The sequence below is a fragment of the Lepidothrix coronata genome, unplaced genomic scaffold (genome assembly GCF_001604755.1).
Source record: "Lepidothrix coronata isolate B3197 unplaced genomic scaffold, Lepidothrix_coronata-1.0 Scaffold94, whole genome shotgun sequence".
Classification (NCBI taxonomy): domain Eukaryota; kingdom Metazoa; phylum Chordata; class Aves; order Passeriformes; family Pipridae; genus Lepidothrix; species Lepidothrix coronata.
Window position 1 is genome coordinate 3,039,422 of NW_016690274.1, and position 71,067 is coordinate 3,110,488.

At 41.1% G+C, this 71,067-nt stretch overlaps 3 protein-coding genes across 3 annotated transcripts; 2 read left to right on the forward strand and 1 right to left on the reverse strand.

The window, feature by feature from the left end:
- Positions 1–1,739: 1,739 nt before the first annotated feature.
- On the reverse strand, positions 1,740–20,996 carry GINM1 (glycoprotein integral membrane 1). Its single transcript, XM_017822069.1, has 8 exons — positions 20,753–20,996; positions 11,871–11,930; positions 11,597–11,693; positions 8,712–8,863; positions 6,449–6,605; positions 5,547–5,677; positions 4,471–4,634; positions 1,740–2,651 (listed from the first exon to the last, which is right to left on the reverse strand). The coding sequence occupies exons 1-8, from the start codon at positions 20,858–20,860 to the stop codon at positions 2,543–2,545; spliced, it is 978 nt and encodes a 325-aa protein (XP_017677558.1). The 5' UTR covers positions 20,861–20,996; the 3' UTR covers positions 1,740–2,542.
- A 4,353-nt stretch (positions 20,997–25,349) lies between these two features.
- PPIL4 (peptidylprolyl isomerase like 4) lies at positions 25,350–44,728 on the forward strand. Its single transcript, XM_017822068.1, has 13 exons — positions 25,350–25,437; positions 25,956–26,023; positions 26,110–26,174; positions 27,672–27,789; positions 29,503–29,645; positions 30,032–30,128; positions 31,519–31,635; positions 32,677–32,801; positions 34,746–34,812; positions 35,401–35,512; positions 37,051–37,147; positions 37,755–37,893; positions 44,298–44,728. Exons 1-13 carry the CDS (start codon positions 25,368–25,370, stop codon positions 44,520–44,522), a joined length of 1,443 nt encoding a protein of 480 aa, XP_017677557.1. The 5' UTR covers positions 25,350–25,367; the 3' UTR covers positions 44,523–44,728.
- A 9,432-nt stretch (positions 44,729–54,160) lies between these two features.
- Positions 54,161–63,339, forward strand: ZC3H12D (zinc finger CCCH-type containing 12D). The gene is made up of 5 exons (XM_017821970.1): positions 54,161–54,543; positions 59,465–59,604; positions 60,549–60,783; positions 61,399–61,505; positions 62,226–63,339. The coding sequence occupies exons 1-5, from the start codon at positions 54,161–54,163 to the stop codon at positions 63,251–63,253; spliced, it is 1,893 nt and encodes a 630-aa protein (XP_017677459.1). The 3' UTR covers positions 63,254–63,339.
- The last annotated feature ends 7,728 nt before the right edge of the window (positions 63,340–71,067 follow it).

Here is a 71,067-nt window from a genome sequence, read left to right on the forward strand (position 1 = left end):
GGAAGCAGTCCAGTAAGGGGCCACTTAGACTGAAAGTGTGATATATTTTGAGAACTCCTACAGTAAACCTCACTTTAAAAGCAATAGTTTAGTTCTCAACCAGCCCAGTTAACTCTGAATGAATAAAATGAACACCTCTGTAATATGTGCTAGAGGCTGAATTTGTAGCTCAGAGGTTCATTTTGTTTTGGAACAAACAATATGGTGATACATGGTTGCAGTGAGAGCCACAGTTTGTAAGGAGGTAAGAGATGTTGCTGTTCCTAAAAACCTACTGCCATCCTACCAAGGGGTTTTTTTGATAGTTGTGAGGTTTTGGGTTTTTTTTCAGTACCCTGTCCCCCCACTTTCTTTTCCCTAGCGGGCACATGTATTCTTATCAGTTCATGTCCTGGGAAAATGAGACCTACCATGACTGGCATGCAGGACAGTTGCCCTTTCCCAACTGCATTAATTGCATAAGGTGGTTTTTAAATCAATTTACAAAATAGTTCAGATTTGTCCCAGCTCAAAGTAGCACTCCTCTGGAAGGTGCAAGACTTATGATTTGGGAAATCCATGTGCATGCTAAAGCAGAAACACAAGTGCTTTAACTTTATTTAAGACTCAGTAACTCCAGCTCCTTAAAGCTGCTATGTTGTCTGGCAATTACTGTGTTCAAGATTTGCACTATCTTTAGAATTTCATTACCTGGTGGTAGTACTTCTTTCCTCATACTTTGTAAACACCATACAGAAGAGGATTACTGAGCTCATGGAAATCAGCCAAGTTGTGAAGCAGTACCAACACTTTTTTTCAGGCTTAACCACTCATTTGTTGCAGCTGTTTAGAAGAGCTAAATCTCCTTGTTTCTGTGCAGGTGCTTGGTTTACAGTTTCATAAGGAGGGATGCAAAGAGCATATGCAAACATCTGCCAGATTTCCATCTGCAGTGTAATTCATACTGTGCTTGTGCACTAAGGAAGAACTATTGTGTTTCTTTCCATCCTACTTTTTTTTTCCCTGAAGAAGCTAACTTCAGCCTTATACATCACTTCTACTTGAACCATGCTAATGAAGGAGCCAGAGCTATGTTCATAAAGTGTAAAGAACATGAATTTTCACATGCAGAGAAGTCTGTCTACAACTGTTTGAAGAGCTGCTCTTGTGCGTGCAGTCACCATTCCTGTGTTAATCTTAGCAGTTTCCTGTTCAGCCATGGATGACAACCCCTTTGCCACCCTAAGAGTGCTAGAACAAAAAATAAAATTAAAAAGCAAGGGGAAGTTTGAGCAGTGTCCCTGTTACCTTGGGCTGACATGTACCAACCACACTGCACTGCTGGGTGGTGAGTCTTGGTTTAGTTTTTTGCAAGGCAAGTCAGTGTTAGAAATGTTCCTTCTATCACTGCAGTGCTGTCAATTGAGGAAGACAATGTGAGTTGTTCCTGTCAAGACCAGCTGTACGGACCAGCATCTGAATAACTTGGATCTCATTACATTTGTGATAGTGTTTTCTTAAGGTGGGAGGGGGGGAAGTCAGCTGCACATGGGTAATTCTGATCACTCAGATGATAACTGTGCTCAGTCTAGTGCCAAGTAGTTACAGCTCTGAAGTTTTTTTCCTAGTCATTCTTCTGACAAACAATTTTTCTAAGTAAGAACAGTGAAAAGCTAAAAAACAAATAGTACCCTGTAGCTAACATGTTTGGCAAACTGCTGTTCTTTATAACTATAGATGCAAAAGTGAACACAGTTTAATAAACAATTTAAATGTTTATTTGAAAAATGTTAACAATAGAAACTGGCATGGGCAGAGTGGGCCTACTTAGCAATAGTAAGCCAGTATTTCTGTACAATTCCATAGAATTTTCATTTTTCTTTTGGGACTTCACATAGTATTGCTGTCACAGATACAAAAAGCATACTATAATTACAACTGCTAACAATTTTTATGAGTGGAAGGGACCATAAAAACGTAAAGTGCTTGAAATATAAATCTGCTTTTTTAATTTTTGTTTTGCATATATAAAATGTCAAATTTCTTGAGTAACACAAATGTTGCGTAGTGGTATCTTCCTTGCAAGGCACACTCAACCCTATGAGACCTGAGCCAGGTTGGGCAGCTTTGCTTAGGCTTTTGGCACAGCTGATGTTTGCAATACTCCCTAGTCCTTCTCTGAAGAATGCTTTCTGCAGACTTAAGGACACCCTGAATTTCATCATCTTGCTAGTCAGGACAACTGACCTGGTTTATTTATGGGCATGAAGGCAGCGAGCATCCTGTCCAAGGTGTGGAAAAGTGACTTCATAGAAGCTAAAACCAGTGGTAGTCCTCAGGGTGGAAAGCTGCTCTATTTTGAAGATTCTGAAAAGGCTGCTTATTTATCAAGAGGCACAAGGAAGTCAGCTTTGGGCCTTGGCCTGAGTGGCCCTTTTATCAATTAATCAACTGACTTAGTTTTCTTAGTAGGAGACAAACAAAGTATTAAGCTCAAGTGCCAAATTTCAGGTCAACTAAAAGTGTGTTTTTAAAAACCAGTAACTCCAAAGTAAATACAGTATTAAGTACATGCTTTCTCATCTAAATTATTTTTCCTGTCTGGAAGATCTGAAGGCAGGCTGATAGTAGTCACAGGTACAAAGCTGACTTGATCCAGAAGAAGGATGCCTCTGAAAGGTAAGATTACCTGGCATTAGAAAACAATATACAAAACAATTCTGTGTTCTAAAAATTAGATTTACTCTTTAAGTCCCCAAACTTAAGTTTAAATCAGTGCGTCAAGTATTACCCTCATAATACCTCTTTTATGAAGCTAGAATGAAAACTAGTTCCAAAATATACTAGCTGTGGTTTCTGAGGGCTCCCTTCACCCAGTTTCTACATCTGAAGTGTCAGCAGTGTAGACTCTATATATGCTTAGTTTCATAGTAGCCTAAAACTGTCTGCTGTCAGGAGCTACCATTTAATTCTCCAAGACTAGGTAGTTTTATCAGTGTACCATAGAATGGCATTAAAGACTTGGGATGAGGTCCTGACATCTGCAACTGTGTCAGTCACCACATGAGATCTTCTGCTCATTCGTACTGGTTTGCAATCATGATTTAAACCTTTACCATTTTTTATGGGAACACTTTACATAGGTAGCAAGAAAACAACTGTGTGGTTTTGAGGTTGTGGGGGGTTGTTTGTTTTGTTTGTTATTTCTTTTTGTTGTTGGTTGGGTTTTGTTTTTTTAAGGGGAGGGAGTGGCACAATTTCTTTAAATGTTCTGACAAGCCATGCACAAGCCCCATGTTCTCCAGTTGGAAGAGGAATTACTCCAGGCTGGTTCCTCTGCTCTGTACTCTCCTCTGCCATGGACACTTTGCTGAATAGTTTGCTGGGATTAGATTTTTCTTCCTAGTTCTACTTAGTTCAGTTTCACACGTGGAAGTGTTAAGCTACTTACTGCTCTGGGAAGTACAAAGTGTTTCTTCAGTTTTTCTGCTCTAACAACTGAAGCATTCCCATCTGACAGCACACTGTGAAGTGTCAGGGAAAAGCATGGTCTCTTTCGTCAGTGCAGTTTCCAACCTTCCTGATCTTCCAGCCCCCTATTTTTCTAGCTTTGTCAGAAGGACTAATGCCACTCATATTCCTGAGTGGATACATAAATTAACTGCACACAGGGCCCTTCAGAAGCACAGCAGATCAGCTGCATCAGAAGACATCAGCTGTGCTTGTTGTGGCTAATGAAGCGCACACTATGCTGTCAGTCACTTCTCAAAGAACATATGGTTCCAAGGGATAGGTCTTCCAGAACTGACTTAGGTAGCTTTAAAATGCACATGCTTGCCCATTCCAGCACTAAATAGACACTGATTTCTTACCTGCAGCTACTAATTCATCTTTCCAGCCCTTGTTCTGAGCACTTGCTCTTCTGAAAAATCTTAGTGTAGCTGGTAACACACCGACTGAGTAGTGAATAAAGCCATCTGCAGGCCACCAGCTTTATTTATGACCTTTTGCCACCAATGCTAGCACCAATCGCTATGGCTTGGAAGCTGCCTACAGAGGTAGGTCCTCCTTGGAGAATTCCCACACAAATTTGCAAAGCCAAATTCGAGGCCTTTCAGAACTACTGTGACAACTCCAACATAGTAGGAGTATGAAAAGCTATAGAGATGTTGGAATTATTTAGCTCTAGCTTCTACCCTCCTCTCTTGGAGCTATGTTAAAAGTGTCTCACAATGTAGTCCTTAGAAGAGTTGATAAAAATTTGGCAGTATGACAGCTCAGCTAAAGACATCTCCAATTAAATACTTTCCCATGTTTCTCTGAAATGCTTATATGTCAAAAGTTCACCTGGAAAGGAAAGTTATCAGTAGCTTTTTCACTGAATTGTTGCTACCATCTTTCTACAGAACGGGGCTGCTTCTTGACAAATTTTTTTTTGTTAATGTTTTGCCTTCACCACAGCCAAAAAAAAAGCATGCAAAAATTACTTACTTGTTTTCACAGGAAGGGAGAATCACCTTTAAGACTTTGATAATAAGAGCTGCTCCAGCAATTCCAACTACAACAACTTCCATGAAACTAAACAAGATGGGTAAAGATCGGAACCAGAATCTGCACAATCCTTTTCTCAAGTCTTCCACCCACTGGCACATCACCTACAGTCAAAGAGGTAAAAAGACAGGCTGCAAAACAAAGCATGTGCTGGTTTTGTAGCTACTGGTGATACATGTAGTTACATGGTGATAGTTTTACTTAATTTATGTATCCTTAAAATAGATAAAAGCAGCATGGAATTGACCGGTGACTTGGATCTTCTTCAAAGTTTGGAACAGGTGAAGGTTTAGTTCTCTGCTCATCGTAGCAGAGTTCTCTGAGAGGCCACTTTGGAAAATAAAAGACACTTGAACAGAGAAGATGAAGGGGCAGCTGTTTGGCCATAGACAGCTATGATACCATGGCAGTGTGCAGCAGTGAAAGGGTTACTGCCAGCCCAGGAGAGGGGTAGCACCTTCTCTAGCCTATCTGTAACTTTCAGCCTACTATTTTGGCCCTCCTGTCTCAGCAGCAGGTTATAACTGTTTTGGCCACAGAGGAGGCCATCAAGCCCATCCTTACCTAAGCTGAAACTCAAACTTCTAAGGCTGTTACTGTCTTTCTTACAGCAGCTGATACCAATGGGCCATCTCTCAGAGGGGTAAGCGCTTTCATAGAGTCAGGGAAAAAATGATGTAATTTAAAGCTAAGCAAAATTTGAAATTGTCATAAATGCTTAGCTTGGTATAATGGAAACATCACAACTGACTATCATGAAGTATCTGTGAGGTCAGAACACTGCAGGATTTAAAGGCCCATTTGATTCCTACTGGAGTAAAAAATTCCAACAGCTTGTTACTGCTAAAAGGTAATTTAGGAAGAGGGGTTTTTTTTTGTTGGTTGGTTATTTTGATAGTTTTGGGGGGTTGGGGGGTTTTTTTTAAGGTTCCTAGAGGTCCATTGGTGTTAGTAGTTTGCCCTCTTTAAATGTGTATATACTAATAATTAAAAAAGCAGACAAACAACAAAAGTACCTTGTAAGAAGATGGAGGTTCTACCCTAAGAGGGGTCTCTGGTAACTTGCCAGGTAACGTCTCTTCATCTACCGTAGTCTCTACTTGCCGGATGAGGTACTGACTGGTAGTTTGCAGTGGATCTTGAATATCTGAAGAAGAAAAGCCAGATTTAGTGGAGAGCTTTCTTTTTATTTGACTCACTCTTCAGGAAAACAAAGACACGGTGTATATCTATACTTATAGTGTGGTTCTCACACATTCACACCAAGAACACAGAAGACTGACTACCTTTTTTTTTTAACTTGAGTAGTGAACTTGATAAGCAGAAGCAGTGTTACAGTGCTGCCTTTAGCTATGCCCTTAGTTGTAAATTTCAGCTGTCATCACATTTAAAAAGCGATGAACTAGATCAAAATATTCATCTCTGATTAAATCCTTGAGAGTTGTTGATTAAACAAAACTGAAGTAAGATTAAGGAATCAAATAACTTCTCTTGCATTTAAGATATTCAAGTTTAATAACATAAAACTGTTCCCTGTTTTGGAAATGACCCAGACAGGTATTTCCTCTACAGTTTTCTCTTTCATTCTCAGGAAGAAGGGGGAGCTTTAGAGAAACTTCCATCATAGATCTGAGAGAAAAATTTATTCCTGTCAGATGTCTGGATTGCAGACTGCCACGTATCAAGTGCTTCAAAGGAGAACGGATTTGAAAACAAACAATCAAGATACCTAGAATGTAGAAGAGTTGAATTTAAGTGTTTAAAAAAATAAAAACCAAACCACATAAAATGCTTTCCTGTTAATGAAGAAACTGTTTCACTATGTAAAACATGGGAATAATGATGCTCAAAATTTTACCCCTGTAAAGCAAAACATCAGCTACAGGTGAAAATATTATGTAGCAGCTGAGAGAGATACCTTTTCCTGAGAGGTTGGGCAGTGTAAATAACATGTCGTTGTCCCTCGGGATGGAATACAGCATGCTCTCTTTCAAAGGGACAGTGTAGTTTGAATGTCTAAGTACTCTCAGGTCCTTTACTAAAATATCTATTTCTGTTACTTCTTCTTGCTGAACCTGCAAGAGATGCAAACATGTTGATATTACGGCGTTTAAAGTAAGACTGAAGCTGACTGGAAGAGAACACCAATACATCACAGAAAACTCTAAGCCATTAAGAGGTAGAGACAGGGCTGTTATAACGTGAATTAGTATTCTTTGTTTTTACATACCACACTTCTGTAGACTATGTCACACTAGAAAATATGCTGAACAGACTGTCTTTCCTTGCAAAAGCACGTGGTAGTCACTCCATGGGCTTGTAACCAAGTCTTGCATAGTTCATTACTATCCTCTCTCAGGGAGGCATTTTAGGACATGGAAAACTCAAGTATATAGTGAAAGCACTTGTGAACAGTGAAAGTGTTGCTGAGGCGAGACTGACATTTCTGCTTTTTCAGTAATGTTTCTTTTCTCAGCAACTGAAGGCAAAGTATCACAGCATTCAATGGTGTCCAGCTTGACGGCCTTGTCTCTAAATTAGAAGACATGGATTTGACAGATGGACCACTCACTGGATAAGGAATTGGCTGTATGGCCACACTCAATGAGTTGCGGTCAATGGCTCAATGTCCAAATGCAGACCAGTGACAGGTGTTGTCCTCAAAGGTCAGTATTGGGACTGGTGCCATTTAACATCTTTGTCAGTGACACAGACAGTGAGATTGAGTGCACCCTCAGCAAGTTTGCTGATGACACCAAGCTGTGTGGTGCATGACATACTAGAGGAAAGGGATGGCATCCAGGCAGACCTGGACAGGCTTGAGAGAGGGGCCTGTGTAAACCTCATGAAGTTCAACAAGGCCAAGTGCGAGGTCCTGCACTTGGGTCGGGGCAAGCCCAAGCACAAGTGAAGGACTTGGGAGTGTTTGTGGATGAAAAGCTCCACATGACCCACCAATGTGCACCTGCAGCCCAGAAGGCCAACAGTATCCTGAGCAGCGTGGCCAGCAGGGCAAGGGAGGGGATTCTGCCCCTCTACCATGCTCATGTGAGACTGTTTTTGACTTAAAGGAACAATTAAGGAAACAGCATTAGCCTTCTGGTTGTTTTTACCAGGTCTCTATGAAAATCTGAAATGCATTGTGATGTCTAGTTTGCGATCTGAAATACAAACACCACTATTGTGTAACAACTGAATCAACCAGGATATATTAGGCTCCTACCAGTGAGATAAACACCTCATTAGAAAAGCTACAGACCTCTCAGTGGGGCTTTTCATTAAAAGAGTAAAATTTTGACATGATATAGATTGCTGTAAAAAATACTACCTGCTGAGCATGCAATTAATCAGGATCAATGGTATTATTCTTTAAAAAAATAAAAAGGCAGCAGAACATAAGCCAGCTTCAAAAAAGCCTGGCCACACATAGGATGCAGACATGTACAGAAACAAAAATATGATGCTGTTGCTGGCTTCAGCAGCTCGATCTTTTCAACAGATCCTCTTTGGTTAGTAAATTAACTATACCTTACAGGCAATTTTGAGAGTTCTGCACATTTCAATCTCAGCTGGAGCGGTAACCCCTCACATTCACTGGTATCCGTACAGATAACAGTGTATCTGTACGAGGTGTTTGTTCGTCTCAATTTGAATCTTGATAACGAACATGGATTTTATCTTACATGCAAAATATTCTAAGGCTAAACTCTCAGGTGTTGTGGGCTTTCACAAGCCCATCTGCCGTAAGAGCTTGCTGCTGCAAGCTGTTCGCCATGGTATGTGCTTGAAACCCTTTGTTAGTTTGGAATAACAATGGGGAAGCCCTCGGGACTCAAAAAAAGCCCATGCCCCTTTTGTTTGTTTTGTACATTATATTATAAATCCAGTCTTGCTTGTGAGTCTGACTTTGCTTGCATAGGCGCATGTGTTGTGATACACTTAATGATAATCATTAGAATATGAATAAAAGCATTAAAACTTGAAGTCTCCTCACAAAACACACCTACTATTATACTGCCAACTTTGCTATTATCTCCTTCAGTACTGTGCTATCTAACATTAATTATATACTTTGTGCTCTAATCACCAGACAGATACATGTAAATCTTTCAATCCTTGGTAAGTACTTGCCTCTCTTAAGTTAAAAACAAACCGAATATTGCAGCAGGGGTTTGTTTTACCTGTTTTCCATCAATTTCTGTCACTTCCTCCTGAACGACAATCAGCTGCAAATCAGAACTGGATGCCAAAGGCCACTCGTGAACCATGATGCGAACACTGACGGTTCCCAGGCGCTGCTGATCTGCTGAGTTATCCAAGTTTCTGTTCTCCACTGTTAAAACACAATATCACAGCTTTCAAAGAGAAACCACCCCAATCAGAAAGCAGTACACAGCCATAGGGAAAACAGTTGCAACTCTGACAGAGATGCACATGCAGCACCTGAACGGAAAAGTCACAGCAGCACTAGCATCACACCAGAGATGCCAGAACAGTGGTACAGATGTCTGTACTATGCTGATGTCCTTAACACTTCCAATAACAACTATTATAAGCAGTAGTAATCTGGGCAACAGGTAAAACAGATGCCATGATTTTTTTTACCAGTATATCACCAAATCAAACATGGAGCAAGTTTCGTAATATAACACAGCAGAGCTGTACGATCCCCTGGACTGAGGGAGCTTGCAAACAATGTTGCATCCCTGCCTTGAGGTTTGCATTGAAGCATGTTAAGCTGTGCTCTTTGGCTTGGCTATTGCTGTGTTCTATTTCTATTACTCATAAGAGTAATGCAACAGCCCAGCCAGCCACCTGTGTAAACATCTTGGTTTGCATAACATTCCCCTTCCTCTTAATACAGAAACTAAGGCGCTCTTTTCCAGGTACACTGTATCTACTACTCAAGATGAGTGACAGTTCCCTCATACATATTTGTCTGTCCCCCTCTCTGTTTTCATATGTGACTGGTGACCCTCAAACTCTTCCTGCCCAAAAGCTTTCAGCTATTTCAACAGCCTAATATTCCACAAGTACCCACAGAACTGCCTTCCTGCTCTAGTTGTTTCTGCATAGACTTTGCATCCTTCTCCCAAGTACCACACCTCTACTACAGGTGAGGCCACGCTAGAACTGAAGTGGTGGTGAGGACGTGGCAGATCTTCCCAACATGCAGATAGCAAGGTACATGAACTGAGACTATTGCTAAGCCACTGGTGCTGTGTGTGTATGTCACTTACAGTGCTGAGCCTGTGAGGTAACATGGGGTAAGGCTGGACTAGTCTTACAGTAACAACTCAGTGTGTTCATTACTTCTATGCTACAATCCCTGTCCTCATAAAGGTTATTTTGCCTATTTTAAATATAGAAAAATACCTTTTGGCATTATTTAGCAATATCTTTTGTTGCAAAAGTAAGTGGCAGAAGGAGAGAAGGGTTCCCTATAGTTATGAGCCAGAGCAGAAACCTAGTTGCTGAATGCTTTGTGTCTTAGAGCAGCGAGCACACATTGAAGAACCAAAACCTCTAAGATTTCAAGTAGCTGAAACTCCCTGTGGTCCCAGCCCTTCATGTGTCAGGCCATTCAACCACCACATTCAACAAGAATGACAGATATATTTCCAAAATTGACATTTATGGGAGCTACAAGTGGGGATATAGGTGTCAGGTGTGATCTGACAACGATGTCAAAACAATGTCATTCAGAATACTTCGTCTCTAATATTCAAAAGCATGACTATTAAGATCAAGTTTGGGTTTTATACACATTCAGGAGTATTTCCCCCCTATTTCTATATTTCTTTAGCATTTTACAAACACTACTTGAATCTGTTGTGAGGGATTTAGCATGTAAAGAGTACAAACATTACAGGTAACAGAGCCAGGTACTATGCTGAGGTCTCAGACCCAAACACGGAGATAGAGAATTCCAGGTTCCTAGCTCCCAGGTCAAATCAGTATTTCCCTCACTGTTTCAGATTCATGTTCATAACTGAATACAAAAATATGATTTGGGAAATTAATAGGAACTACGGGAGAGTGCTCAGGAGCTCTCAGCATCAGTCAATAAAATCATATCTATTTTTTCTGGAGTGAATTATTTTGCAGGTAAATGACATTTTGCCATAGCTTTCTACCCTAGGATAGAAAAAAATAGAACCAATAGGAACATAATTATCCCAGAAAAAGAGAAATTGATTACTGCTCTCCCTCTTGAGAAAAGAATTAGTGTCAAATTAATAACTGATTGTGCTTAGGAAAGAAGGGTTCAAGCAACAAGGTCATGGCTCAGAGAAGCACTTTGAAAAAGCGTTAGTACTCTGTAAGTAAATGTCTGATGATGACGACCTCAGATATCATGCTAGAGATTGATTGTACCTGATCCACCAGGAGATCATTCTGAATACAACAGAAGCTTAAATCAAACGAGCATAATGGTCCTTTTTTAATTAATTATACAGTATACTCTGTGTATCTCCAAAAAAATCACAATACTCGCTGGTCTTTCACAAAAAGCGTAGCATTGAATCAGTGGAAAAATAGAAGTTTCAAGATAATTCAAAGTCATTAACCACTGCAGGACACTAGCAAAACTGCAGTATTGGTGCTATAATACCCTACCCAGCAGAAACTTGTTTGTTCATTAGACACAGAAGTGAGATCATTAAAAGATCTTCCTAACAACAATTCATACTTTTGTTATTGAATCTCCTTCTGGATTTATGCCAACGAACCTAAGGACACAGCCATTAGCAGGGTGGAGTCGCATCCTACTGTTTACATTCTCTAGCTTGTCCTGCAAAACACTCTTTTTAAAAGACAGGCGGAGTCTGGACTTCAGATTAGACCATTTACATATAAGCACATAAATGTGACTTGAGGCCCATTTTAATACCAGTATTGTCCTGCCTTGGGAAATTATTTGTTTCTACAATGCTTGGGTTTGCAGAGTACAGAACACACAGTCATTGTAAGCCTTGGTTACTACTAGATAACCAGGAAGCCAAATACCCAGGGGGAAGGAGGAAAATTAAAAAAAAAAAAAAAAGGAAAAGGGAATACTCACATATTACTGTTTGACATGTTACGTGGGCAACCCCGCTTTTCATAGGAAAATCATTTACATATACCTGTCCATTAATATAGGTGATATTAAAAAGAACCTGAAAGAAAGACAGACAGAATGAGTATACAGTTCCTGGTCCTATCCTACAATTCTGCACTCAGAGGAACACACTTTATAGTGACTTACGTCAGACAAAACCACATATTTGCATCCACATGCAGACTTTGTTTCGCTACATATTAATTCTCTGAATAAAGAGAAAAACCGGACAAACCTGTCCTTTGTGAAGTTCTCCATTGGCTTGCAACATTGTAACACCGACTCGGACCATTTCCTGGAAAAAAGCATTGAGAAGAGACATAAGTTTGAGGAAGCACATAAACCGTTGCAGGGCATGGGCAACTCTCATGCATTATCCTGACAGAAGGACTACCTACAATACACAAAGCACATCCCCAGGCTTTCTATCCAGCAGACAGAAGAAACAGGAATATTCTTACTTGTTTCATGTAAGGGTTGGTTTGGTTTTTTTTCCCCACCACTTTTTAATAAAGAGGATTGATGAGAAAGAATGACATCTGCATCCCCCACTGTATAGTCCGGGGTTCTTTAATAAGGATAAAATAATAATAATCACTTATTTCACAAGGATATAATGGAAAAGAAGCCTCTCTGCTAAAAAATAACAGACAATAAAAGGTAAAAATCAGTTTCTCTGTAAATGTTTTTTAAGCACTCAGTCTTCAAAGTGAAGTCTAATTTAATGCATGCTAGCCTATTGTAAAGAATATTCATTTGTGTCAGTTTTAGCAGTAATCCTGTTTCTTTTTTTGGTTATCATTCCCAAATTATGCCACACAGGACTCCTCAAACCCACATCCAGTGGGGATTTGCTTCTTTCTTTCAAACCCCAGTTGCTGTAATTTATTGACTCACTCATTCTGTCCTCTCATTTCCCTCTTGTAATTTCAGGGGCTGTTTTGCAGATGGGACCTTAACTCTCCCAGGTCTGCCCCTCAAAAACACTGCATGCAAAAGTCAAATCTCTCTTGCACATGGCCAAAAGTAATGACTGCCACAGAGCTTTCCTGAGTCACCTCTTCAAAAATAATGTTAAGCTCCCTATTTGCCTTTTGGGAGCCTTAAGTGATTCTAACTGCATTTCATTTTCCTCTAGAAAACCTCTCCATACCTTCAGTATCTTCTTCAGCTCTGTGTTTCAGTCATGGTTTCACACCCAACAGCTAAAAATAAGTCTCAATAAAAAGTTCAGCTTGCTCAAAATTTTAAATAAATAAATACACAAAAAGGCTTTTCATTTGGGATTTTTGTATAACACTAAATATTCTTCCAGAAAATACTTAAAATATGCAGTACCTAGCATAATACAGTCCCAATTCATGAAAAGAGAGCTTCTGAAATGCAAGTATAATGTCAAAAAATCCTTAAAACCATGGGTGATCAACAGTATAGACAGTTAGCCAGGACTGTCAAAAACTGAAAAACAACATCCAAATCTGATTCAGCAGAAAACTGGCATTATGAAAAGTACAGCTTAAAAATCTATCACAGTTAAGCTTTTGGTTGGAAGTGACTCATAAGTGATGCTTCAGACACATTTGTCCTATCAGCAGGAAAACTCCCTGGCCACCAAGACCAAAAAGAAATCTCTTTCCTTAATGCCCTTTCTAGGAAACAGGTTTTTACATTGACTTTTCTTCAAAACTTAAATCCCAGCTATTCAAAGTAAATGAAAATTACCAAATTCCTTAGAGAACTGGAATTATATAACTGAAAATATAAACTAGATTAATAGTATAATCATAGGATGTATTCTATTCTGTCATCTGTAATTTCTTTGAACCACTTATTTTCTTGTCATGTTTTAAGAATTCTGTATATTAATAATAAAATAAAAATCCACCAAACTTTTAGCTCTTTTAGTTCTTAGCATTCACAGCTGTACGTCTTTTATACCCGCGAACTGTTTAACAGATTACCAAAACTGTGTGTCATTACTTCCTAGGTTCTTCTATTTTCTGGGAATTCAAAGGGCACAAAAGACTGATTTTCCAGGCAGTTTTAAAAGAAATTAATTTTTTAAGCCTCAAGTGAAATCTGAGGGCTTTTATACAGGAAGTATTTTGCAATCTTTTTTCAACATCTACGAAGGAACTAACAGATTATAAGAAAAAGGAAATGACTGGGGAAAAATAGGAAAATCCCCTCCTACTTTTTTTTAATTTGAATCAAATGCTTTATTTGAAAATGAAGGGCATGAAGCAAGATAGATACGCTCAACAACTGACTGTTAAATGTACAAAGTGAGCTATGTACACGATGATTAATTTCCTGCAAAACAGCTGTCAATTCTGTTCCCGTAGTATCCAACTTGCACTTGAAGAGCATATTACATGTTTAAGAAATTAAATAGTTCAGTGGATCATTTCCATGCTGTCAAAGTTACAAAAATTAGAACATAACATGCAGACAAATAAGACGGTTTAACCGCTTGCTGTTTCTGCCACTGAGAGTGCAGATCTCTCCTGCATATTATCCTTCCCTCTCATTTATGCCAAGTCAGTGAGCCAATTTAGGTCATTAAATCAGCACAAAAACTTTCCCTTTTTTGACAGACTATTTTTCTGTCTTTTGAACAAGCAAGGAAGAGCCAGACAAGCACAAGAGATCCAAGAATGCAGCTGGGAGGAGGGAGTCAGGCTAATTGTTCTGATGGCCACAGACTGTTGGATTGGCTCTGCTGCATGGTCTGCCTGTCCTTGAGGCGTCTCCTTGAGAGATGTCTGCTCTCACCATCATCTCAGCAGATGGTGATGCATCTCTTGAATGGCACAGGTTCATAAAGCTCCTCAATAACTTAAAGAAATTATTAATACTCTGCTACAGCAGCTACACCATTACTCTTGCAATTTTGTGTTCACATGCAACAGAGAACTCATATTCTTGCCATTCCTTCACATCCAGATCCAACAAATTCTACTGATACTTTCCCATATTCTGTACATCCATTCTCCTGAGTTTTCATATGTTCTTGTTTTGCCTCTTCACTAAGCAGTCTCACAAGACTTGATGCCAGTCTTGCTGAGAAATATTTCAAATAGATCTCGAGGTTTTGGTGCTAAAAAATAATTAGTTTCAATTGCTCTTGCTCCAAACCTTCCTGATCTGATACAGTAACATCTCAAGACCAGAGGACAGCAAAGTTTTTCCAGAGTCAGAATCAGCTGTGTCTATGTCATTCCCCAATAGATGTATTCCTAAAGCTCTCCAGTGACATTCAAAAATTTCACACTCTCCTCAACGCTTTACTCCACTACTCAGCTACCTTTAATATTAAAAGTTTTTTCAGTATCTAATCTGAAGCTTCCTTGCTGCAATTAATGAACAGGTTGTTCACTACTCTTCATAATATCTTCCCAAGGAAAATAACTGTACTTCAACTCAGTCTTCCTGATTTTATGCTAAAGCCTCCAGCTCACTTAACCCTTCCTTGAAGGCAAGTTCCTCACTGCTGTCTTCCCACGGCTTCCCACTGGCCTCTCCTGCAGTGCCGCACCTAAAACTCAACAGGTCCTGCTGTAGCCAGTCTTCCTGATCCCACACACCCCATACCAAAATCTACAGGAGGGCAAGAACCACAGGATACATGCCAAGTGCAATGAAAAGCCAGGCAGGAGAGCTGGGGGAAAGGAAGGCACTATTGCAAGCAGCTCCCAGGAGAGCAGTGCACCATCCCAGCCAATCCACTTTCATCCACAGCAGCGCTCAAGCCTCAAGAGCCATACCTTGTTTATGCTTACTTTTACTAAAGTGGGAAGGAAACAGACCTGGCAGGCCAATAGGTCTTGTACCAGCCTTTCATGATGAAGTGCCTGGCCTGACAAGCCATACTTGCTAAAAAGTGCTCCAGTGATAATTCAGTACTCATCTTTCCAATCCTAGAGCAGAAGACTCAGACTTACAAAACATCCTTTCATTTCAACAGAGAAATTTTTTTATATTACCATAATAAATCTCTCTACTTGGGGGAGGGGAAGGAGAAGGTGTTTTACAGTGCTTTACAGATACGTCTTGTACTATGTACTTCAGTACTAAGAAAGGTAAATAACCCCACATCCTTTATTTTGGGTATCAGAAGCATAGCAAGCCAATCCTGTAGTAACAAAGTCACTGAGAACAGGACGTAGGTCCTCTGCAGTAATCCATAACATGGCACCATCAAGTTCTGGAGAAGCCTGAGCTATGAGTGTAAAACTTCTTTGTATAACTTACAGTACACTTTTCAGTATTAACAATACCATGAAGATTCACATAATTTCAGACAGTCCTGAAACTTAAAAGGTTCTGAATTCATTGGAATATTTGAGAAAGCTGCACTTTGACAGGGTCAGAATCAAAGGACAACCCCAAGAAGTAATTCAGGTCCGCAGGAATCAGGTTCTGCTTTCAGCTTAACACTGATACCCGTTTCATACTTCACAGCCCCTTATCCCTTCCTGTACTGGCAAATGCCTTCACACAAAACTCCAATCTGCACTAAAAATGTCCCTATAACTCTTAATGCTCTCATAGGATGTAAATGTGTCTCCTGAGTTTTCCTACAATTTCTCATCCCTGTTTTAGTGCTCCAACAGTGATATTTACAGTGGTAACAGCCACAGAACCTGTAAAGAGGACAGCACTGCTACCACAAATGGATGTCATTATGTTCTAAAAGACAGCCAGGCAACAGCAGTGAGTGTGATGACATATATTGCAGTGAACTAGTGAATAGAGATAAGCAGGTACTGATAATTTTCTAATTCTTTCAGCATGTGCTGCAACGGAACTCAGGAGTGTTAACTGAGGCAGTATAATTGCAGTAGCAGCAGCAGAACAGGATAGGGAAAAGATGGCAGCAAAGAATACAAAGCACCTGGCATAAGTTAAAAGGGAATATTCATTAATTCTCAAAGACTCCCCATATTAAACACCACACAGAAATGTACAGAGAAGATTTCACCTAATCTTGCTCTTTTATGAAAAATGTTGTACATGACAAAGCTGATGGGTCTAATTCTGCATGAACTTCAAACAGCTCTGATTAATGAATCATGGAAAAACCTCTTCCACAGGCAGTGAGTACCCGATGCACTGTACAGTTTCTCCCAGTACAGGGTAACTGTTAAGCCCTATACAACTGCATCAGTCACTTAAACCCCATTCAGCTGCTATGGGCCAGCCCACTTAAAGCACAGCTGTTCTCTATTGAGGCTCTCCCAACAAGGCTCTTTCTGCACTAGGAGGTCTGTGGGAAGCGGAGCGGGCAGCACTAGGAACAGATGGCACAATGCCTTGCAAGATGGCCAGCTGTACAGAGACTTGAAAGGCAGACAATGCCCTCGCAGCCATTACACAGGCACTATTGGGATATCCTGTTTGTGATCGGAAAATACGAAGTCCAATGAAGGTGGACTCTTATCTTGCCAAATAGATAAGAAATAGACAAAACTAATAACCTGTTTCTAAATTTAAGAAGCGATTATGGCAAAAAAAGCGTTCGAACAGACAAACAAAACTACCATACACACTCCTGCCATTTGAGTCCTGGCACTCGTATGGACAACTGGCTCCAAATAGTGTAACTATATATTTGCAATTCAGAGCTCTGTGATCCGTGCTTCACATAATTCTTTCATCAGACTCAAAACAAAGCTAGGATGATTCTTAACTGCAATCAAGCATAACTGAGTTAAAAAACAGCCATGGTACAAGTTTGACATGACAAGTTAGACTTGACAAGTTTGCAGGATGATAATTAGTCCTTCACATTTTACAAAATTTTAGTACAAAATCTTCTCCATCAGGGTTTGGCATTATTAAGCTGCCTGACAGTCTTTAGGGCAAGATAACTAAATCCATTATTTTTGTAACTAACTAAAGCTGAACTACCTTTGTTAATAATAATACAAAAAAAATCTAACATGATGCCATTGCTTTATGTTGCTTTTCTGAACAAGCACACATATTCCTTCCTCGCTTAATGATGACTCTTAGTATAACACTGCTTATCCTTTCCTTTGCCCTACATATGTTACTAGAATGAATTGCCTTTGTATTCTCCCTCATACTATGAATATTTTATCAGGAGTTTTACAGGTGAATACTCATTCTCACACACTGAGACACGGTTGCATCATACTGTGCTTTAATTTAATCAAATACACATAGGAAGATTATGTCAGCTCTTTTAGGCATAAAGTTCAGAACTTGTGCTAGGCTTTTAATAGAGAAACTGGCATAAAGGAATGCAAGAAACATTTCAGCATGTCACTATTAACAAAGTTCTTCTTTGATAAAAATACACTACACTCCCTGCATCAAATGGTTGATGTAGTGAAGATTATTTTCTTGTGTTCTGAAATTATCCATCCACACAGATGTTTCTTACAGCCAACAAATAATACGAAAACAATTTTTTTTCCAGGCAACTGAACTGAACTAAAAAGAAAAAAGTCTGGTAGGCAAGTATGCCATTTATAAAGATCTTCGCTAGCCTGAATTATCGAGAAGTAAACAAAGTAAACAACATAGCGACAGCATTTAGCATACCGTGCTTTTAGCCAGTTCCTATCAACACATTAAAAAAATACGCTATAGCCCAAACCTTGCACCAGAAATGTTACTTTAACGTGAAGGTCACTTGTCTTATTGCATCATTCCCTGCCTTTTTTTTTTTTTAAGAAAAAAATCAAAACAAAACAAACCACCCAAACTTTGTCTAAAATTAATCTATCTGTGATCCACTTCATGAGGAGAAAGGAAAATCAAAACAGACATGCTAATGTTTAAAAAAAAGTCCAGATTTCAAAACAGCTTATTTAAGAAATTACAAGTATTGCACAACAGTGGAGGCGTTCACATTCCAGAGCTGAAGAAAAGCATTTCAGCCTTACAAAATACTATTCCAAAGGTTCAAAGTTTTTCCCCAGTCTTTCCACTATGGTTTCTGTAACCCCATCACCATCAGTAAGGAGGCAAACTTTAATCCCATATAGAAGAACTACAAAATGTGAAGCTGTCAGTAGTGTGAGTCCAGGGGGCTCACAGAATTTAGAGCACAGTTGTGGTATCGAGTCAAAGCAAAGCTGAACATGTTGATTCTGCCTTCTCCCAACCAGTCTGCTGTCCCAAGCCATTCTGAGGAAAATACAGTTATTCTGACCCCAGCACCCACTATCATTAAGCTTGTGGCTTCTGAAGGCAACCTCACAGCATGGCATTCCCACTCTGCCTATTCCCACTGCCTACGCACTTCTGTTCCTACCAGGCCACCATAAACCAGCTCACGCTCAAAAAATATCAACTCTTCTACTCAAAAGTTTCTCAAGACACATTGTTCCTTTCGCATCAAAAGTGATCCTGTATGTACAAAACTAAATAGTGCAGGAGAAAATGCAAGGGTTTTTTTTTTTTTTAAGTTTAAGACTTAAAAAGAAAAAAATACTAAAGTAGAAATTTATATGTTCCCTTTTTGACTCTTTTAAGAGATTTTCTGCATATACCACCACATTTTCTGCATATGCCACCACACCAGTATAAAGCTAAGAGTGCAGACACTTCCAACCAACAAAAACTGAGCTGACAAGACCACCTGAGCAGTACTGCACAAATGGACAAACTCAACCCCACAAACAGTGTAGCTGTGCCCATAAAGCATTACAGCCCAGTTACTAAGTCAAGCCCTATTAGCACCCTAAAACATACCTATTCTACTTCTGACCCCAAGCTGCCTTCTGTGGGACCACCCTGGCACCCCTGTGGCACGCTCAGGCTTTCAGATCTAAAGACAGCGCACACAAAGGCGTCTCCACACCTTATACAACTGCCAGCTGTTACAAACAACTTCAGTGCTGCTAAACTGGAAGTTTTGGTGTAGAAGTTTCTGGGCAGAAGTAAGCAAGAGCATAGGTCTATATTACATTGTCACTTCATGTGACAAATTCATTACATTGTCACTTTCATGTGACAAATTCAAGCTAGCACTCCCCTTCTCTGAGGGATAAGCAAAGTAGCCATGGACTGAGCTCGCTCTGCTGTCTTTTGCACATGTGACTTCAAGCATCCATGCCCTTTTTATAGGTGTCTGAAGATCTAGATCCCCATTTTGAAATCAGAGCTAAAAAGGTCTCTTCAAAAGTTCATATAGAGAAGCAAGGCCAGGAAGTAAGGCCAGGAATTCTGCTTTGCAACACAGGATGTGCCAGTGCAGGGCCTCTGTCAGGCTTTCTTGGAAACTTAAATTACGTAAATTAAATTAACAAATAAATAACTCTGGAGGGAAAAAAGCCATAATAAATTTACTTACATAACTGCAAATTTGCATTGGCTAAATAAGTGACTACAAACCCCACACAACTCTTCCCTCTTTGCAATCTCACACTTTTGAGTTTCACAGTTACAACAATTAGAGGATGTATCTGGACGTGATTCAACTACAGGCAGAAGTACCCAGTTTTCTTCTGTAATTCTAGAGTTCAAAGCTCACCTGGTCCTGTGGCACATCCTTTTATTCCCACTGAAAAGGTTTCCCAAGTAATACCCAAAATACCCTTTCCACCCTTTAAAAAGCCAATAAATTTAAAACTAATGTCACCAAGATACAGCATAGATATTGGAATAGAAAAACAGAGAGCACTGTACGAATATATATGTATATAGGTAGATATATACACACCAATACATCAAAGCCTTTTTCTTGGTTCAAGAGTACAGAAACCACCAGGAACAAACGTGGACCTAACGCACTGCGTACTGCTACAGCACTGAACTACCAAGGTGTGGGCGGACAAGCATGAAAATACAACAAAAGAACCTACATTGCACAGAAGTAACTATCTCCCTCCTCGACCTGTCAGCTGTTTGTTTCGGCACACCAAATCCTATACAAATGAACCATTAAAAGGAGGGGGGCGAACTCTGTCGCCCCGCGGCAGCGTCTGGCTCACCCCTGGGAAGGAGAGGGACGGGGGCAGGGAGAGGGAGGGGGGTAGGGAGAGGGAAAAGGGAAGGGAGAGGGACAGGGAGAGGGGTAGGGAGAGGGAAAAGGGAGAGGGGAAGGAAGAGGGACGGGGCAGGGAGTGGCCCCGGCGGTACCTGTCCCAGCGGCGCGGCCGGGCCCAGCAGCGCGGTGGCCAGCGGCGGCAGCAGCAGCGGCGACAGCAGCAACAGCAACAACTCCCGACGTCTCAGCGCCGCCTCCATCTTGCGACCCGGGAATTAAAACAAAGTGAAACATCAACAGGCGGGGCCGGGAGGAAGCCGGGGAGGCGGTAGGAGGGGGCCGGTCCTGCCCCGGCCCTGCCCCTGCCACTGTCACTGTCCCTTGCCCCTGCGCTGGCCCTGACCCGGCACCGCCGCCGCTGGGAGATCCCGAGTTCGGCGTTGCAGAGTAAGGGGCGGGCACGGACCCGCGCCTACAAGAGCCCGTCACTGTTAATAGGCGATAGCAGCCTTTGAAAGCACTTTGCATAATAAGAGAGCTACCACTATAGAGAGTGTTAATAATTACAGCTGTTTCTGAAATGGCCGGCGTGCGTCGTGAGGCTCCCGTGGGGCGCCTGCAATTGTCCACCTGCGAGGGTTGTATGGCCGGAGTGGGACCGGGCTGAGCACTGGAGCACTGCACTGCAAGGGGGGTTTCTTGAAAGCAGAAGCAGGGCAGCATACTCCGGGAGGGAGCAAAAAGGGTCATCGGAAAGGAATAAGGCACAAGATAAAGTCTGAAAGAGCCAGAGGTCATTCTAAAGAAGAGAAAACGGCGGGGAAACTTCGTGGCGGGAGTCAAAGCCATTGAAGTCTTAGGCAAAAACAAAGGAAATAAGCTGGATCTCCAAGTCCCCAGTGGATATGAAGATAAGAAGTGCTTTATTTGCAACAAGAAAGATTGCTGTTACCTATTAGCAAAAAACTTCCCAATGCTAAGGGTAGTAAATATATTAACACCTTGTCTAGGGAGGTTTTAATACAGCAATAAATTAGGTGTCCTGTGGAAGCAATCTGTGACTCCCAATTGGTTGAAAATTAATATAAACCATAAACCCCACAGAAACGTAGTATTTTATATGCAATTTGCATTCACGAGACATTGGTATAAACATCTGGCACAAGGTAAAAGGTATTGGAAAATGAGGCTTTAGAGAGTCATATATTGTGAAGTATATTTCACACAATGACATGAAAACTTCAGATATTTAATCCCTAAACACCTCTGTTATCAGCAGTTAGTCCTGTTTTACAGACTGGAAAAAACAAAGCTGATTAACTGCCTTTGTAATAATCACAAAAGTCAGTAACAGAAGAAGGAATAAAAACTCAGATGTCTTAATTTCCACTACCTCTCTTTACCACCATCACCTGGTTTACCTAGTTTCTCTTAGGCCTGTCCTTAAGACTTTTTTTCTTTTTTTTTTTTTAAATCTGCTGTGTTTGGTAAACCAAAAGAAATACGTAAAGGATTTGTTCACTGTGCAGTTCTCATGAGGCAGAAAACTAGAAGGTAAGCCAGCTCTCCAAGACAGCATTTTGCTGAATCTTATGACGGGTGCATGAGTGATTTCAGGGATATGATGGGTGCCAGAATCCAGCTCTTGTCAGTACTTGCAGTCATTTGCATGTGCTGGTGGGAGGAAGTTTAAATTACCGAAATTCCTAACTTATACAGAGTTGCACTCTGTATAAATCAGAGTGGGGTTGTCTTCCAACAGGACAATATTACAGTGTTTTGTATATTAGATTAATTAACTAAAATGTTTACAAAATGTACCAGAGGCATAATAATGTTATCAGGGTACGTAAAAATAGAGGGAAGCAAGGATCACTGGTCTGCAGAATTTATAGATTTGGCAAAATTCCGGCTGGGCTCTCAGCTGACCTTGAGGAATTTAGCATCTCACTGAAATGGAATAGTAGATGAATGCCTGCTCATTTTTTACTGTCTTCATTTGTATGGTTCCTGGTAAACTACCTATTGATGCTTTCCTTCTGTTTCTGTCATTCTTTCCTTTTTCTCTCAATCTCTTGCATCCCCTTTTCTTCAGTCCTCTTTCTTATTTGCTTTTTATTCTCCTGGAACTTAATTAAAACTTGAAAAACCACGTACTAAAAATGCTTTCAAGATACTTCTGTTTTCCCCAAATTTCAAAGCTTTTGTTAGTCTCACAGCACAACAGAGGTCATAACAGTTTTATTTAACCTAAATGGTAAAATTTCTTGCAATAAGTAACTTATGATCAGCTTCACAAGTGAATAGTCCTTGGGTGATACAGGAAGTACTCGGTGCTGGGACAGGCTGGGAGCATAACAGGGCTTTTCCTTTTGGCTCAGCCCCAAAGCTTCTAGGCTCCTTCAGTGTGCTGGTGAACATGTCATGACATTTGTAACTATTAGAATATGTAACATTTTAAAGTATGTGGTGCTGAGACTGACTACTGCTCAAGCTGCTGAGTCTGCCAGAAATACTATATTTCGCTGGATTTATATTTTTACTTTTTTTAAGTGATCCTGAAAAGCCATTTTTAGTTTGAATCTTTGTTATAGACATGGGTTATTAGGAGGCAAAAGTCAGTATAAAGAATAAGGAAATTAGGATTTAATTTCTTTTGTGACTAAAAAGAGTGATAAAAGCCTGGCCTTAGTGGTATGCTTTCTTACTGAAGTGCAAAGTAAGAGTACTTAAAGTAGCAAGTTAGTTAAATTTCATGCAGCAGAGGCTTGCATGAGACTAATGTACTGTTTACATCTCTCTTAAAGTTTTAGAGTAATAAATGTAATGTGTGCTATAGTGCTTTCTTCTGTCGATAAGTGCCATACGGATGGTTTTAAAACAGCCTTGAATCAATTCCAGATTGACATGGAGACTGGGAATAAGCTCACACAAAAACAGTACAACACTGCAAAACAATTGATGATAGCACAAACAGCTTTGAAAACAGCTTTGAAAACTAGCACAATATGGAGGCAGAATACAATGCCCTGCAGTGCATGTCTTGGCCCCAGGACCAGCCCACTATGTCTCCAGGACCATTATGCAGCAGTATAGGCCTGCAAAGTAAAACTCCCTGCTTGGCTGTTTATAAGGGTGCTATTAGATCTGCTGTTACTTTTATTGCTACTTGAAGAGGAGGTCCTGCTCTTATCAATTTACGTGGACCTCTGTACTCTGTACTGTGCATTCCTGCTTAGTGAATCAATTCAGGTCACTAATCTGGCAGAAAACAAATTCAGCAATAAACAAAACCAGTTTCCCAACACATTAATGACTTGGATCAACTCATTGTGTGGTGAGTACCAGAGCACAATCTAGAAAGAGGTGAAGACAGTGCAGCTTGAAGCAGAAGCTCTCTGTGCTGGGGAGTGGGATCCCTTGTTTTGAAAGCAACGATCCTTTAGATTGAGTTCAGATGTAACACATAAGCCCAAAAACACATTGGAAGGGAATAAATTCTGTTTACTTGTCTGTTCTTTCAGAGTCACCCACAGTACTATAGGTCATATTGTGACCATGTACTCAAGTTAAATATTGGGACTGTTAATTGCTCTAATTAATATCTGTGAGGTAAAACTGGTTTTGACTATGTAGAATAAGCACACAACCCCCTCAGTGCACACCACACTCAAAAGTTGAGTGATGCACCTCCAAACGTGCACTTTGCTGTAAGAGGTTGCTCCTAGGGGTGGATGGGGGGGGAAGCCTAGAATTGTTAAGGTTGGAAAAGACCTTCAAGATCATCGAGTCCAACCTTTGACCATAATTTCCATACAAGCTGTGTAATCCCAGCCAACTTCTACATATGCTCAAGGGAAGGGTCTTCACATGAGCAGGGGTCTTTTTGACCTATGGCTGTGATTTTTTAGTATTATAATTAGCATAGTTCAGCTATAGGATAGATGGACTTTGACTGAGTCTTTTGCCAAGTTAGCAGTGTATATATAGAGAGGCATCAATATCTTGATTCACTACATCCTGAAAGCTTGTTGGTTCCAGGATGTCCTTGGCTAAGGGATGCTGACTGCTGTCTGTTCCACTGAGTAGGTCTCCTTTCTTGCTGATTAGGCTTGAAAGAGAGAGTCCAGAGAAGGGTGACAAAGGTGAAGGATCTGGTGCACAAGTCCTATGAGGAGAGGCTGAGGGAGCTGGGGTTGTTTAGCTTGGAGAAGAGGCTGCTTAGGGGTGACCTCATCACTCTCTACAACCACTTGAAAGGAGATTGTAGCCAGGTGGGGATCGGCCTCTTCTCCCAAGCAACCAATGACAGGATGAGAGGACATGGCTTCAAGCTGCACCAGGGGAGGTTTTGGTTGGAGATTGGGAAGAATTTCTTCACAGAAAGGGTGATTAGACACTGGAATGAACTGCCCACAGGGAGGTGGTGGAATCACCGTCCCTGGAGGTGTTTAAGGAAAGACTGGATGTGGCACTCAGTGCCATGGTCTGGTTGACAAGGTGGTGTTCGTTCATAGGTTGGACTCGATGACCTCAGAGGTCTTTTCCAAGCCAGTTCATTCCGTGATTCTGTGATTCTGTGTGAAGCTACACAAAGATCTTACATCGTACATCCTGCCTTAAGATCGGCACATTCCACGTTTTCCGACACCTGCTCCCTCAGAGCCCCGGGACAGCCCTTCCCTCCCCTTACGGCCCGCGGGGGCCTCCGCGCCGGCAGAGGGCGCGCCAGCGGGGCCGCCGCGCGGGAGGGGGGGGGCGGCGGCCATGGCGGTGCTGCTGGAGACCACGGTGGGCGACCTGGTCATCGACCTGTACACGGAGGAGCGGCCCCGCGGTACGAGCCGGCCCCACCGGGTGTGGGTCCGCTCCTGTCCGCCACCGGGACCAGGCTGGCCCCTGTCCCCTGCCGGTACCGCGTTCCCCCTGCGCGGGCAGGTGGCGGCCCCGAGCGGGATGGCGGCCGGGCTGGGCGCCCCTGGGGCGGGCGGGGGATCCAGGCGGCGCTTGCGGCCACAAATGTAATATATTCTAAATCAAAGGGCTGCTGTGATCTTCTTTCTTAGGTGTTTGAAAAGAAACGGGAGGGAAAATCAAGTGTGTTTCTGTATAACTAGCCGTGTTTAGAATTCTTCGAATCGCTAGAGATGGGCTGTAGGAAGGGAGGAAATGTTACCTCTCCTTAGAGTATTTCAGCGTTTATAGATTATACTCTGATAAGTCTCGACACAATCTGCTCCAAAAACGCTTCTCTACACGTTAAACTGAATATCTGTTATATCTATTCTTCCTGTTATATATATTCTTCCTGTATCTGGAGTTTCCTTTAGTAAATGTTGGTATGATTTTTTACAGCTTGTCTGAATTTCCTGAAGCTCTGCAAAGTCAAGTATTACAACTATTGTCTTATTTATAATGTACAGGTGAGGATTCTCAATTCCTTTTTTTTTGTGTTGGTTTAAAATCACAAACATGAAAGCAATATCTAACGTATTCTGCTTTGTGACAGAGGGATTTTATTATACAAACTGGGGACCCCATGGGAACTGGCCGTGGAGGGGAATCCATATTTTGGTAAGTATTTATGTATCAACATGATATATGTATGTGTGTGTATAATATATGTATCAACAATGAATTGTGTAGGGAAATAGGGGCTCCAGTTTGACTATCTTCAGCTCTCTTGAGGCAGAATTACTGGCGGGAAGTAAAAATGTTGATGCATAGGCTTCTTTGGTTGTCATACCTAGATACCTTTTAACTTCTACGCTGCCTTTGGCCATTCCATTTTTTTTTTTTCCTGGACATTATTCTCTCTTTAACCTTAGAAGTGAAGTTACAACTAACAGCTTGTACATACACTTCTGTTTGTTTAGAAACTAGTAAATAACTGTAGTTTGGTAAGAGAAGTATCATAACTAAGTGCTCTGTAGAAGGCAAAATCATTAGCAGTTTGTTACTACTTTTATTTTTGTAACAAAATGTAGTTAATTGAGCATGAGTGAAACATAGAGGCTATATTTGATTTCCTCTGTCTATAAGAATGTAATCCCTAAAAATTTATTTGAGTTCATTTTAGTAATTTTGAATGCATATAAGGAAATCGCTTTTCTTCCTTGTTTAAGACATTTCCAGTGGTCATGCAGACAAAAGTTGAAGAAATCATTCAAACAGCTAGGATGGAAGTTAGCAAAATGTGTATGTTCTATATGATTCCTTTGAAATTGTTATTAAAAGTAGAATTAAAATTGCAGACCAGAACTAATTACAAAGTGCTGGGGAACACAATATACAGAGATAAATAGTTCAGTTTGAACAGAGACAGTGTTGCTCGACGAGTGTTGGCTTTTGTAAGTCTGTCTGAGCCTCTTAAATACAAAACCTTGAACCCATGGATCCATGAATCCTCACTTTGTGGTCCTGGAAACAGTATAATTGTGCTAAGCAGATGCAAGTCTAGGAAGGTGAACTTGCAGACATAAGCTCTCTCTGCACACAAGTAGATCAAGTTTATTTTGATACTCTGCTCTGTTACAAGTCTTCTGAGACTTATTGATATGGCAGGTAGAGAAGTGCAATGTGGTGAGAGAGTGTGAGATCCTGTCCTGCTGCTAGCATGGAGAATGGCAGTTGGTCTTTTTTACCTGTTCGTTATTGCTGAAGTCCACGAAATCTAGTTTTCTGTTTCTCTTGGAAGAGAAATTTTTGATGTAAATTATTGCATTTTTACAGTGTGGAATAACTTACTTTTACAGAACCTACTTAAAACCTACTTCATGCCTCAGAAAAATGTTATATACTGGATTTAACAGCATATAAATACACCCCTCTATCTCCCTCAACCCCCCAGAAAGACTCTGTGAAATGTCTCAGAAAAATCTGTTGTTCCCCTGTAATATAAAGTGAACTCTTTAAGTGTACAGGTCCATAAAAATATGCATGGATGCAGTGTATATTCTGAGTTTATTTGAAGGCCAATGTAAAAATTTTTAAGATGTCTTATTTATACTGTTTTACAGCATTTTATTAGCTCACTTTTTCTTGTAACGAATTTGTTATATATATTTTCAGTCAGCTCTATGGTGATCAAGCTAGATTTTTTGAGGCAGAAAAGGTGCCGAGAATCAAGCATAAGAAGAAAGGAACTGTGTCAATGGTGAACAATGGCAGTGATCAGCATGGATCACAGGTTGGTACACAGTGTTGGTACACGTCTAAGTAACTAAAATGAAGATTCCATGAGTTTACAAAAGCAATGCAACAATGATAGCGTCATCTCAATAGCATCATCTTGTAATATGGTCAAAAGACATGTGAAAACCAGCCATAGTTAAATATTTTGCATAGGATTTCAGGTCCCAATGGGTATTTTGTTACAGACAAGAGAAAAATTAAAATACTCAGATTCAAATCCTGTCCTAGATTAGTTTTATTTGTTAGCACTCAGTCCTATATTTTTTCCTTTATTTATTCCTGTTAATACTTTGATGGGATTTTGCTAATGTATAAAACAGTCAGGAAAAAAATCTGTAGTTGAATGGAAGGGAAAAGTAAGGAAACTGGAGTTTGAAATAATCTTGAGATTTTCTGGTTATGACTTCATGTTAGTTTGGAAACTGAAATCATACCACGGTTTCTTCTGTATTGTTACATAAAAGTGTGTATTAATAATACAGTAAGTTTACAGTTTTACACCAGTGCTGGTATAAAACAGTTTTTGAAAGTGGTGGTGTGCCCTTTGCTGTTCCTTGTTCATGTGCATTTTTGCTGTAGGTAGGGTTTTTTACATTTTTTTTAAAGCTCTTTTGCATAGAATGCTGCTGTTTCTAAATTGTTATTTTAGGTCCGTTGTCACTTTTATAAATTTAAAATGCCTCACTTGTAATATCCGTATGTTTTAATTCTTAAAAAGAGGGTTTCTTAATAACTGAAGAAAAATTCCAGTAAGGAATTACATGGAGTTGCTTTACAAGTAGAATGTAGCTTAGTGTAACCTATACCAAATACTAGCCAGTCTTAGCTGTGTTGCAGAGAGAATGAGGAGTGAGATGTTACCGGTCAGGTTGTTAAGTGTGGATGTTGTGTTGTTATTTGTGCATATCTGCTTCTTCCTCCTTCATTCATTACCAAGTGCCCTCCGTCTTTGATTAGTTACCAAGTGCTCAGTTGGTATCATTTTCCAGAGTTTCAGTTTTGCCCTAAAGTGAAAGACCTGATTTGTATTAAGATACATTTCAGTGCCAGTTGATCTAAGTCAGTGCTACTGTGTGCTAGTTCTTCTCTCAATGCTACTGCATCCTGTTTTTCAGGAGAGAAGGGTTTGTGGGAAGGAAGGAAAAATGTCTGGGTAGAATTAGGTGAAGGTAGAACTGTGGAAGTTTTTGCCAAATTAATGAAAATGCACCTGCTGACCGCTGCTTGTTGGACAGGTGGTTAGAGCTCAGCTCCCAACTCACTGCTACCCGGAGGTAGCAGCCTTGTTCTTTCTGCCCTTTCCCTTTCATCAGCTGTGGTGCCTGTCACAGCCTTTGCTGGTCTTGCTCAAGAAACCTACTCAACAGGTAGCTGTCTGCTCTTCCTCTGCCTGTCTGACTTTCTGCCAGATTGCTGAGTCAAACCAACTCACAAAAGGATCCAGAGAGCCAGAGCTGAAGGCTCATGCAGAGGGAGACTTGTATGAGAGAGCCTCTCTGCCTCAGGCAGTGGCTGTGAGCTGTAGGTTGGCTCACAATGCTCCCAGAGCTGATGGAAGAAGACTAATCTTCTTCTGCAAAAGTCAGGAAGAATTTTTTTCCCATCAAATTCAGTGAGAGTTGTCTCTCTCTCCTAAGGTAAAAAAACAAAACAAAACAAAACTGAATTTTGGTATTCATTGTTACTGGTTTTGTGTCTTCTTTTGTAGTTTCTTATTACTACAGGGGAAAACCTGGATTACCTTGATGGTGTACATACAGTATTTGGAGAAGTAACAGAAGGCATGGATGTATTGAAGACAATTAATGAAACCTTTGTAGATAAGGACTTTATCCCGTATCAAGATATCAGGTGTGACTGCTTTTAACTTCACTTTTTGAGGAATACATTGTAATTAAATGAATTAGTCTTTTTTTTTAAACTAGATGAATATTTTGAAGTCAGGTGACCTGTACATGCTATGTTAAATATTTTTTTATTCCAGTAGTGGTAAAATAAGTAAGTACTAAATAAACAACTCAACTATGCCACCCTTACAGAAGCATCAGTACTAGAATTTACAAGCATACAGTATATGATGATCTTGGAGGTCCCTTCCAACCCAGCTGATTCTATGATTCTATATTTGGCTGTTTGGGATATAACTGAGAATTAGTGGGGCTGGTTTGCTGTTACTTGGGTAAAGAGAGTTTTATTTGCATGTAACCCATGCTGATCTTGATTTTGTTCTCTGTAAGGATAAATCACACAGTAATTTTAGATGATCCGTTTGATGATCCGCCTGGCTTGGCTGTTCCTGATCACTCACCAGAACCTACGAAGGAACAGCTCGATGTGAGTGCTCATGTTATCTTCTCGGGGAAAAGTTGGAAGAAATAATTAAATAAATTTATCTCTAGTGGTGTCCAGCACAGACTTGGCCAAAGTAAGAATTCAGTCTTTTAAGACTTTGTCTGTCGAATCCATGTCCTAAAAGAACGACACATTTTTTCACACAGGAGGATAAGCAATACTCTTCTACTGTGCATCTTGAGTTCTGATATGTCAAATGCTTGTCAGTTATTTGAAGCTATTGCTGTGTTGAATCAAATACAGCTGCTTAATCTTTCAAGAAAATGTTAAAAGCATGACTTGAGTGCTCTCCCCTGTGACTCTGGTGGATTTAGGTTTGAAAGCTGTATTTTAGATTTCTATTTGCAGTGTAGATAAGCAGAACATTCAGAATATTCACCTTTGATATTATTTGTTTTCTGTATACTCTGGTAGAAGACAAAATATAACTAACATTTACTATTATTAAAGTAGTTACCACTATTTTCCTTTTAAATGTGAAATAGTATGTGTTTCAGTGGAAGTAATTGTGGTCATTCTTTGAGTTATATGTGCTAACATGCATACTGTTGTGGACTACTTGTTCAAACAGAAGGAATTTTCTAAAAAATAATTGGAGTAGTTAATAATTCACTCATAGCATGGAGTTATGGAAGTTATATGTGAGATTATCTCCTTGCATGGAAAGGAGATTTTTCAAGCAATGAATAAATTGGCTAGAGAGAATATTGTTTATTCTCAGACTTGATACATATAATTACAAGATTGGAAGGAGGCTTTCATAGTGCGTCTGCACTGTGGTTAGTCTGATGTGCCTTCAGATACGTTAAATGGTATAAGGAGTTTAATAGCTCACTGCCAACTGTGTAGAGATTTGAAAACTTTTACTTAGTTTTCTTTTTTGTAACCTTTCTGAAGATACAGACACCAAAAGGTGTAAGAGGGAGAGCATTGTGGAGATGCTGAAGAGGAGAAAAATTAAACTTTGAATCCTATCTAGGTGTAGGTGTATAAAAGTAAAATTCTTATTTTGCTATATTCTGTTTAGTGTTTGAGTCTTACAAAACATCATGGATACTTGCAGCGTTCCTGATCTTCATTTTGGGTAGGAACTATCTGAATTAGAAATGAGTTGACACTTGTGATGAGTTTTTGAGTATGAGGTGGGAATATAAAAGAATTTAGAATACTTAACTGAATATGGTTTAGACTGGTCCCAAAACTTCATACATAGTTCACAGTGCCTGAAAGTCCAGTTCTGCGGAGATACAGTGCTTAAGCGTTTTCATGTCTTGAGGTGTGAGGGGAGAGATCGTACAAGTAATATTTGGAAAGTAAGAAAGAATTTTTGGCCGTGACTTGGTAATAAATAGCTTTTTCCTTAATTTTTCAGAGTGGCAGAATAGGAGCAGATGAAGAAATTGATGACATGAAAGGACGGTCTGCAGATGAAATAGAGGAAGTTCAAGCAGAAAAAGAAGCAAAAACTCGTGCCATTCTTCTGGAAATGGTGAAAATCTTCCCGCATTTACCTTGCAGATGTTATTCCAGTGTGTGCACGTGTTATTAAGTCTAGAAGAATGTGTGCTACTTATCTTGAAATTGCTTATCTTGTGATGATGTCATGTTTCAGAATCTGTGCTATTAAATGTCTGTGGTACAATGAAAAGGATTGAGTGTGAGCAGTGGATGTGGTTTTTTGATAAAACTGGTGATACTTCATTTTCAAAGCCAGGATTAAAAGTGGGGCAGTGGAGGCTTTGTAAAAACTTGCTAGAAATGCATCCAGTTAAAAAACGTAACATACATAACATGCTGCTGAGTATTTGTAATCCTGGGAAAGGTTTAGCATGTGTGGGAGAGAGCTGAGCTAATTTGTGATAATCTCTTCCCAGTACATACAGTGGCATTGAAGTTGCATTATTCATATCTGTAATGGCACTCTTCCTCCTGTGGAATTAGTTGAATTTAACACTGATTAACTCTGTGTTCCTCCTTCTTAAATTTAGTGTTTGGTAACTGCCGGCAGTTGTAAACTCAGTAGTAACAAAAATTGTGAATAGGCTTTGGAATCTTTTTTTTTCTTTAAGGGAAAAAAAATTTAAAAAAGCATATGCACTGTTGAAGAATGAGTGAATCCGTGTCACTCCTTTACGACTACCAAATTCAAATTTATGGTGAATAGTTTGCAGCAGAGCATAATTCCAAGGTCAAACCCCAGATATGGCCGCAATGTTGCAGAAGACTTGTAGGAGAAAAAGAAGTGCTTTTAGAACTCTCTGTTACGTTATGGACAGGAAAAGCAAAGTAGAAAGCATTTGTCAACTTTAATGAAGTCCCAGTGGTGGAATTGCAAATAGATAATAATTTTTAGGTACTATGGAAAACACTTTTTTGTGGCACTGAGTAGGAAAAATAATTTAATTTTTGATTTTGTGATAGGAAAGATTTTTTTTTTTGAGACCATACAAAAGTTGTGTTGCCAGTGTGCTGTGCTGCCTGTAAAGAGCTTTAGGCAGAAGTGATGAACATCCTTTTCTGTATGCCACAGGTGGGAGACTTACCAGATGCAGATGTCAAGCCACCAGAAAATGTGCTGTTTGTTTGTAAGCTGAATCCTGTGACCACAGGGGAAGACCTGGAGATAATATTTTCACGATTTGGTCCCATTAAAAGGTAATTATGGTAAAATATGTTTTGGGATAAAGCAACAAACGTTTCTGACATCTGATATACTCATTGTAAGGTGTTTCTGATGCCTGCTGCCTTTTTGAGTTTTGAACTTGGGTTCTGGTAGTTTCTATTGATTTCTCCTAGTACTGCTATCAAAAGACATGATGAGCAATGAAGTCTGCTTTCCTACACCTCTTTGTCCTATACTCCAAAGTAATTTTTTCCACTGCTAAGAGCACTAGCCTACATACTCATGCTTTGTAGTAGGGATTTCCTTACCTTGTTTCTCTTTTCTTGACTTTTTCTTGTTCTTTTGTTTTCATTTCAAGATGAGAGAACCAGAAGTGCACATGGTATTGAAGAAATTACAGATATGCCGTGGCACAGTGGTGGTCTCTGCATTGTTCTCAACTCCTTTTCTAGTGAATACTAAAGCTGAGGGGTTTTTGTTGGATTTTTTTTTTTTATAATGCACATGATTCTACCCTTGCTCATCTTGTAGCATTTATCTACATCATATGAGCATCATTTGCTGTCTTGTTGGTCTCATAAGGACTTTCTGCAATTTCTTCAGTCTTTATTTTTGCTACCTTTAACAATTAGTATCATCGGCACAATTTAGTATCATCAGCAAACTTTGAAATCAGTTTGCTCTTACCTGACCTTTTGCACATTTATCAGTGCAAAGATGTTCCTTATATCCTTTTCCCCGAAAGCCTTTGGTTCAGGAGTTTATTAGAATTTCCAGAGGGATTTCAAAAGACTGCATCAAATGCATCATCATCATGCATAAGCATATTGACTCTTTCAGAGCACTTCACTTAGGTTTATTCAGGTGGTCCTGAGTAGGCCCTGTGTATTCAGACACACACCAAGTCTGTTCTGCTTTGAGTTTCTACCAGTTTGTGTGGTACTGCCACACAGGCTTGCAGACACCCAGATCCTAAACTAGATTGTCTGGGGGGGAAAGGGGGTGGTGAAATGGGCATTGTGTGCAGCTCTTACAACTCCAGCATGATGTCTGTTTGTCCTAGGGATTTATTTTTTTCCCTTTATCGGTTTGTTCACTACCTCTTCTGCAATCCTTCCACTTTGAGATAGATTCTCTGAATAATCCACGAAGCAACATTCTTGCACAAAACCGTCCTGTCATCTTCCTTGCTGATGGCTGCTGCAACGAATGGCTATAGATTCTCTGAATAGCCTTGTGGTCTGCTTTTTTTCTTTTTCTCCCCCCCCCCCCTTTGATTGTGTATCCTAATCCTGATTTGTCATTTCCTCAGTACATGTGGGGGAGGTCTCACATTATTAAGTCTCACCTTAATGCCACATTTCCTGCCCTGGTTGCCTGTCTGTCCTCCTTCAGCATCCTGTAGTCAGAATTCTCATGTCAAGTACAAGAGTTGGGTAATACTGATGCAATACTGTATTGTTCCCATTTTACATCTACTGATTCAATACTTTTGGGCTTCTTATTTTTGCCCTGTGAACTGCCTGATGAAAAGATGGCTGCTAAAGAGGTGCTTGCTAAGAAGAGAAAGTTTGTCACATGGTGTCTGTTTAAACTTCGCTTAAAATGACTGAGAAAACAGAATGTGAAATTTCTTGTCTTGCATTAGTGAAATGCAAAAAATTAATAACAAATATTGGAAAATATATTTTATTTTATTAATTAGAAATTAATCTCTAGTTCTACACTTCATGGTAGCTGTTTGTGAGTTAAGTGTAATTACTCAAGTAATGTCGCAGGCATTTTTTTCTGTGCAGACAACCCACATTAGTAGGGGGTCTCAGAATCAAGTGTTGTAATACCTTTGAGGTGTTTTGGTTTTGTGATTTATTTTTTTATTTATTTGAACTGTTACTCTCCCTTTTAAGCAATGCTTTCCTATCCTATGATTTTTGCTTCAACAGCATTGACATTTTAATTTTATATCAATTTTTCAGCTGTGAAGTGATTCGAGACTGGAAGACTGGTGAATCTCTTTGTTATGCTTTCATTGAGTTTGAAAAGGTATGTTTTTTAGGTATACTATATGTAGATTCTGCTTATAAAAGTTCGTTTCTGGTATACTTCCATTAAGGAAAAACACTGAAATCTTCAAATGTGGGGTAGCTAATACAATATATAATACAATAGTGTCCTGCACTGGGCTTGTAAATGATGCTTACTGTATCAACATGCTGCTCTTACTGTGAGATTGATAGTGATAGTTTTCTGGGTGGTGCATAGCTTTGTATGTGGTAATCTGTCTAATCTGTGAGGAAAATCCTGGAAAAGTGTTCTCACTTTGCTTTAGCCTACTTACGTACTTAAAATGGAGCTTTTTTTAGTTGTCCTATTTTCCTTATTTTTCTGAATGTATTACGTTGTGCCAAATACCTAACTGGACTGGCAAATTTTTAAAGCGCTGAATTGAACTAAAGAATTGGAATTTCAAATGCTGATGTTCAGAGGAAGCATAACTATTGCTTTTGAAATGGTACAGTGCAAGAACTGGTATATTGTAGGCAATTTTGGAAAGAAATGTATGTCATTAAGCAGTTGAATATACTTACGAAATAATCATGACTCAAGGTATTCTGGTAATGTTAATATCAGGAGGAAGACTGTGAGAAAGCCTACTTCAAAATGGACAATGTGCTGATAGATGACAGACGAATACATGTGGATTTTAGCCAGTCTGTTGCAAAGATTAAATGGAAAGGAAAAGGTAGGTACATTTGCAATACTTTGATCCTCGTAACTTAATAAGCTGTGGCTTCAAAACTAAGCATTATATAGAGTTTTTAGTTTAAATCATCTCGTCTTCAGGGATATAAATTTTCCTGGTACTGTAATAAATAAAGCAACACAGTTGTTAGCTCTTCCTTTCATTCGTTTTGTATGAAAGAGTAGAAGGGTTTACAACTATACTACGTTAACATTGCGTTGCCACTGATTACCTTTTTATCCAGTGTATTTTTGCCACTCAAATATTTTTTCCTCTCAAGCTTTGGACATGATGTTTTTTGATATTACTTGTTAGCAGACTAATATTGCAGTACATTGTTACTTTCTAGTTTCTTTTCTTTATTCACTGTATGACAGTCAGGTGTATATATATAAGAAAAAGTCACTATTCAGGCCAGGGATTTCTGCTCTTCACCTCCAGTACGTCAAACATACTGTCCAGCAGGTTGTATTGTATGAAAACCCAAGTTCAGGTGTTTGAGGATGTTTTGGGAGGAAAAAAATGGAGGAAGAGGTGAACGCAGTGGTTATTTTGTTGCTGGGGAATGAAGAAAACACTAGACTTGGAGAGGCAAATGTGCATTGCAGTGGTGACATTCTTGTGTGTCTTCTCCTAAAAATGCAGTCAGCCCTCGGTTATTAGCACACAGTTTCTCCAAGTAGGGTTCTGGTCATGAACACTGAGGTGTACTAGAACTTGTCCTGCACAGAGCAAAACAGATGCTGTAGTTTGTCTATACCATGTGCTGCACTGCATCCTGTACTAACTGACTGTGTGGGAAACTTTATCTGGGTAGATTAGGTCTAAATTGATCAAAATATTGAAAAGCTAACTATATTGTCGTCTTGTGCTTCAATGGTACCTAAAAAATGACCTAGGGGAGGTACTATCCTTCTTCCTTGGGAGGCCGTTTCTGGCCCAGGCAGTGAATGTTGCAGTTCTCAGTGTGGCCGTGAGATGGCAGCACGTTGCTGTGGTTCGCTCCTCTCTGGGCTGGTACTTCCGGTGAATGGATGGAAACGGGAATCTGCCTTGCCCCTCTCTAAATCCAAACGTGACCAGGTTTTTTTTATATAGTTTTCCATTTGAATTACTGAGCTGTAGCTGTCTCAGAGGTTTCCCTTTGTGCAGCCCAGAGCAAAAAGTCAGTTAATAATAGTCTGTGGACTTTCATGGTAACAGAATTTTAAGTAGTGTGACACACGATCCCTAAATGGGACTAAGCCAGTTACTGAATTCTGCTTTGTGATCTTCTTCGTATGTTGTCTCCACTAGACATGAAAAAGGAGAAAGCCATGTGTTGCCTAATGATATCTGCAAGCAAGAGTAGGACAGAACATCACAGCTTGTCCTCCTTTCCTTCTTTGTAACCGAGATGTCAGGTTTTTTTCTGGAACTGTATCCCCCTGTGCATCTCTGTATGGTTATGAAGAGCTCTTAATCAGGACTTAATAATAGTTGTGTGTCTTGGTTGTGTTTTTAGCTGTAATGAGTTGATTATATTTTTCTGTGAACAGGTGGGCGTTATACCAAGGACGATTTCAAAGAGTACGAGAAGGAACGTGACAAACCTTCAAAACTTGCTCTGAAAGAGAAGGTAAAACCAAAGCAAGAGTATCCTTTCTGGTCAAAGGTGCTTTTTGAATTAAATACAGTTTATGAAAGCAACCTGGAAAAGACTTCTTAATTTTAAAGCTTGCCAAATGGATGTTTTGCTGCTGCCTCATAACCAACCATTTGGTGTTTGAGATAGAATTAAGCATTTTGTGCTTTTCACTTGATAGCTTTGATGAATTTAGTAAATATGCTCTTTCACTTCCATGTTGTGTGCAGGTAAATAATGTCCCAAGTCTACGGCCCTGGAATGACGTATAGCATAACAGAGTTTTAAGTAGTTTCAGAAGGGACATTCTATCCAGAATGAAACCAGAGTAGTAACTGAATCATTCTCTGAGATTATGCTTTGCTTGTGGTAAGCATGAGAGAAAATAAGCCCATAGCTTGTTCAGATATCCACAGGTATTAAAAAAAGGAGAACTGGGTCCTGGCTGTACTGTTTGACGGAACAGAATTTGGTTAACAACCCTGTTCTGACTGAAATACATTTTCAGTCTTGGTAAATGCTTTTCCGATAAACAGGGATTTGTTTGCTTCACGAGGTGTTGTGTTCTGCTACTTATTGATATTAAATAACAGATCTGTCCTTAACCAACACCATCAGTGCCAAGTATGACCTTGTGCTGGATGAGGATGTAGAAGAGTCCCAGGCAAGTCACTCACACTTGGCTAAAAAACAAAAGAAGAAAAAGCACCACCACTCCGAAGATGACGATGATGACAAGAGGACCAAAAAATCTAAGGTACTTATCTCTTCATGCACTAACTTTATACCTGTTCATTGGTTTCCTCATAGAAAAAGCCAGGAAAAACAGGTCCGATATTGAATGAGGACATGGCATGCAAAGTCCCTTAAAATACAGCACTTGTAAACCTACAGAAGGCTGATGTTAATATTTGATTATAAAAGAGGCTTTCCAAATCGTTCTTGACTTTTGCGGCTTGGCATATCTAGATGACTTTTCACCAAAACATCCTAAAGAGGCAGTGTAGCCTCTCATAAAGTAGGAGATCTTCAGCACTTTGAACCCGTTGTTCACATATTCCCAGTCATAAACTAGTAGTTAATCATAGTTCATGACTGTAGACTATTTTTCATTTTCTTGCCAGACCATCATATGTTGACTTTTTCCCATATGGAAAAACCCCTGATCTCTTTGCATTTTTTTTTTTTTTATTTTTCCCTAAATGTTTTGGAAGCATTTCTGTAAAATCTGTGTGTGGGTTTGCTTGCATCTCTACTGTGCAAGCATATGGTACTGTAAGGCTGGGACCGTGGAGGAGATCATCAGGAAAGACTGATTCTGTCTTTCATTAGTTCCACTGCAGCCTGTCAGGACAGCATTCTCACATTTCTGTGAACTTGGGATAGTCAAGATATTGGTGTTCTGTGGAAACAAGGTCTGCAGTGATAAAGTGGAGAGTTTATTGCAGTGTGAGCATTAGGAGGAATTGAGTTAAGCTGAAAAAGAAAAATACCCAAACCCTACTATTTTGAAAAAGCAAGCTTTATGAGTGAGAACAAAGCTGTCTTCTACCAACTTTGTAGAAAGTGGTAAGGTTTCAGCCACAGTAAATAAAGCCTTTGTCCTGTCATGAGTTTTGAGTACTGCTGTAAGTTTTGTGTACACAGAGCATTCACGATTCTGTTGTTCTGTTACATCACTGCTTCTGTGATGCTTAAAAATAACTTTTCTCATGAACATTAGTAATTAAATTCTTTCAGTGCCACCAGTGAGCCCTATTGCTCATTCATGGACAAAGACTTTTTGTCACTGTGTACTAATTGTGTCAGGGTCCCTTGGGCAGAGGAGGGGAGACACCTGTTCAGATAATTGAAATCTCAACTGGAGCATGTACAGACGAGGTCTGGACTACCGTTGGTTTAGACTTCCTCCTGTCTTTTTGGCTGATTGACACTGTCGCTTCAGCATTCTTGAAAAGGGTATTTCTGGCAGTAATCTTTGTTCTCGATGGTTCAGAAATTACACCTGTGGAACTTGCTGGTCATGTGTTATCCGCAGAGAACATTTAAAAATCATTTAGAAGTCTCCACCCCTGCAAATGGCACAAGTACCAGCAGCAGTATAAGGTGTTAATCTCTGTCATAATAGTTTCAAGGGAGTCTTAGTCTTCATAGCACAGTGGATTTCATAGCACAAAATCATGGATGAGGACAGATGGATTCCTGGCGTTGTTTCTGGTACTGGAAAAGAATATTTTCTAGTGCTTCACTGTATGATCTCTTCTATGTGTATGTGTATCTTTTTGTGATTTAGTCACCTGCTCCTAGTGTGGTTTGTTCCTGTAGTCTCTGCTGCTGTATTCCCGTGGCTTTCTTTTCTCTTACTTACCTTTACCCAGTTCGCTGTAATATCTTAGCTTTCTTATGCCCAAAATCACAGAAGGAGGCTTACTTCTATTCTCTGATGACAAGCATCATAGATCTCTCTTGGAGTTGTGAAAATTAATTTCTGGGAAGAACTTTTCTCTTTGGATTTGACTATTCTTGTTAGTGTGTAGTGTATAGTATGTACATACTGAGCAGTATGTACTCACTCACATGTAGAGATTCAGTGTCTTGGGCATGGCCTTTCCAATGAAATCTGCAGCCAGCTTAGCTGAGAAATCCTGTTTGACATATACAACATTTATTTTTTTTTTTATTTTTTTATTATTTATAATTTGGTCCTAATCTGTGGAACTCATACCAGAGCAGGGGAAGGAAGCATGTTCCTGAGGTGGAGTGTGTTCACTGTGAATACTGAGGCCAGCGCAGAGGGTAACAGTAGCATTTTTAGTATAGGCAAACAAAGCGTTCTCCCTTAACCCTATTTTGTAAATCATAGAATATATTTGAAGTAAGAACTTTAAAACAAAGCAACAGCAGACCTCCCACAGCTAATTGGCCAAAGACCACAATAGCCGTGCTTCATACAGAAACTTCTACCCCAAGTCCTTAGTGTGGCCGAGATTTTAATTGAGATCACGGGCTTATAGTGGGAAGTTCTGGCAACTGGAACTGCAGTTTGTTCTATGAACTCCAGCTATGACTTGAAGGGGTTTTATTTTCTGAATAGTTTCCATAAGGTTAGGTTGTTTTTCTGTTCTCTTGCTGGTGATTTTTTTTTTCTTTAGTATATTTTGACTCATCCTTTTCTTAGTCTGACTCCTGTTTCCTGAATCTTCAGCAGTGTTGATGTTTTAAGAATGTATTTTTGAATCTTGTGCTGTTTGACTTGATTCCAGTGGGTAGAAGAGGTAGGGTGTTGTGGCTTGCGTTTAGTAGGTAACAGGATGTGGGTCTGGGGCAGAAGGCTGGACTACCATGTGGGTTTGTGAATAGAATTTGGTAGTTTTTTTGAATACAGGTCAAGCTCCTGCTTGAGATCTGTATTACAACTTTGTTCCCCTTCCAGTTTTCTCTGTTTTCTCTTGGATTTTATTTTTTAAGATAACTGGATCTGTGGAGGAGTATAGCCTATCCAATAGTTTTTTGTGAGGCATAGGGGATTCCTGACTTTCAAATTTCTGTACTGCATGGTTTCAACAGAGATACTCATTTTTCTGGTTTTAATTTCCTGCTCTTACTGCTTTTTGCATACTGTTCCCTTTAGATTTGGGGTCAAGTTTGATCAAAATATTCGCCCTGAAAAGGCTGTCTCTGTTTGTTTGCTCCTTTTAACCTAGTGTGCCTATAAGTGGTATGGTTAATGTGTTTAGAGGTGGCATATGTATTCTACTTTTGTGGTCATAGTATTTCTAGCTGATTTACCTGCAGGTGCTGTTTAGGAAGTGACTACTTTTGGCGAAGTCAGCCATGAACTTCCAGAGGAGTGTCTTTCCCTCTTTTTGTATTTCCTTCCTCAAACAATCCAGCCTGGTGCTGGATTAAGAATTGGGGTGATCATCTCTTAGTCATTAGTCATTACCTGATGAGAGGCTGTGATCCTGTATTGAGAAATCTGAACATCAGCAGTAGGAGAGAGCCTGTTTTTAAGGAAGAATCTCTTTTTCTTCCTCTTCCAAAACAGCATGGTTTTGAATTAGGGCATAAAAGATTTGATATCAAGATAACATTGTTTTTAGTAATATAGAGTGTTTAAAAAACTGACCTTTTTCTATGCCAAAGACTTTAAAATGTAAAGTCTTATTTAAGGGGGGGGTAGTGCAGCTTGTGTTGGTGGTGGACTAAGATGCAATTCATTCTATTAATTCAGACCACTACACCATGTTCATAGTGGCTACTGTGGTGACTTTTTTGTGTCCCTTTCAGACTTGCCCTGTACACCTATACCTTAAATGCTTCTGTGAACGTCACTGAGCTTGGCTAACTCAATGCTTATATGACTTCTTTAATCCTTTCAACAAGTTGCCCGTTCTATGGCATTCAACAGGGGCTATTTTTCTGTAGCTTCAAGTGTTCACTAACCTGTTCCCTGCCCTGACTTGACCAGTAGCCTGCCTCCAGTGTTGACCTGCTAGATTTTTCAACAGCACTGTTCTGCTGTTCTCCTGTTTCCCATATGCTGGGAGGCAACTCCAGCAACAAATCAGGTAGAAGGCAGCCATACACAAAGCCCACCACTTGTTTACCTGGCCAATGTTGTCTTGTTTCTCTGTACTCCACCACTGGCATGTCCATCTTCTGATGTCCATCTTCTGATATTCCTGCCACAGAGGGGCTCGAAACTTGATGTCTTGTTCAAACATATGGAGAGTGAGGGTTTTTGGCTAGAAGAGTAATACGGCTGTGCATCATTTTGACAGTGAATGGACAAAGTTTTTATAAATAGCTCAAAGCACCACTGAGTCTTTTTGGCGGATTCAGATTTCAACATCTGTACTGAAATAAGTTTGACATTAAAGACATGGAATAGGCACTTGGCCACCAGTGAGATTACTGTAGCCAGCAGTAGGAGAATTTTTTTGTTATAGATCAAACCTGTGATTATTCATGTTGGTGTTTATCCAGGGGGTTTATGTTGCTTATTGTAACCTTAGTATTTCAGCATTACCTATGTCATTACAAAAGTGGTGTTTGCTCTGGGAACCATCCTGATCCCTGGCTCTCTGCATATAAGCTCTGTTTGGAGTAGAGTTTTTTCACAGTTCTTTTAAATAAATAAAGTTTGCTTGTTTGTACATGGAATATAGGTTTCAGCCATACAATTGTGAATGCTACCGTCATGGTGCATATTTAGGAAAATCATATCTGAAACGAGGAAGGAAACACTGTGTAATTTAATGCAGACAATTTTCACAGTTCATTATGATCTGTGCTTAGTGTTGTTATTAAAATTCCATAAATTGGTATCTGTCTGCTAGAGCATTTAGTCATACTGAACTTTCAGGTGATCAGTCATACCTTCAAAAAAAAAGTGTCTGCCACCTTTTAACAGCAAGGTGTGTAAGTATCTTTCTGCAGGATTCTGAAGCTCCCTCTTGTATTTTGTTTCGTGGTATATCTTAATTGAATAATAAGAACAAACTAGTTTTTAGCAGTGCTTGAAAAATGTTAGTTCACATGTCAAAAATCAGTGTTTTGTATTAATAAAATCTTTAGAGCTCCTTGAAATGGAGTGTCTGCTTCCTAAGTGATCTGTATTTTTTTACTTTTAAAACTGCTGTGATGCCACGGCCTCTACAGGTGTTGGTGTCCGCACATAGTGAGTCTGGTGTGTGCTGTGCTGTAATGTTGTCAGTGTGACATTTCAGGCCTGACTGATTATGATTAGACTGTCTTTCCTAACTACAGTCTCAGTGGTTTCATACTGCCTAGTGCAACATGTAGAGCAGTTGTTCTACTGACAGCAGTTCCTCCTTTGTTACCTAATCTTTTTTCTCTCCAGAGCAAATCTGTTCTGTGCACTGAGCCCACCCACACAGCATTCTCAGTGACAACATGAAGAAATCTAGGAAAGTTCAAAATTTCCTCATTTTTTCCTCTGCTCCCTGACCTTGCAGCTTTTTTTTCAGGAGTTTTTATGCATGTGCTTGGTCTAGTGGTTAGGGTGCAGGACTCTCACTGCTGCGACCCGGGTTCGATTCCCGGCCCCCCGGGCAGATGGAGCTCGTCAGCCTTGTAAGGCAATCCATCTAAGAGAAGGTCACTCTAAACAAACCTACGTCCTGAGAACCTCACTGCCACTGTCCAAGCTTGCTTGGCCCTGGCAGATGAACCTCAGGATTAAAGGGTGGGCTCAGTTCAGCGCACGCTGTGTCTCACCTAAAAAATCCACTGCGCAGGCTCGAAGGGTTAATGACCTTTCCCAAATCTTCGCTCGCGAAGACTGGCCATTATTATTACTTGTTGTAAATACTGTTGGTCTCTCCTTTTTAGGTCATTTTAAATTAGATAGATAAACTTGGACCCCTTAGACTTTACTATGCCTGTGTATGAGTGTATCCTCGTGTTTTCTTTATTGGTCATACCAATAAGCCTACAAAATATAACTAGCTTTTCTTTAGCTCATTATTTCCATTTCAAATCACATACCCTGTGTTGTTGTTTGATTGTGGATTTAAGAGGATCATATTCTCCATGCTACCTCTTCTTGTGGACTTCTAACTTCAAGGAAACGTAGTTTGCACCTGTCTGTGTGTCGTTGGTCTCTGTAACAGTGTCATTTATTTTGCTGAAGCCTAGAGTTTAGGCCATTAAGAATTATTACAGGCATGTCTTAAAAAATGTTCTGCATCTGCATAGCACTGGAATGCCTATAGGGCTTGAACCAAAACTTATGATGGAAATACTTGCATTGGATACTTACATTAAAAATCTAAATCTAACTTAGAAGCTTGTGTGATGCTTATGAAGAATTTAATAATATCCATCTGAGTGGAATCCCTGATATAATCAGTTTTTGGTAATGCTCCTTAGGAAATACAAGGAGAAGCATTCCTGACAGCCCTGCATTTTTCCATACACGCTGACAAAAACTTATCTTCTTCATGTGGTTTTGGTGGGGTTTTTTTCGTGTTGTCTTTCTCGAATCATCGTGGATGTGCATCTATTTCAGGTAGTACCAGCCCTAACTAAGGAACCAACCATGCTTGAGTCTTCTCAAGTTCTCTTCACTCTTCATGTCTTTATATATTTTCCCATTTTGTCTGTAACTGCATTTCTGTCCAATTCCTTTAACAGGATTCTGATCGAAAACATGAGGGAGAACGCTGTAGAGAGAGGACAAAGAGTGAGAAGAAAGACAGGCATCGGAGTCGCAGCCGTTCTCAGGAGAGAGATTACAGTTACAGCAAACAGAAAGACAAATACAAAGAAGACTTCCGAGTAAGAGACTGGGATAAAAAACCAGACAGAAGCAGAAGTCCTAAGAAATCAAAAGACAAAGAGAGGTCCAAGTACAGATGAAGGATGAGGAAAAGAAAGAGGGGGACTAAAATATGTTTTCTTCCAGTATTTCCAACATTCTTTCAAAGGGATGTACTGTTACTGGATAAAAGCAGTTGCCTTCTGTTGGCAGCCTGACCTTATAATTCTATGAATGCCCAGTGTATGACTCTCAGAGTAAGCTGTGATTCCAAACCCATGGTTTCAATAAAGTATTTTATGTTAGTAAATTGGTCTGAATCTCTGGTAAGGAATGTTGTCTAAAGCTTTTTGGAAGCATAAGCATGTGCTAACAAGTGAATTGCCCTTCTCCACTGTGACAGGATTTGCATGACGTACCTCCTTTATTCAAGGAGGTTGTTTTTATCTTTCTGCACTTTCAGATGTCATGGTAATGAGTGTGATAGAAGACCTGGGGAGACAGAAGTGTGCTGTGCACAGTCCTTCCAGGAAGTGGGCAGATACCATTTGTATATGACTACTTAAAACTCTTTCCTTCCTTTAAAATTAAGGGCTTCTGCTTGGCTTAGTCCCACCAGCTCCATGTGCTGCCACCACTGTGCAGCAGTGGTTAAGGGCACTGAAGTGCTGCTGCACTGCAGATTTGACAAGGATCTGGAGATGGTAGAGCAATTGAGTTCTTGCTGCTTTTAGGAAATGGCAGTCATAGAAACAAAAACCAGCTTCCACTTGGGGAGAGCACTGAATTCTTGCTGGACACCAGAGATCCTCTTACTGGAGAGTTGTAACTTAACAGCACAAAGAGTTTCAACAGGCATTCATAGGCTTCAGCTAACCCCCAGCCACTTGTGGGACATACAGAACTTCCTGATATTTAGAAGCAAACACCTTATTTCAGATGAATGTGTTCACTTTTCTGCAGCAGAAATGGCTTTTTTTTCCTTGTAAAAAGTAAATGCTTAAGAACTGAACCTTTATATGAATAGCGCATGGAAGTAAATAGTCAATTTGTGTTGGTCAAAGAGTCTTCAGAATAAAAGGTTAAAAAAATCAGTACATCCAAAAGATTTCAAGTTTCTGATTTCCAATATGCCTTAGTGCTTTTTAAAATGTACCCAGTAGCTTCAGATTGATGGGATTACCTGTTTCTATTTTTAAGAGAAAACTCTCAGATGTGGTTGTTCAAAAGTAAGGTGATATTAATAGATGATTAAATGACAGCATGAAAGCTCCCAATTTGAAGGCAAGTACTTAATTTTAGGACTGCATTTCTAGGCTAGTCTGCTAACACTGGAGGGATCGCAGTTCACCTGGCACACACATGGGTGGCCCAGCGCTCTGGATTAGATTGGATTTACTGCTATGGTTGTTGGAAATTATGGTCGTGTGCATGTGGTTCTTCTGGAAATGACATAGGCAAGCTGTGTGGTCAGCTGAAACCAAAAACACTTCCAACTGGTTCTGTCCTGCCGGAGGTGTTGAAGTGGACAGGACTTTTTATTATCTGGGAGGTGAAGAGTTGACTTGTTCTAATCTAATGGGAGTTCACACTTCCCTATCCTCATTTCCTTTTCGTCAGTGCTATCTCCAACCTCAGTTTCAGTATTGACCTTTGGTGTTTGTGGTAGTCAGGAAACAGAACAAAAAACACCCCACCTTCCTCTATAGTGTTGAGAAATAACACTGAAATGTTGCAGCAGAAACATCAACTTGTACACTTTGACTAGCTGAGGCCTGTTTGAAGGGGAACTCTTCATGCTTTGGGCTCTTTTGTCAGAGGTTAAAGGCTTAAAGAAACAGCTCCTCAGAGTTTTCTACTGGCTTCCTTTACCTGCAACAGCTTAAAAATGTGATGTATACTCTAAACTGTTATATTCTGTGGATTAAAGGAAGTTGGAGACCTATTTTGATGGTGTGCATTGTAGTTACTGTAGTTCTCTTTATCTTTCCTGAGCTTGAGTCCAAGATTTGAAGTGTTCTTGACCGAAACCATGTTATGAATGGGGTGTAGTCTTAAAGCACTAAAGGCAAGTGGGAGAGGGGTAGGGTTTTGCAACAGAGATCTCTCTATAGTCCCGTGGACATCATACAAGTCAGTAGAAGTAGCAGAAAGATTGTATACAAGTGGTTGGCATTACAGGATGGATGACACAGTAAACAGTTACCCAAAAACATCCATGATAACCCTGTGCTTCTCCTGATGTGTGCTCTGCCTGGTGGCTGTCGGCCCTCTTGCTGATGGCTTCCTGTTTATTTTCTCAAAGATCATGAGTATGTTTATGAAACTCACCTGAGTTGTGCTCCATGTGGCTTTGAAGCTGGCAACACATAAGGATTCTTCATCAAAATTCTGGTTTGGCACGATGGTTTGGCATGTTGGCTCTTCCTTTGGGATACGTGCTGGAAGAGTTGTTCTGTGTAGCCCCACGTGTGGATGGAAGAGTGTGCCATGTGCCTCTGTTTCTGTGCTGCCAAGAATCCTTACTCTCTGTAGGTAAAGCTGTACCTGCTTCCTTTCACTTGTCCAAAAAAACCCAAACCAAATAAGCCCTAATAACCACCCAAACAAAACAAACTCCCAAAACAAACCCCCAAACAAAACAAGTCCCCCCCCATTAGTTATTTGGAGAAGCATTTAAAAACTTTCAAGATGTTTAGAATAATTTCTGAATCAGTTGCTGCTCTTATCTTTGTTCATCTCACCCTCCTGTAGCCTGATTTTTTTCATGTAAAACTTGTACTTTATTGACAACAGGATTACAGATTTTGCTTGTAAGCTTCCTAGAGCATGGGTGATGTCTCTCTTTTTCTATCAATCACCTGCTGCGCACATAGGGGTAGCACAAGCATTTTGAAAACTGTTAAATGACAGATTTATGTGACAACTTGCTGCAGGGCAGTATTTTTGTGTAAAATGCTTGGTCTGGTTACTGATATAAAGTGCTTTTTCTCAGTGAGCAAGCCAGTATCATATTGGTTAAACGTGGTAGGTGTGTTAAAAGGTGTCAGTAAACCACATTAAGGTTTAAGTCTTCTGGGCATGACATAAATTATTGAAGCTGAAAGACAGCTCCAAGAGCTTTCTGAAATCTTAAGCTGAGCAGCAGTAAACTTTTAAACTTGAAACTTGTTTGGGACTTTCTGATTGTGAAAGGTACTTTCTTGTTATAAGCCTAGTGGAAAACACTTGAGTAATAACTGTATCTTGTTATATAAAAGGCAGAGGAAAAATAGATATTTTAGGCAAAACCGAGTTGGGATCCTGCTACATCATATCTTATGATGGGGTTGTAATTTTCCAAGAAGTTACCGTTGTCTGCATTGTTGAAATGAGTTCTCCCTGGTTTTTGTTCTCCCTGTTCCCTGGTCAGTTGGAGTGCTCACCACAATGGCATAGTTTTGGGGAGATAGGAAAGGCAGTCATTTTGGCAAAAGTACCTCTTCTAAAGATAATGGCTCTCTACCAGCCTGGATACGTGATTGCCCATCAATAACTGAGCTGTCACTCTAGTAGCACCTGTTAAGTTAGTGATGTAGATGTTTGGGGTAAAAAAACTGTCTCCAAGTCAAAATTTCCAGTGTCTCCAACAGCACTGGCAGCAAACAGCCACCAACAGTTCACTGCACTGGCAGCAAACATCTAGACTTTGCCTAAGTGTGCAAAAATCCTATTTAAAATTGGGAGCATAGCTAGTACTGTGTAACAGTTGAATACAGGGAGCTTGGCTTGAGGGTCTGCCCCAACCCTTCCTTGAAGGCACTAGGGAAATATTCTTGCTTCAGGTAGGATGAGGAATGTATTAGTTCCAGAACTATTTAAAATATTCCTGGCAATAGACCTGCATTTGATTTAGCACTTGCTTTATCCCAACTGTCTTACACTGGTTAGGGGCTAAAGAATTTTCACTGTGATACTATGGCCACATACACTTGTTTGATTTTCCCAGCAGGTGAACTTTTACAGATGAGGAAGGTGGTGATAACGCTTTTCTCTTGTGATGACGCAATAATGACTGTTTCCTTTAGCAAAGCAAATAGCTCACTGGTTTGTGCAGACCAAAACACCTGATGTGTTCCGCAGTACCGGTTTCAAGAGAGTGTTTTTTTCATACTGAAGTCTAACACCATCAGTAAAGTGGTTTTGCACAGGGAGCCTCCTTGAAAGTCATGCTTGGTCCTCTCCATAGCCTCCAGGAGCTGCCACAAAAAAGCTGTCCCACTTTGAGATTGGTAGTGATTCTTTCTGGTGAAGGTCTAGTTTTTTCACAAGCCAGTAAATCCTCAGTCCTCAGCTCTGCATCAGATCATCCATTAGTGGGGAGATCTTCCCTGCTGAAAACGTCTTTCGCTGCAGCTCTTTCCTTCTTGAGCATAACAACAGCCTTGAGCAGCAATAAATCTGTGCTGGGAAAACTCAGCATGCTTGTCAGCACAAGAAAGCACAGCAGAGAAAGCAAATGTCTATGAAACCTTGGGTGCTCAAATGTTTATCTGCGCTGGTGAGTGAAAGGGCTTGAGGCCATCTGAAAAATTAAATATGCTCCTTTATTTCTCATGGTGTTCTCTCTGTCAGCTGGTGACCACCTAGGTAAAGGCTCTTAACAAGTGGGTAAGGGCCTTCCTAGCTATGATTTGAATGATATTGAGGTCTTTTCCTCATGGCTTTTTATGGTAGATGGGTTTAGTAATTTCATTAGAAATGGAAATTCTCTTATCTAATTGACTTTTCTTTTTATAAGCTCCGTTTTGTTTCTATTTATGTGGTAAAGAAAACATTTTAGTGAGAAATAGAGTTTAAAATGATACTATGCAATGTTGTATGCTTTGCTCTGTTGCCTACCCGGATTATAAATAATGCAGCAACTTTCTCTTTCCTTTCCAATAGTACTGCTTCATTGTGGTCTTGTAATGAGGTGTGTGACATTCTGCAAGCTTAAATGGAGCAAAGAAAATCCTTCCTCTCCAGGGGTGTGGAGTCAAAGGCTGTGGCTGTTCAGTTTATAGCTGTTCTGGGCAGCAACAAACTAACATATTTCTTTAGCTGTGATCTTAGGAACACTCCCTTATTTCCATATCCACTAATCTACTCAACCAGATCTTTGTGGATCAGAGGAAGTGTTGTGCCAGAAGTAGGATAGATGAGCTGGTGTGCTTCCTCTTTATCCTGTGACTACCTGGGCACTGCTTTACACAACAGCAGAGCAACCTGGGTCCCAAAGAGTTTCCAGGACCGTGAGTGTAATGCAAAGGCATAACCATCTACTGGAATGATCTGGGAAAGGATGGTGAGGCTTGCTTACCAGCAGTCAGTCTTTGGATTAAACAGGATACCTCTACAAAGGGTTTGGCCACCCTGCTTCCTCCCACAAAGTAGGCAAGTAAGGGAGGGATTTCTGACTGGGAAAGGCCAACCCTGCTCTGGTGTGTCACCTTTTGACAGTGGCAGAGGTGCTCTCCTTCCACAGTGGGGTACCCCACCCTCCCTGGCCCTGGAGGCAGAGGGCACTGCACCTGCAAGAGCTGATTGCAGCATCTGAATGGTCCCAGAGGTTAACCCTTACTTGAGTCTTCAACCCTTCCTGCTGATCAAACTTGGATTTTGGGCATATTTCTTTGCAGCGAGGTAAGGAACAAGTAGATGAAAACCTCTGTTTTCTGTTGGGAAGTGCCTGTCATTCTTTGCCATGGACAGGCTCTGTGTGTCTCTTGAAGTAACCTTTCAATTGAGGCACCAGTAGGTTAGAGGGAGTTGTTTAGTTTTTCATGTTTTGTTGTAGTCTCCCAGACCAGGTTCCCTCAGACGTGGAAGTGTTTGAATGAGGCTTTGCAATATCAGGTGCTAAGCAAAATGTTGATTTTTTAAAATTCTTTTTTTTTTTTCCATGTATCCCTGAAGGTCAGAAATTTGCCATATGTATGGGAATGAGGCTACCCTAACTTGGTAGAGCAACCCTGGTGGTAAACTATTTACTTGACCCAGAATTCATATGCCATGTTCTTACTGCCTTATGTTATGGATTCCTGCCATAGTGGACTTGACTAATCTTTTCCTGTGACTCAGAACTGAGATATGTTGGGAACCTCTTTTTTTAGTTTTTCCCTTTTGAAAACTGAAGTGAAAGTTTATCAAACGGTACAGTTAAATGAGAGCTTGGCCAGCCAAATGAGGAAGTAAAACCTTCCTATAGAAGGAGTTCTGTCCTGCTCACTGCACTTGTTTGCTCTCAGTTGACATCAGCCTTGCCATAAAGCCTCTGAATACGAGCTGGTGACTTCCTTGTGAGGCCAGTACTACTCTGAATCCAGCTGCTGGCCAGCGGGTGGTGGGACAATACTGCTGGGCACAGAAAGAACAGCTGTCAGGTAAGGTGCAGAGCCAGTGGGGTTACCTGTGAGTACACCTCGCTGTCTGGGCAGTTTGGCTTTATTATTTTTGGCAAAAGGAGCAGTGCGGTTGGGGAAGAAAAAGGCAAATTTTTCTTAGTCATCCATACGACAAATGACTGATCTTGTTGTTAAGAGTTTATGTGCATCTCTAATTTGTGAAAGTAAAAATTCTTGTTTTTCTGAAAGCAGAGCAGCTCATCTCCTTTCAGAGAAATACTGCAGGGCTTGAATGGGCTGTCAGTCTTAGGTGGTTTGCAGCATTATTCTCAGGTATGATGGAGGAACAAGAGGTGGTCCAGACCTAAGGTGAGAGCGGGAACACTACCATAGCAGGGAGCTCTTGCTGCACTCCTTGTGTTATTCAGCACACACATCTACTTTAGAGAAGACCTAAACCTGCTCTGCCTAGACCAATGCCAGGTCTATCTGGGGCTGTGTCCCCTCTGCCTCTGCTCAGGTAGGATGTGGCTTCGGTAGGGGCTTTGAGGAGTCCTAGCTCCCTGTGAGTCAAGCTGGTCCTTATTGTGGTTCTGTGGCCTGAGGCTGCTGAAGGTGCTGCTTAAACACACACTTGCAGGGCACCAGGTCTCCTGCTCTGACTGGTCACAAGTAGAGCACACACCTGGTGGAAGGACAAGAAAAAATTATTCTTTACAGTCATTCAAGATGTAGTAGTTATCACCATTTTTTAGGAAAGTTTTTCAAATTATTATTTTCTAATCTTAAAAAATCTGTCAAAATAAAAGAAAGACCGAAGACCATAAAAGGTCTTTTGATTTTTTTTGGTAAAAAGTACTTTTAAAAAATAGTTAAGATTTTACAAGTTAACATTTTAGAATGTTAAGATTAAAATAGAATTTTGGATACCTGACTGAAGCCATTTCCTCTGTGTGTGTGTGTTTGCGTGTGTGTGCACCTGGGGTCACAACAAGGAGTCAACAGACAGAGAGGAGTGCTTTTTAAGCCAGAACACAGGATGGGCACACCATTACCTGTGGATAAATTTAGCCAGGAAATGAGAAGGTTTTGGCTTTCGGTGGAGTGAAAACAAAAATAGCTTTCTAATGGGATCTGCTGAGATGAAGGGAGGAAAGTGGCAGGTGGAAATCTAAGTAGTTTGAAAACTAAGATCACAAAGTTTATAAATGGGATTTTATAGCCTGTTTGTCTGTGATAGCAAAAGCTAGAGTCTGTGATGCAAAATTTCTCTTTTTGTGCTGGTTATAAGCAACCAACTGAGCTGTTGGACTTGGGCACACTACTGACTTTTTACTAACGTGTAAGCTAGTGATATTTTCTCTAGAAGGGTGACCTGAGTGTTGTCTGTGTCAAGTAGTACACATTAAGTGTTTTGAGCCATTGACCACATACCTGGAAGCAGGTTTTGCTTCAGTGCTAGCCCAGATGTGATGGCTTCAGCTATATTTACATACATCAATGTATTTCAGCTCAGCGAATAGCTATATCAAAGCTGAGAAACCATTTCAATAATGAAAAAGCAGTCAATTACATTTTCATCTTTAGTCAATGAATTAAAAACAGGGATTAGATGTAAAAATTGTTACATTTATGGAGTGCACTGTGAGGAAAAACAGTCACTGACTAAAAAAAGCAATGCTTTAGTTTAGATGGAAAAATACACATGGCAACTGCTTTACACTTACGATTATGACATAGTTAAGGTGTTTTTTATTTTACTGATGCAGTTTCTCATTTTTCACGTTGCCAGATTTCTTCCACAGAATACCTGAAAGTTATAAAGCTATGTAGGAAAGTAAAGGTCCAAGTTGTATGAAGTAGGGTTATAATTAAATTATCATGCTTTCCTGCTGAACTAATCAGTTTTAAATTAACTGTTTAAATTAACAGTTTAAATTAACAATGCGGACTTCTTCCCCACAGCCCCGTGGGGCTCTTCAGTAGGAGCTTCACTCTGACTCCTCTCTCAGCTCCCTGTTTCCAGTACCTCCATGCCTTCCTTCACATGGTTTTGGGTTCTGAGCTCCTGGGGTGGCCTGCTGCTGGGCAGGGAGTGGCTGACAGGCTGAGAAGGGGAGCTGGTGGGTGCAATGTTGTTATGGCTCTGGGCTTGTCCTTCAGGTAGTTATTTGGTCAGTTAGTTCTGCGTCATTTTCTGACCGCAACCAGCGAAGGCAACAGGGTCACCCTTACATCCTAAACGTGGGTAGAAGAACCAGCCACAGCTTTTATCCAGGTAGCACCAATAATTGCAGTGATGCAGCAAGAGAAGCTCCAGTGCAAGTATGCCAACAGTGACTGAAGATGTTTGGCTTGATGGATGAGTGGTCACTGTGTATGTCCTTCTGTGTCACTGTTGTTGGGCTAAAGCAGTTCAGGGTATTCCTGCATATGCTGCCCATCACTTTCTGTCACTGGGTAGACCAGAAACTTACATAGATAGTGCGGTTCTGGAGAAGCATGAAGTAACTTTTTGCTACTTTTGCACACTCATTTCTGAATTACCAGTTTCTCTCGATAATAAATATAAGTGAAATTGAAACTGCTTTCCAGATTGCCTATTGGCTGCTTCCAAGCACTGCCCTGAGAGATTTCAAAAAACAAGCTGCTTCTCTGAATATAAAAGCCCTCACTGAAATAGCAAGTAACAGGAAAAGAGTAAGTCAGGCATTATCAGAATAGATGAGTGACAGAATTTCATAATGTATGCTTGTGTGCATAGAGACAAACACATGCTAGGAAAGACAAAACTATAAAAAATGTTCAGAGTTCCCAGATACCTTGCAAACAGCATGTTTCCTTAAATCACTGGATAAAATGTGCTATACTTGTTAAGTTGCTGTGGCATCTGAGCCCATCCAATAACATCTGACAGATATTTATCTCTGGCTGACAAACCACACTGAGCAAGTTGAAAATCCCCTGGTTACACCGTCCTTTGGTATCATTTCCTGTGAGGTAAGTCTGAAGAACCAATTCACGCATACAGGCTGTCTGTGTAGAGGCAGGCTGGCATAGCTCATGAATTAAGATGACACCTGTCTGACATAATGTTTGGAGAGTGACAAACATTGTATGGGACACTCTGGTGCTTTTATAAGTGAGAGTGGACCAGAAAAATGCTTTAATACTGAGAGAAGACTGGATGGTCTTCTCAGAGAGAAGACAGATGATGTGATGGTCTCTTTGCTGTGCACTAGGCAGATAACTGAGATTACTGCACATTCTTCCTTAACACCTGTATTTGGTTGTTTCTAATCTTTCCCTCCCTAAAGCTGATGCCTGTTGGACAAGCCTAGGAAGACACGAACACTGGGTTTAAAGGAATGCAAATGCCTGCTAAGATGGCACTGGCTGGTTCAATTTCTAGCAAACCGGTACCACCACGCTCCAAAAAAGTGTCTGCAGCAGGGGTGGAAGTGAATCAGAGCAAGCTGGATCTTTTCTGCAAGCTGGGCTATGGTAAGCAGGACATCTGCAAAGTGCTGGAGAACCTGGGCCCAGAGGCCCTGGAGGATGATGTGTTGAAAGAACTGATTCGGATGGGAAGTAAACCTCAAGCTCTGGAGAACCAGGCTCAGCCTTCCCCACTAAAACTTGTTGCCCGTGGATCATGTAGCACTACACCAGGGTTGAAGTGGCTTGGAGAAGACGAAAGTGATTCTTCTGATTCCTTGAGACCCATTGTGATTGATGGCAGCAATGTTGCAATGAGGTAAGCTCCATTTCCTCAGAGGGATCTCTCTTCCTCTGAAGCCTTTGAATTTTAAAGCTGATGGATTGAAGTATGTTTTTTCTTCAGGTGAGAGATGCACTGATGTATTTGATGTATAATTAAATGAACAATCACTTATTCCTTTTCTTTGGCTGATGCACAGGTTCTTGATATCTTGATGCCCGTAAATATGCACGTTGCATGCAATCACTGGCTTGCTCTACTTTTTGACCTTTTATAAGGCAACAGCTGGCTAGCCACTACTGTTTGTGGCAGAATCTCTCCCTTTTAGCTCACCATTGAATTTCCTTGCCTTTTCAAATGGGTGCCTAGGATTTCCGAATCCATACGCTGAGAAGTTTCCAGGAAAAACTGATGAACATATAGACAGACTCACTCAACTAACCTAAGAAGGAGAGGGGAAATAAAGACAAGTGACTGTGGTTCCTAACAATATCACAGTTGTAATGTTTTGACTTGCAAGTAAAAACCAAAAATGTTCCTGGCTTGTATATTTTTTGTTGGTTTTAGATTTGGCTTCAGTTTTATGGAAATATCAGGGAATTGATAGTTGACCTGTAATGAACAGACTCACTTCCTCCTTAATAATTCTGTTTCTGGGAAATGTCACATCAACCTATCCTGTCCAATTACATTTCCTGAGCAGTGCCCTGTCACTATGGAAGAGGTCTTACTGGTGGGGAACCTGGCATGTCCATGTGGATGGGATGTCCAAAGACAGCAGTGGGTTGGCTTCTGTTTACCCAAGCAGTATGGACAGCAAGAGACTCCAGGAGTCAAGAGTCCAGGATGCACTGGCTATTCATCTGCTTTCTCTGTTAACTTCCCTGTCCACTCAGCAGGGTCAAGTCTGTCCCTGCAGGCTGGGACAGGGTAAAGGAGGACTTCCCCCTTTGTTTTGCTGTCCTGTGAGGTGAGATGAGATCACATTCCCTCTGGTTAGAGGGCAAAGTGGACAAACAAATCCAAAGCAACTGGAGACTAAGCAAATTACGCCATCTTCTGGGTGAAGGCAGAAATTCTTGCTGAAAACAAGGGTTTCTTGCTCAGGGTGACTCACGAGGAGTGGGAAATACACACCAGAGTAAAATTGTTTGACCTTGTCTGGGCCATGAGCTCAGGTAGCCAGGTGTTTGGACCTCCTGCCCCACTTTGCATTTTCACCCTAGCCCCTTCTTGAGGTGTCCTTCTTGCTTCTCTGCAGAAGAACTGATCACCCACTCAGGCAGCGTGGCTGAGCTGCTCACCCACCTTTCCATTGTGCCAGGGACAATATTACCCCTGCCGGGTCACGTGCTCTGTTCTCCAGTCTCCTGGCACAACCTTATCCTCAGTGATTTACCAGGGCTTTTTTTAGAACAGGCAGAGGTGGACAAGGCAGAGGACAGCATTGTTTCCAAGATGACAGAAGATACACTCTTGCCACTGAGCAGGAGGCTCAGAGTAGGTTGGTAGCTGATGAAATAGGGCATTTGTTGAGCTTGGAGTACTGTGGGAAAGCTCTGAGATCATCCTTCTGTGCCAGCCTGTGCATGGGAGCTTGCTAGACAGAGATTATTTAAACCAAGCATTACAGGTGCAGTGGATGGTTTGAGCTAGCACACTGTATTGCTTTCCAGACTACATGCCCACCAAAATGGGTTTTGAGAAGCCACACATGCTTGTGGCATGTAAATTTAAATTTTTTTTCTAGAATAAATTCCAAAGCATGAGTCCAAGAGATGTTTGCCTGATAGGTTATTGAAGTCTGGTGTTCTGATTTGGAGTCATAATATTTCACCTAAAAGGAATTAGAGGAATGTGAAGCAGTTTTGAGTTTCAGAAAAACAAAGGTTTTACAGCTCTTCTCAAACACCCCAACCTCTGTCTTGATAAAGTTAAAGACTACTTGGATGATGGAGGAAACTATTGAGCTTGTCAGTTCAGCTGGTACTGAAGTGGCATAGCCTAGGAGGAGCTGCTTTCCTATCCTGGATGCCTTTCAAAGTGGTGCTGAATGGCATTTACTTAGGCTAATGGGATAGGCCTAGTGTGTGTTTTCAGTATCTTTGTTTTAATTTTTCTGGTTTGCTGCTGTCAGACAGAGAAGGACTCTTTGCAGAAGTTAGGGGAAAAGGATGTTAGGTCTCATTGCTGGGGAAAACTGCATCACCATCAACACCAACAACCATAAAAGTGCAGCAGAAGCAGCAGTTTAGGGATAAAACAATCAAAGTTAAAGCTTCAAGAGGCAGTTGCCTGTGTGGAGAAAAATGTCTCAAGCATTTCTATGTATATCTTAGGGTTGGTATTTCTGGAGCATTTCAGAGTTGGCATTGAGGGTCTACTGCAGACTGCAAGGTTTTGAAAAGGATGTATATGCCCCAGGGTAATAAAGCGAGTGAGTTGGCAGTCTTCAACCATCAATCAGCTTACCCATAGAAACTGAATGGAAAATAACCTTGCCTTCAGCCAGTCTCACTCATCAAATGTCTCAGTACACTTTGTGTTTCCATCAGATGTAATGAGAAACTTAGCTGCCTGCCAGCCTATCCATTGGAAGTGGGCAGGACAATTAGGACAGCTAGTGGAAAAAATAAATGGAGTTGTGTTAATATGAAAAGGGAACTGTCATAACCCTATTCACTGCACACCAAAGAGGCTATCTACTCTAGTGCTTGCACTTCCACCTAGTTTAAAAGCTGTGATAGGTACAAAGGCCCTTTCCTAGGCCACTGCAGCCCTGCACTAGGCTCTCCCCTTTCTGACAAAACTGTGGCAGAGTCTGTGCCATGAACGGGTGGAGATGGGGCCATTTGCAATTTTCAAAAGGAGTTGTTTTGCCTAAACTTCCTCTCAAAGGAGTTGGAATTGCACTATTTAAAAAAGACTTACTGCATGCTAATGATGGCATGCTACTGATGCTAAATTGCTGCTTTATTTTCTGAGAAATGGGCCATGCTGGTCTGTGACTCAAGTGCAATGTAACCTGTTGCTGGCAGGTCAGTTGTGGTCCACAGACTGGACATAACTGACTGACAGGAGCTGATCTGTGACAACACAGGGAGAATGTAGAGCTCTGAGTCCCCTGCTCTGCTGCACAGCAGATGCTGGCATTGCGTGGACAGTGCAGCACACCACACATGTACGTACTGGTTTAGATACACGGTCCCCAGGTTTGGCTGTAGCAATGTAGCAGGAAATGGATTAAGTGATAATGCTGAGAAACAGTTCCAGGTGCCTCATTTACTTGTTCTGCTTGGTGTTTTGGCCGACTCACTTGTGCTTGAGTACCCCTTCTGCACTGGGTGTAGAAGACCAGCTTTCCTAAAGCTCACAGGATTATATATATAAGCAGTCAATGTTAAAGAAGGCTGTTGCTGAACTTTCTTTGAGTCGCGGCTTCAAAGATGTATCTAGAGTGTCTTTTAAAGGCAGTTATCTGAAAAAGCCACCCAAACTTCCAATTCACCTGTCCAGGTGATGTTATGTGAATCCTGGGTAGATCCTGTCATTTAAAACCAAACAAAACAGCTGTTCTCGTTGTGTCGAGCACTTCAGACCATTTATTATTGCTGGGGTTTTTGTAAGGCTTCCTATTGCCTTGGTATCTATTAATAGGCAACGAGGTTTCTTCCTCCAAATTGTGCTATTTTTCATTTGTGGTCACCATTTCAGGATGGAAACTTTTATGGGGTGTAAAATGGAGCTTTGGTTATGAGGCTGATGTAGGCAGTACATAGAGATGAATCCCCAGGGGATGGTGATGGGAGAGTCATTTAAGACTGCAGCATCATCCTTGACTGCTCTGTCACTGTAGGGAGGTGTAGTAATTGAGAGAGTAATTTACAAGTCCATTTTCCAGAGGTGAAAGCCTGAGTGAGACTGTGGTGATATTATCCAGAAAGGTCAAAGTACAAGGATGAGGTTTCTGTACATACTGTGAGGGCGTTTATTCATTTAGGACTTTGTGTAGAGTTCATTTTAGTTTCCTCGTGCAGAGGTAGTTAACATATTACCTTCCTTTACACATGCACTGCATTGTAGTTGAATTTTAGATAAGTGAATGCCAAGCAGTATGAACTTTCAGGGAGGGGGAGAAACTTAGAAAACAACCTCAAGAAAAATAATTAGAGGTGATATCCTTTCTGTCTTATGCTGAATATTGATAATTCTTCAGATAATTCTTCTTGCTGGTATCCTTCACAACACTTGTTCTAGGGCTTTCCTACCTCTCTGTGCAATGAAGACAAAATCCACCAACTAGGGCAAAATCCACCAACTAGGGCAAGATAAAAGTGTTTATGAGGTGCCTGTGGTCATCTCCACTGATGTCTTGTCCAATTTTTGGTGTCCTGGGTTAGGTTCTCTATATTTTCTGTCCTGCCTCTTGCAGCTTTTCTTCCCCCATAGTTTGTCTTTTGTTTCCGAAGGAGATCAGCAGTTGAATGCCCTGTGATCACACTTGCAGCCGCTGCAGCCATTAATGGTACTGTTGCCACACTTTGTTTCTCACTGGAGAGCCTAATGGATTTCTGCTGGTGCTGGAAGAAACTCTCACTCCTCAAAAACCCTTATCAGACAAGGCATGTAAAGACTGGACCTAATAACTTGCTGGTACTTTAGGACCCAAGTGCACCCAGATGCAGATATAGATGGAAGAAACAGGCTTGGGTCATAAAAATGGGCAATAGGATAACTCTGTTTTTAGGCATCCAAACTGCTTCAGATAAATTGTTTTTGGTTCTGTTTCTGAAGAGGTGTTTGGATCTGTTTAACCAGGACACCCTGCCAGGTTGTTTTTTTGGAAACTGGTGAATGACACAAAAGTTGTTTATTTTTCCTTTTCATTACTGGCTTGGTTAAAGAGAACTCTAAGCTTCATAAAAGCTTTGCCTCATCATCCTCCTTTTTTTTATAGCCATGGAAACAAAGAGGTATTCTCCTGCTGGGGGATCCAGCTGGCGGTGGATTGGTTTCGAGAGAGGGGACACACATACATCAAGGTCTTTGTCCCACTCTGGAGAAAGGAGCCCCCTCGACAAGACAGTCCCATTGCAGGTAGGTGACCATCCTGGGTATAGTTTGCAGTTTAGAGACAGAGGGGGTGTGAAGAACCCAGTACAGTTTTGCCCTGCAAAGACAAGCATAGCGCAAGTTGCACATCAGGCTTCCCACCACTCAAATTAGCCATTAATTCATTGCCCCATTCACTGCTCCTGGCTAGTAGCTAAAATTACTTACAAGGATTTGTTACACTGCTTTGAACCTTCTGCTTTACAAGCACAAGTTGTCGCCAGCAGAGTTAAAGAAGCAGTTTTCCAGCTCACAGTGAGTCTACAGAGCTTTTAAGTCCAGCCAGGAGACAGCGACATTCATTACTGCATGACTATTATCTGTTAGCCTGTTACCCGATACAGAAGGTACATGGAACCCTCACAGAAGAGGGTTCCTCTTCTGGTGAAGGAAGTGTATCAGCAGAAGTCTATGGAGGGGAGTGAGACTCAGTTTGTATGGGAATAAATCTGCAGGATTTGTGCCAGCAGTTTGGTATCTGCAGATGAAGCATCTGGGGATCTGCCTTTTTGCAGACCAGGAATGGTAAGAAGTCAGAGTGTTCTAAATAGCAGCAGCAAAAGAAGTTTATTTCTTTGTTTTATCACACACATTTTATCTCCAAACAAAGCTCACACCAGGGCTGGTTATGAGCCTTCTAGATCTAGCAGGGTAAAAAGGGCACTACAAGGGTTCAGTATGCCTCTGGTGTAGAATTCAAGGCATCCTTTTAGGTAAGACTTAAAAATAAAAAAAAGGTGTCTCAAATTTTACAAGTTGCCAAATAACCACCAGGTATCAGTGCATCTGAAAATCACAACGCTGTAAGTTGCCTAAATTGCTGAAATATCTAGCAGGTGATTGAGACCTGGTCATTTTTAATTAGTTAGTTTCTTTCTTTCCTTTCCTCCCCCCCTCATCCTATCCATTTCTGCTAACCACCCAATCAGATCAACACATTCTTGAAGAGCTTGAAAAGCAATCCATCCTTGTCTACACACCATCTCGGAAGGTGAAAGGCAAGAGAGTAGTTTGCTACGATGATCGTTATATAGTGAAAGTTGCTTATGAAAAAGATGGAGTCATAGTTTCCAATGACCACTACCGGGATCTCCAAAATGAAAACCCTGAATGGAAATGGTTTATTGAGCAGCGACTACTCATGTACTCTTTTGTCAGTAACAGGTAAGAGACAGTTTGTGTTATACAATCTAGAATTTAAACATTATGGGCCAAGTCAGCTCCAACATCAATGCACGACCCACCAGGAGCAGAATACACGAGCCTTTTTCTGAGAGGAATTTACTGCAACTTCTCTTATCTTGTTTCTTGAGTTCCTACTCCCTCAGGAGTAGTCTACTACTTGGTGTTAAACTCTCCCATGTCACTCTTCTGTGAACTTTTCTATTTGAATGACAGCATTAGTGACCAGCTTTGCTTCTTTCCAATTCAAGCTGGGATGTTAAACCACAGCTTGGTATTCTAATTTCTGTTTCTTAAAAGAAAGAGAATTAAATCCATGAGAGAAACCTGGCTGGCAGTATTTTTAATTCTCCTACAAGACAGAACAGCACTTTTTCCTGTGCTTTTGTAATCATAACTTTCTAGAACAGAAGAGACAGGAAGCTGGTCTCTCTGACCCTTCACCATCCCCATTGGGGAAGGTTTTCAATAACGCACTTGCACCACTCAGTCTGCGAGGCTGAGCTGAGCTCAGGTGTTCTGGGGAAATGCCCATCATTGAGACATCCAGTGTGCATGGACAAGTGCTTATATCCATGACTTTTTTTACTCTTCCAGGTTTATGCCTCCTGATGATCCGTTAGGCCGGCATGGACCTACTCTTGATAACTTCCTCAGCAAAAAGCCGGTGCTTCCTGAAAAAAAATTGCAGCCTTGCCCCTATGGTGGGTTTCTTCTTATGCTATGAACTGCCCCTCCTCTTCCTCCTGCCCCTTACAGCCCAGTGGTGCTTCCCTTCGGTTAAGGGCAAGTGACGTTGCCATGTGCTGTCCTGCTTTGTGTGGTAGGGACTTAGGTTGGGGCTGCTCTAAAGTGTGATGCTTTTTTCCTCTCCTGCTTAAGTAGCTTCAACCTCAGCCAAGGCAGCAGCTGTTTCTGGCTCCTCCATCCCTGCCTGCACACAGCACCCAAACTGGGCACCATGGCTGTGTTGACCACCCTGCCTGCACACATTTCTCACTTTGTGAACTTGTGCTGTAGCACTTGGGAAAATCCATCCAAACACTTTCCCCCTTTCCCCTCCCAGCACCTCTCCAGCAATGTGCAGGTTTCTCAGAGGTAAACCCCTATGCCATTTCTTAAAGCAACCCTTTGTAGCAGCAGACGTCCCAGCCCACTGAGTGCAGGAACCAAAACATAAATGAATATCAGACACTTCCAAAATAGCAGAAACTTCCTTTCACTGTTGCTTCACCCTGTTATTTATGTCAGCTTTATTTAAATCTGGGGTCAACAGTACCAAATCCGAAAATAGCAGTTCCTCTTTTCCCTGTTTGTTCTCATCACACCCATGCAAATGCCTGGTGCTGGGGAGAAGTGATGAGTGTGTTAATTGATGTTGGTGCTAGTGACAACCTTCTGCCTGATATTTTTGACTCTTTCAGGTAAAAAATGCACCTATGGCAATAAATGCAAATTTTACCATCCAGAGAGACTACGTCAAGCTCAGCTTTCAGTTGCTGATGAGCTCAGGGCCAAAACAAAGGTCCTGTTAACCCTGGGGAAAGAGGAGGAGAGATGTAACTGCTCACTGTACAAGACCAGAGGAGAGCCTGCACCCTGTGAAGCCTGCACAGAAACTCTGCAAGAAGCCAGAGGCGGTGCAGGGCCTTCCTCCTACTCAGGGAGTTCCCAGAGGAGCTGTCCTGAGCAGATATCCAGTGCCTGGGCTGGTGGTCCCAGCTCTGACCTGGGGCTGGACCAGTGCTTGCCACAGCCAGAGCCGCTGCGAGACCAACCGCTCCTGGAGCAGATGTCAGCCATGTCCATTGGTGATGGCACCTACAGCTATAACTGGTCCATACAAACCTCTCAGGACAGGGAGGTGATGGACAACCCTCATCACTGCGGTGACCTCAGGCACAAGCTGTTCTCACTTCACCACCCTCATAGCTTGGACCACACCTGCTCACTGGGGCGCCCTTTCCAGCAAACAGTGCTCCCCGCTGCGCGAGGCGGGATGTGCCCAGAGCACAGCTGGCCTCATGAGTGCTGCGGCATGCACAGAACGGGGCAGAGGAGCTGCTATGTCCCCGATGGTGCTCAGCACAAACAGACCCTGGGGACTCAGCAGCATGTTTTGCTGCAGTCCACAGTTCTTCCCCCTGACATGCTTCACTTGTACAGTGAGCACCAGCTGCAGCAGCAGCAGCACTGTTCCCCCAGCCAGCCCCCACGGCAGCCCTTCCTGTTAGACTCCAGCCACAGACCGGGCTTCTTCCAGAAAGCCCGTGCTTACCCCAGTGCCTCTTACAGTGACTACTGGCGCGCCCCAGCTGAAAGGCCGTCCTCTGCCCAGCAAGTAAACATACACAGGGAGCTGTGCTCCCTTTTTCCTTACAGCGAGATGAACCAGGTCATGACTTTGTACCCTGATATCAAGGATAAGGGGACTGGAGCTCCTCCCCTATGAAGACGGGCTGAGAAAGTTGGGCTGTTCAGCCTGGAGAAGAGAAGATTGCTTGGAGACCTCATAGCACCTTCCAGTATCTGAAGGGGGCCTAGAAGGAAGCCAGAGAGAGACTCTTCATCAGGAACTGTAATGATAGGACAAGGGGGAATGGCTTCAAACTGAAAGAGGGTATGTTTAGATTAGATGTGAGGAAGAAATTCTTTTCTGTGAGGGTGGTGAGGCATTGGAACAGGTTGCCCAGAGAAGTGGTGGATTCCCCAACCCTGGCAGTGCTCAAGGCCCATGTTGGATGGGGTTCTGAGCAACCTGCTCTAGTGGAAGGTATTCCTGTCCATGGCAAGGGGGTTGGAATTAGATGATCTTTAAGGTCACTTCCAACCCAAACCATTCTATGATTCTATCGTATTGCTTGTTTGGCTTTACTGATTCAAAAACACAGAAACCTGTGAAATCTGTAGAGCAAACCTTTCCCAATAAGCACAAGTCCTAGGGCAAAAAGATGCTACTCTGAGGCTTAACTAAGTGTTATTGAAGTGTGTTATGGCAAGGGTTGCAGCTGTTCCAGGAATACAAGTATAAGTATCAACCAGCTATGTTGCACAGGACATCTAGTCAAGGCAAAGGCTGTCGTCCACTGCAGTGGGATCGCATTCCACCTCCCAGGAAAGGGAACAGCACGGCTTGGGGTAACTGGGCTGTCAGCATTTGAACCTCACTGGTGACTGGATTCAGGATGGCATAAAGTTTCATTAATGCCCTGAAACATAAGGCATGTTTTTGAAGTCCCAACCTATTGTTCAACTTCCACTGTTCTCAGTAACGGGCTCCCCCATGACCTCCCCGTGACTACTTGCTCAGCTAGCATAGAAAACTATTTGGCCATTTTCCCCTAACATAGGGCTGTGCTCTCTGCTAGAAGGCATCTTTGGGTCTGTGTTATTAGCCGATACAAGCCCAGCCTGATATAAGTGAGCTTTCAAAGACATATTTCATGTTTATTAAGCAATGCTGAGAACACATAGAATCACTAGCAGAGGTGGTGGAGCTACACCAGAGCCCTTGAAGGGAGCTGCAGGTACATTTCTCAGGTACCACGCACAACATAAGTCAACTCAAGGAAGTCATCTTCAGTGTAACTCCTGATGTGGACTGAGGGCTAAGGGTTGGTAATTAAAAAAATTCAGAAATCCAAATGATGCCAAGAGGAGAAAAAGAAGAAAAAAAGCCTTAAAATGTCTCTTGTATTGAATAAGAAAACTATTGTTGACTTAACCCTTTATCGCTAAATGTGGCCCCATAATGCAATTATACAGATAATTTATGATTACAAATATTTAAAATATGTCCTGTTTGGACATGTTTGATTTTCAGTAGGCTGTAAAGCTGCTAATTTCTGTATTATTCCACTGAATTCTTCAGGTTATAATTCAAATACTAAGGTTGACCCTGAGGGTTTTTGGCATTATACCAAAGTTTAAGTATGTCAGTATGACATGTTTTAAAAATGCTTTAACACATTATAGAACATTCATCTATAACACTTTGTTCTGGATAATGTCTTCCTTATTTTCTGGGGCTTGTTTGGATGTTTTCTTGGTTTCGTTTGGTGTTTGGTTTTGTTTTCCAATCCTCTTAGCACTGATGCTTCATCATTCAGGTGGGATTTTCAAACTCTCTGACCCTGAAGTATTTAATTTCTCTGAAGTGCAATCAGTATTGTTGGTTCCAGGCAGGAATTAAACATGGTCATCACTGAGAAGTTGGAATTCTCTTGCTTTTGAAAAGGGAGTAGTAATTTACATGTAGTGACATTATCACACAATGCATTTTTTGAAAGCAGTTTTCCCTCTGGAAACCACCACCAGCTCTTTTTTTTGGTGGTGGTGTTTAAAGAATCTTCAGGAAATAATATACTGTATCTGTTCAATTTCTTTTGCCAATGTGGTTGGCTCCAAGAAATTATAATTTGGAGTTTGGAGATATGATTTATCTTCACAGAACTTGACAGTTTTTTCCATTTGTCATATAGATTGTCAGAATGGCTTATAAACTTATCCACTGCATATTACATAAATATTAGAAATTGCATCGAAAAAACCCTATGGAATAAATTCCCCACAAAGTGCTTTGAAAAGTACTTGAGTTCTACAGCCATGGTTATTTGCACTGTGATACACAATGCATCTCACCTACACAGAAGCAACTTGAGATATTTCATGGATTAAATGCCTACATTGTGCCTATGCAGGGCCGGGCACATCAGCTTGCCTTGCAACCTGTACCAGGTCTTTCTCAACTACTGCTGTACACATACATACACTTGCAGAGTGGAAAAATACCTTTCACCTACTCAAACAAAGCAAGTCCCAAATGACAGCATTCAGAAAATATATATACCACAGCAACAGACCAAGATATAACTGTTACATGTCAACATTTATTTTCATGTCTGGAATGCACATATATCTTCTGACACAGAAAGCATTTAAAAATCTACAGGAAAATTGGCACACTGCCTCTATATGGTGCCCTCAGCTTGCTGGAGACGTGCATAAGCTTTTCTCCTTTTCCTTTGAGGATGCACAGGAATTTGGTGGTTGTTCAAAAGCCTCTCTCAATGTTCAAAACTTATTTTTCTTTCACTTCTGTCTTATTTACTGAGGAATCTTTTAGTAAAGTACATAGGATGTGCATTCTGCTGAGAAAGTGTCTGAGAAAATAAATCAGACTTTGGTGCTAAACAGAAATTGATTTCTCTTGGCTCTTGTGCTCACCAGAGGGTTTTTTCTCATGGAGATTTTGTTTGAAGGGCAGCTCAGCAGCAGCACTGTGTCACTGCCTGTTTGAGAGGAGCTCTGCCGCTGGCCAGAAGCCCACAGAAAGCACAGACCCTTTCGTTATTTCACCACAGCACAAGCACATGGGGCTCATGCTCCAGCACCCTTTGCACTTTCAAAAGCAGGAGGATTTCTTTTTGCCTTTGTCAGCTCCTGAAATAAGGGAAGGGGCTGCTAACATGCTAACAGAAAGGAGGTGGCAGCTCTTATACAGACAGGGTAGGAGGCTGTTGCTATTTGGTATCTCTGCTGAGATGCATTTAAGGCCAGCTCTCACTGCCAAGTTGAAAATGAACCCATAAATCTTAACAGGCTCAGAAAGCCCTTGATGTTCTTTGCTTTTTAGTTGTCAAGACTCTTTTGGAAGAAGCTGGAAGCAGTGGGAGCAATCCTCCAGGAGATGGGCCGCTTTCCCAAGGGAGATTTACAGTGTTGCCAAGTTAATTTTAAGATTAAAAAAAAAAAAAGTCAGAAAAGGGAATCCTCTTACTTTCTCAACTCTCACCCTTTCCCAAAGAGTCAGGAATCTACCAACATCCTCCCTTGCAAGAGGCTAGGGAAACTATACACAAATATTTCACTGAGAAGTCTTGGGTGGAGGTCACCCCTGCAACAACTTCTCAGCAGCACCAGAATTGTTCACTGTAACCACACTGGGCTCCTCCTCTTTCCCTGAGTCAAGCAGTTTCCTCGTCTTCCCTTTTTTCTCCTATTCTTGCTGGGATCAGGATTTCCATTGCAACCTTTATGGAGTGGGGCACAAGTTACCAAACATCTTGTCACCCCAAACCCTGTCCTTCTACCTCCACAAAACCATGCATCCCCACCCACTGCCAGCCCAAACTCTAGTTTTGTGCTCCTTTCACTTCCCTGCTACCTCCTTGCGTACTCACCTCCTGCCTTGCTGTCCCACATACTCAGATAGCATCCTATCTCTCCCTTCCCCTCCGCCCTCCAGCTGAAGGGGTTTTTTATGGGTTTCTTTTCTATTTTCTTTTTCTTTTTCTTTTTTTTTTTTAAATATTGTTTGGTTTGGGTTTTGTTGGTGCTGTTAAAATCATGACATAGATGGCTTTGGCCTGGCAGAGGTCTGATACGCTCAAGCTGTTTTCCCATAGCACCTTAAAGCAGTCTTCCCAGCAAAAGCTGTTTGGGGAAGGAAACAGAGGCAAAGTTACATTCAAAGGTGCTTGTGCTGACTTCATACAGTTTTCTTTTCTCTAAGGATCAAAGGGGATGCTAGCAGAAACTCAGCCACCATATGCTCTTAAATCCTACTGTAAAAGCCACATTCATCTTTCACTTACTATTCCCTAGTTTGTACATCTCGAGGGAGTTATTAACACTACTGGTTTCATAGAGAAGACAAATGGTCATTAGGACACTTAATGGCAGAAGAAAAACAAACTAGGAGCAGGCAACAAAACATAAAAAGTGTCAAAGAGGGCAAACAGAAGTCAATTTTCTCAAGAAAAGATAAAAAAAGCAATTAAATAAAATTAACGAGTGGTAGAGCTTGAAGAAGCAAGTACTGAATGTCACATATGGTAGGCTAAACCTCAGAAAGGAACTGCTGTACAAAGAAAGACTGCAAAAGGTAGCTGCCACCCATCTGCACACTTGCAATACTGAGCAAAGTGGGTCCAGCTCTCCTGTGGCTGGCAGCTTGCTGAATTTAGTAGCTGTAATCTAATATCTGCAGACACTCCAAACAACTGAGAAAACTAAATAAGGAGCAGCATCAACTCTAATAACCAAATGAACTACAACACTGAACACAAAGCCAAGACAGAGATACCTGCACTGTCTGGTGATTCGGTTTTTCATTTTACTACAGGAATTAATGTTCTCCTGGCATTGTCAGGAGAGCTGCACAGAGACAAGAACTGCCTAATAGGATTAAAGAGCAACCAGTGCTTGCTAAGGGGGGCAGCAGGAGAAGCAGAGGAATATGATGGCTTTTAGTACTTGAAATGGTAAATGGCAAAATGTATTTCATAAATAAAACCACATTGTGCAGCAACAGGGAAAACAAAAGCATAAATGCCATGATGGCCTGAAAAAGGTTGCAGTCCATCCCACCACTGCTCCAAAAGTGGTACTGAGGAAATTTTTAGCAGGGAAACAAACTTGAGTATGATTTGTTATTGCCAAAATATACATAGTCATTGGCAGACAATTATAAGCGTTACCCAAAACCATCATCGGAATGAGAAATACCAAGTTTTCCCCACAGGAGGTCCTGTTAGGAAGAAGCTGAAGGGAATACAGAAGCTTGTAAAAATGTTATTTCCAGCAGGGAAACATTCTTGGAGAAGAATTTCAGTATCTGCATATCCTTTTGCTCATAACATAATGTATGACATATGGTGGATTTGGAGCCCTGGCTTCACTTAGGAACCAGATGGAAGATCTTTAAACCTTTAGAGCATCTTCCTTAGGTCATTTTTAACCCTGGCAGAAGGGGAAAAAAGTGAATATCAGTTTCAGCTGAAGTCAAATATGCTGGAAAAAATGGGCAGATAATCCAAGTTCTAGATCAGCAGAAAGCTAAAAGAAATATTCTCCAGTGATTATTTCTATTCATCTTCTACAATACTGATATGCAACTAGGGATGGTATTTGGGAGACTGGTTTAGGTCAGTCTCTGCACTTTGCTCTTTGATGTTCTAATATTTGAATTTGTCCAAGGGGACTTAAGTAGAGTTGTTGAAAGAAAAAGTATACACAGCCAAGTGGAAGCCTCTAGGAAATGTCTAGCAATTGACATTCATAAGACATACACCAGTACCATATTTTTAAAAAACATGAAGGCCAAGTTCACCACAAGGTGTCAATGTGGTAGCACTAGAAACAGTACTTGCTGCTCCATGGCTGACTTTCAGAAGCCGGTCCTATCCACTCGCATAAATCCCATCAGCAGAAGTTTCCCTTCATCTGCACGTGGAACAGAACTGACAAGACAGCACAGGTTGGAGGGCTGTGCGGCAGAGTTTCAGCTCTGCTCAGCACCAAGTCAACTCTGCTTTGGCCTGCCTCCTGGCCAGAGAGGCTCCTGCAGGTTGAAAGAAACCATGTACCTGCAGGTGAGGCTTGATCACACCATCTGAAACGATTCCGTTGCCTTCTGTGATCTGCTGCTTCGTACACAGAGCTGAAACACATGGCACTGTTACGTATTTACCCCACACCTTGACTTTGGCCTGTGTTTTATGTTTAAGCAGCCCTAAAAGCACACACAGCAGCTCAGATGGTCTTAGAAGTTGTAGCACTGTGTCAGGCTGTGGAGCAGTAAACGTCAAATGCAGAGTAACAGGTTTCAGAAAGGGGACATTTTGCAAAATCCACCCTTTATTCCATCTTTTTATTCTCCCCTCACCTGCAGTTCAAGCTATGACTGTCCTGCCATTGGCAGCTCAGGATTTATCTTGGCTGGGGCCCAGGCACTGCTGCCAGGCTTTCCTTTCAGGGCAGCAGCCCTGGGAAAGTCACTTGGGGTTAAGTTTAGAGTTCCAGGTTGGCACATTCTTAATGCAAGCCAAAAATAAGTGTGAATAGGGATCAATTTTATGAATTTGCTGAGCTGCCAATTATATTTTAAAGCTGAAATCCGAAACTAGGGTTGCCAGTTGGATAAGTATCACAGCCAATCCTTAGGCAGAAATTAATTGGAAAAACACTCTCTCTCCAAGCCCAGATAGCATTGCCTTACAAACGTTATCTCCAAAGTCTTTCCAGGTGTACTTTGGGTATTAGCAGGCAATCAGAATACATGGGATTTTAACTAATTAAGTTTATTATCTTGTATGTGTGTTAATCAACAGTTAGGCAGATATACAACAAATATTCCCAGCATGCAACTGTAAGGCAGGATTAAGTGGGAGGAAGGGGGAGAAAAGCTTCTTCCAAAACAGCTCAAAATGCCACAATTTCCTATTGAATTCCTTTTACACCTTCTTTCCTTGTATTTTTAGGGAGTGGGGTCACCACAGCTGTACAATTGCCCAAAGCTGGGTAGTTGGGTTGTGCGCTCACATCTCCACAGAACTGAAAATAAAATTCTCCATTAGCCAGGCAGAGGCTGGATGTGCAACTCAGCACTTACTGGCTTGAGCTCATAGCTATCTGAAACCTGCCTGCAGCCTTGTTCTAAGCTCCTTGCCAGAGGCACAAATAACCCTTTAGCTCCAGCTACCACCTCACCAGCAAAGCAGCAATGCTGGCTGGAAAGCAGTATTTCCTGAGCCCCCTGATGGAGCCTGTATTTGCCCAAAGACCAGCAGATATTCCCAGTGCTGTGACATATTTGTTTTCATTTATTCAGGCCTGCTTTAACTACTGCATTTGTGGTGCCCAGCTCTTGGTTTTCAGGGCTCCATACAGTCTTTTTCTGTTCTAGTGAATGCAGTTTGTCCTATTTCAAGGCAGAATTACATCAGAGCCATTAGTAACGATATCACGAAAGTTACACATGCCTTCTAAACTCCATCATATGTACCAGAATTTGTGAAAAAAAGAAGGCATCCCCATCCCTTCTTAAACAACTTCCAAAGCAAATCTTCCAGAGAACAGACAATTTTACAATGTATAAATATATGTCTTATTTATAAAAATATAAATATATATTTTTATATATAATAAAATCTATTCTATTATAAATACAAATATATATTTTATTATGTATAAATATTATCTTACATCGGATCAATACAGAGCTGGCACCCAAAAGGACCCATAAGGTGCGGCCTCACCTTGAATATTGTGTGCAGTTTGGGGCACCGCAATATAAGAAGGATATTAAACTCTCAAGAGTGTCCAAAGGAGGGCAGCAAAGATGGTGAAGGGCCTTGAGGGGAAGCCATAAGAGGAGCTGTTGAGGGCTCTTGGTCTGTTCAGCCTGGAGAAGAGACTGAGTGAAGACCTCATTGCAGTCCACAACTTCCTTATGGAGGAAGGACGAGGGGCAGACACTGATCT

Excerpts from the sequence above, each read along its gene's own strand:
- PPIL4 (XM_017822068.1), top strand. The coding sequence starts at position 25,368 with ATGGCGGTGCTGCTGGAGACCACGGTGGGCGACCTGGTCATCGACCTG. Across the intron at positions 26,175-27,671 it reads GGAGGGGAATCCATATTTTG|TCAGCTCTATGGTGATCAAG; the intron begins GTAAGTATTTAT and ends ATATATTTTCAG. Across the intron at positions 31,636-32,676 it reads GTGCCATTCTTCTGGAAATG|GTGGGAGACTTACCAGATGC; the intron begins GTGAAAATCTTC and ends TGTATGCCACAG.
- ZC3H12D (XM_017821970.1), top strand. The coding sequence starts at position 54,161 with ATGCCTGCTAAGATGGCACTGGCTGGTTCAATTTCTAGCAAACCGGTA. Across the intron at positions 54,544-59,464 it reads GGCAGCAATGTTGCAATGAG|CCATGGAAACAAAGAGGTAT; the intron begins GTAAGCTCCATT and ends TTTTTTTTATAG. Across the intron at positions 61,506-62,225 it reads ATTGCAGCCTTGCCCCTATG|GTAAAAAATGCACCTATGGC; the intron begins GTGGGTTTCTTC and ends TGACTCTTTCAG.
- GINM1 (XM_017822069.1), bottom strand. The coding sequence starts at position 20,860 with ATGGAGGCGGCGCTGAGACGTCGGGAGTTGTTGCTGTTGCTGCTGTCG. Across the intron at positions 11,931-20,752 it reads CGGCCGCGCCGCTGGGACAG|GAAATGGTCCGAGTCGGTGT; the intron begins GTACCGCCGGGG and ends GCTTTTTTCCAG. Across the intron at positions 6,606-8,711 it reads CAGAAATTGATGGAAAACAG|GTTCAGCAAGAAGAAGTAAC; the intron begins GTAAAACAAACC and ends CATCTCTTGCAG.